The 64,862-nt window shown below is 56.4% G+C and overlaps 7 protein-coding genes across 21 annotated transcripts; 3 read left to right on the top strand and 4 right to left on the bottom strand.

The window, feature by feature from the left end:
• Positions 1-6,560: 6,560 nt before the first annotated feature.
• AP2A1 (adaptor related protein complex 2 subunit alpha 1) lies at positions 6,561-15,987 on the top strand. Of its 2 annotated transcripts, none has more exons than XM_078145971.1 (23): positions 6,561-6,790; positions 9,198-9,266; positions 9,370-9,512; positions 9,602-9,795; positions 9,888-10,017; positions 10,106-10,207; positions 11,253-11,361; positions 11,678-11,828; positions 11,911-12,079; positions 12,171-12,308; positions 12,404-12,586; positions 12,697-12,794; positions 12,889-13,120; positions 13,269-13,439; positions 13,522-13,688; positions 14,197-14,253; positions 14,339-14,421; positions 14,519-14,609; positions 14,748-14,870; positions 14,989-15,105; positions 15,207-15,276; positions 15,374-15,489; positions 15,583-15,987. In XM_078145971.1, the coding sequence occupies exons 1-23, from the start codon at positions 6,724-6,726 to the stop codon at positions 15,593-15,595; spliced, it is 2,793 nt and encodes a 930-aa protein (XP_078002097.1). In that variant the 5' UTR covers positions 6,561-6,723; the 3' UTR covers positions 15,596-15,987. The 2 variants fall into 2 exon arrangements, with proteins under 2 accessions (XP_078002097.1, XP_078002096.1); XM_078145970.1 differs by having other exon boundaries at positions 6,562-6,790; positions 15,355-15,489.
• FUZ (fuzzy planar cell polarity protein) lies at positions 15,981-18,971 on the bottom strand. 4 transcript variants are annotated; one of them, XM_021003475.2, is made up of 11 exons: positions 18,221-18,971; positions 17,925-18,046; positions 17,648-17,732; positions 17,485-17,553; positions 17,295-17,399; positions 17,015-17,212; positions 16,841-16,936; positions 16,646-16,752; positions 16,500-16,564; positions 16,334-16,408; positions 15,981-16,245 (listed from the first exon to the last, which is right to left on the bottom strand). In XM_021003475.2, exons 1-11 carry the CDS (start codon positions 18,329-18,331, stop codon positions 16,013-16,015), a joined length of 1,266 nt encoding a protein of 421 aa, XP_020859134.1. In that variant the 5' UTR covers positions 18,332-18,971; the 3' UTR covers positions 15,981-16,012. The 4 variants fall into 4 exon arrangements, with proteins under 4 accessions (XP_020859134.1, XP_020859133.1, XP_020859135.1 ...); XM_021003474.2 differs by having other exon boundaries at positions 15,981-16,248; positions 18,221-18,970; XM_021003476.2 differs by having other exon boundaries at positions 15,981-16,248; positions 17,162-17,212; positions 18,221-18,970.
• A 4,223-nt stretch (positions 18,972-23,194) lies between these two features.
• Positions 23,195-28,016, top strand: MED25 (mediator complex subunit 25). The gene is made up of 18 exons (XM_021003465.2): positions 23,195-23,466; positions 23,608-23,653; positions 23,792-23,916; positions 23,999-24,097; positions 24,185-24,305; positions 24,406-24,562; positions 25,038-25,168; positions 25,266-25,353; positions 25,451-25,644; positions 25,789-25,920; positions 26,000-26,085; positions 26,169-26,226; positions 26,422-26,529; positions 26,712-26,927; positions 27,014-27,085; positions 27,181-27,414; positions 27,557-27,737; positions 27,872-28,016. The coding sequence occupies exons 1-18, from the start codon at positions 23,198-23,200 to the stop codon at positions 27,970-27,972; spliced, it is 2,418 nt and encodes an 805-aa protein (XP_020859124.1). The 5' UTR covers positions 23,195-23,197; the 3' UTR covers positions 27,973-28,016.
• A 68-nt stretch (positions 28,017-28,084) lies between these two features.
• Positions 28,085-31,265, bottom strand: PNKP (polynucleotide kinase 3'-phosphatase). Its single transcript, XM_078145975.1, is given in 18 exon segments — positions 28,085-28,242; positions 28,324-28,385; positions 28,473-28,560; positions 28,656-28,765; positions 29,001-29,062; positions 29,155-29,251; positions 29,341-29,433; positions 29,517-29,587; positions 29,663-29,711; positions 29,836-29,907; positions 29,996-30,010; positions 30,012-30,104; positions 30,191-30,248; positions 30,328-30,407; positions 30,492-30,635; positions 30,637-30,793; positions 30,917-30,953; positions 31,038-31,265. Coding segments are annotated over 18 exon segments (1,554 nt in total). The 5' UTR covers positions 31,183-31,265; the 3' UTR covers positions 28,085-28,121.
• A 127-nt stretch (positions 31,266-31,392) lies between these two features.
• AKT1S1 (AKT1 substrate 1) lies at positions 31,393-34,801 on the bottom strand. Of its 7 annotated transcripts, none has more exons than XM_021003479.1 (4): positions 34,706-34,801; positions 32,867-33,267; positions 32,367-32,596; positions 31,393-32,274 (listed from the first exon to the last, which is right to left on the bottom strand). In XM_021003479.1, coding segments are annotated over exons 1-4 (777 nt in total). In that variant the 5' UTR covers positions 34,708-34,801; the 3' UTR covers positions 31,393-32,130. The 7 variants fall into 7 exon arrangements, with proteins under 7 accessions (XP_020859138.1, XP_020859143.1, XP_020859137.1 ...); XM_021003484.2 differs by lacking the exon at positions 34,706-34,801 and adding an exon at positions 34,531-34,686; XM_021003478.2 differs by lacking the exon at positions 34,706-34,801 and adding an exon at positions 34,423-34,517.
• Positions 34,802-35,006: 205 nt separating this feature from the next.
• On the top strand, positions 35,007-61,844 carry TBC1D17 (TBC1 domain family member 17). Of its 4 annotated transcripts, XR_002327745.2 has the most exons (18): positions 35,007-35,122; positions 35,470-35,571; positions 35,733-35,807; positions 36,098-36,215; positions 36,825-37,032; positions 37,146-37,257; positions 37,410-37,571; positions 37,739-37,867; positions 37,965-38,068; positions 38,302-38,396; positions 38,479-38,595; positions 38,773-38,873; positions 38,967-39,066; positions 39,747-39,844; positions 39,926-40,042; positions 40,246-40,332; positions 57,159-57,316; positions 59,086-61,844. XR_002327745.2 is itself a non-coding variant. In XM_021003468.2 (17 exons), exons 1-17 carry the CDS (start codon positions 35,102-35,104, stop codon positions 57,231-57,233), a joined length of 1,821 nt encoding a protein of 606 aa, XP_020859127.1. In that variant the 5' UTR covers positions 35,007-35,101; the 3' UTR covers positions 57,234-57,543. The 4 variants fall into 4 exon arrangements, 3 of the variants coding, with proteins under 3 accessions (XP_020859127.1, XP_020859128.1, XP_020859126.1); XM_021003468.2 differs by lacking the exon at positions 59,086-61,844 and having other exon boundaries at positions 57,159-57,543; XM_021003469.2 differs by lacking the exon at positions 59,086-61,844 and having other exon boundaries at positions 57,110-57,197.
• Positions 41,089-46,815, bottom strand: IL4I1 (interleukin 4 induced 1). 2 transcript variants are annotated; one of them, XM_021003472.2, is made up of 8 exons: positions 46,162-46,815; positions 45,707-45,751; positions 45,375-45,589; positions 44,710-44,822; positions 44,414-44,615; positions 43,670-43,738; positions 42,350-42,486; positions 41,089-42,267 (listed from the first exon to the last, which is right to left on the bottom strand). In XM_021003472.2, exons 2-8 carry the CDS (start codon positions 45,717-45,719, stop codon positions 41,475-41,477), a joined length of 1,542 nt encoding a protein of 513 aa, XP_020859131.1. In that variant the 5' UTR covers positions 45,720-45,751; positions 46,162-46,815; the 3' UTR covers positions 41,089-41,474. The 2 variants fall into 2 exon arrangements, with proteins under 2 accessions (XP_020859131.1, XP_020859132.1); XM_021003473.2 differs by having other exon boundaries at positions 46,216-46,815.
• Positions 61,845-64,862: the final 3,018 nt, after the last annotated feature.

Raw genomic sequence — 64,862 nt, 5'->3', positions numbered from 1 at the left:
TACAGCTCCCAGTGTATCTGCACCTGCTGCTTCATCACCTGCCTGTTGTCATAGGACTTTGAGATAGGTGAAATGGTAAAATGGTAAAATGGTATGGGTGACGTCTTTTGATTTGTGTGTAAAGTGGATTCATGTGAGACAGAGTTGCACGAAGTTGTCGGCCTCATTCTCTCTTACAGAGTCATCACAGTCTAGTGGCAGGACAAAGTCAAGATGACTGGTGATGGCCCGGGATGCAGTGGATGACCTTGGCGTCTTTGATGTCTAACCAAGCTCTAAGCACTCCACAGTGTCTGCTTCAGCTGCCTTCATGGACATTAGAACAAATTGTTTTCACCCACTCATTCCATCAGGGGAAATCTTCACATGCTTGGGGTAGACACTCCCCAACACACCAATGGATTTGAGACCCCTTGGTTACCCTCAACCTGTTTTAGCCCCTCTGCCGAAATGGTTTACTGGGATGTGGCTATGTACATGCTACAGAGAGCAGCCCTGAAAAGGTCTCAGCAGCCCTCACACCAGAGGTACTGAATATATCCTACACTCCATAGACCTAGCAGTACTATTGCTAGGTATGCCCAGGTTGGTAACTTTCTGGGAACAATTCCAAATTCCTTTCCAGAATGACTGGGCCACTTCATAGCTCCAACAACAGTGGAGCTTATTTTTCCATTGCTTTGCCAGAATTTATTATTTTCCCTTTTTTTTGTCATCTTAGCCAATCTAATGGGTATATGATGGTACCTCAAGATTGTTTTAATTTGAATTTCTCTAATTATTAGTGATTTAGAGCACTTTTTCATATGGTCATGGATAGTTTGAATTTCTCCTCTAAAAACTGCCTGTTCATGTCTTTTGACCATTTATCATTTGGGAAATGGCTCTTTTTCTTATAAATCTGAATCAGTTCCCTATATTACTTAGAAATGAGATCTTTATTGGAGAAACTTGTTGCAAAAATTCCCCCCCCCCATTTGCCTTCTTCTCTTCTAATTTCGGCTGCATTGATTTTATTTATGCAAAGCCCTTTTAACGTTATGTAATCAGAATGACCCACTTTACTTTCTGTGATCCTCTCTATCTCTTGCTTGGTCATGAAGGCTTCCACTACCCATAGATCTGACAGGTAATTTCATCCTCGTCCTACTTTGTGTATGACATCACCATTTACTCATTTGGTGCTTATCTTGGCACATAGTGTAAGATGCTGGTCTATACCTAGTTTCTGCTAGACTGCTTTCTAGTTTTTCCAACAGTTTTGGCTGAATAGTGAGTTCCTACCCCAGAAGCTGGGACCTTTGGGTCTATCAAACTCTAGGCTCCTGTGCTTATTTGCTTCTGTATGTTGTATAGCTAATTGGTTCTATTGATACCCTTCTTGGTTTCTTAATCAGCAACATTTTCAAAAAATTTCAATCTTATAATGTAGTTTGAGGTATGATATTGCTAGGTTCCCTTCCTTCCTACTTTTTCCCATGAATTTCCTTGAGATTTTTGACCAAAACTGTTTTCCTCCAGATCAGTCAATAAACATTTATTTTTAAATTTTTTTTTATTAATTTATTTTGATTTATCAATGATCACTTCCATATGCTTTTGAGTTTAAAATTTTTCTTCCCCTCCCTCCCCACTACCGTTCCTGATGGCACACAATCTGATATAGGCTATATATATATATATATATATATATATATATATATATATAAAACATATTTTCACATTAGTGATGTTGTAAGTAAAAATTAAATAGGAGGAACCACTGGAAAGAGGAAACAAAACTCAAGAGAAGAGAAAAAAAATAGCAATTCAACTTCCATAGTTCTTTCTTTGGATGTGGATAGCATTTTCTATCACAAGGCCTTTGGAGATGTCTTAAATCCTTGTATTGCTGGGAAGGGTTAAATTTATCAATATTAGTCATCGCACAACATGGCTGTTATTATGTACAACGTTCTCCTGGTTCTGCTCACTTCACTCAGCATCAGATCATACACGTCTTTCCAGGTTTTTCTGAAGTCAGCCTGTTCATCATTTCTTATAGCACAATAGTATTCCATTACATTCATATACCACAACTTGCTCAGCCATTCCCCAATGGATGGGTGTCCTCTCAATTTCCAATCCTTTGCCACCAAAAAAGGGCTGCTAAGAATATTTTTGTAGATGTGGGTCCTTTTCCCATTTGTATGATCTCTTTGGAATATAGCCCTAGAAGTGCTATTGCTGGGTTAAAGGGTATGTACATTTTTATAGCCCTTTGGGCATAGTTCCAAATTGCTCTCCAAAATGGTTGTTTCATTTCACAACTCCACAAACAATGCATGAGTGTTCCAATTTTCCCACATCTTCTCCAACATTTACCATTGTCCTGTTTTGTCATCTTGGCCAGTCTGATGGGTGTGATGTGGTACCTCAGAGTTGTTTTGACGTGCGTTTCTGTAATCAATAGTGATTTAGAGCATTTTTTCATATAACTGCAGATGGCTTTAATTTCTTCATCTGAGAACTGCCTGTTCATATCCTTTGACCATTCATCAATTGGGGAATCAATAAACACTTATTAAGTGCCTACTATGTCTACTATGAGCTAGACAGTGTGCTGAGTGCAGAAGATACAAAAAAGAGGCCCCCCTCAAGGATCTCACGGTCTAGTGGAGAAGACAAGTAAAGAAATATGTGGCATTTTTTAGGGCAGCTAGGTGGCACAGTGGATAGAGTACTGGGCCTGGAGTCAGGAAGACTAATTTCCTGAGCTCAAATTTGACCTCAGACACTTACTAGCTGTGTGACTCTGGGCAAGACACTTTACCCTGTTTGCCTCAGTTTCCTCATCTATAAAATGAGCTGGAGAAAGAAATGGCAAATCACCCTAGTATCTTTGCCAAGAAAACCCCAAATGGGGTCACAGTCTAATGGAGAAGACAACAATATAGAGCAAACTATAAACTTGTATACATTATAGAACAAGAAATAAACAGGAAGGAGGCACTAGAATTAAAAGGGATTAGGAAAAGCTTCCTGCAGAAGAGGAGATTTTAGTTGGGACTTAAAGGAAGCCAGGGAAACCAGCTGGAGATGAGGAGGGGGAACATTCCAATGGTGGGGATGACCAGAGAGGAGTATCCAGCCAGGAGGTCAGTGTCACTGGCCTGAAGAAGAGGCGGTAGGGAGTAGGGTGTAAGAAGACAGGAAAGGTAGGGGGCTTAGGCTATGAAGAGCTTTGAACACCAAAAGGGGGTTTTGTATTTGATTCTATGTCATGGACCTCTGTGGCAGTCTGGGGAACCCTATGGACCCCTTCTCAGAATGTTTTTAAATGAATAAAATAAAATACATACGTTTACAAAGGAAACCAATTATATTGAAATGCAGTTACAAAAATATGAAAAAACCCATATTCTTGGACCCCAGGTTAAGAACCTCTGCCCTAGTAGACTGCCTATGAACCTGGAGAGGAAATTTACAAGGAAATGAGTCTATAAGCAATGTATATATCACTCTGTCTCGGCCCATTTTAACTGCTGCTGTGGGTACCTAGTTTTGAATGAATGAAAATACATTTATAAAGTGCTTATGATATCCCCAGCACTGGGGATACAGAGCTGGAGCAACGACTGTTTACCACGTGTAGTATGGGTGTGTTGTTTTGTGGCTTTAAGGGAGGCAGAACAGATATCTCTGGCCGCTTCTCCCTCCACCCTTCTCCAAAGGAGACTTCCGTTCCTTCCGAGAAGGAAAGCAGGAGGTTGGGGCAATGAATACACATAGCAATTAACAGAGAAATCCCATTGATCCAATTCAGTAATAAAATAAAAACCAGAGGGAGCATACATAAGAGAATACATACCAGGCAGTACAGAGTGAGGGATGTCTCCCACTGGGAATGAGATAACTCGGTTCCACCACTAGAGTCCTGGGCCTCACCCAAGGGGAAATTCCCGAAGTCTCTAGCGTAGCAAGCAAGACATGGTGGAGATGGCCAGCTTTTCTTTTGAAGCTGGAAACCAGACGCATCTGATGTAACTGCAACGCCCAAAGAGCCTGAAAAGACTTGAAGAAAGCCCAAAGACTTGAGCCTTCTCTCATTCTCTCTCAATCTTGCTCATTCTGGCCGCCTTTGATTTAGGCTTCTGCATCGTTCTCCACCCACGGTGAGAGAATCCCATGTAGATGGGTTTGGGGACTGGGTTACAAAAATAAAAAGAGATCGTTCCTGCCCCTCAAGAAGCTTAGGACCTTTAAAAAATTATTTATTTTTATTATATTCTGTCCTTCTTCCTCAATCGAACAACAAGCGGAACAAGAAAAAGGAAAAGCTTCAGCATAAACACAAATAGTCTAGCAAAACAAATCCTACGCCGACTGTGCCTGAAAATGTAATACTTTTCAGTGTATCGCTTCTCTGGCAAGAGGTGGACGGTGTGTTTCATCTTCAGTCTTCTGGACTCCTAGTTTCTCATTCCATTGATCACAGTTCTAAAGCCTTTCGAAGCTCCCTTTATGAATATCATTGTGTAAATCGTTCTACTAGTTCTGCTCATTTTTGTCTCCACAAATAGATCATCAATGCCGTCCATGTTTCCTCTGCAACTGCCCAATGGATCATTTTACAGTAATATTCCATTACCTTCATAATTTCCTCATAAGAGAAGAGCCCCTTAGTTTCCATTTTTTTATTACTATGAAAGCAGCTGCTCCAAATATTTTTGTAAACATGGATTCTTTTAATCTTTGATCTCTTTGGGGTGGTGGTGGTGGTGGTGATCTAGGCTTCTGCACTGATTCCAACCCATGGTGTGAGAATCCCACGCAGATGGGTAGTGGTATAGTAGTGGTGCGGCTGGATCTAGTGGAGATATGGCAAGGAGCTCCTAATTCCATGGGGGGTGGATGCCACACCATGTAGACTGGTGGTCTGGGAGGGACACAATGGTCTGAAGGTCACGGGAATTGTGAGTGAGGAGTGCTTGGCACACCCCATCCAGGAACAATGGCAGATGGGAGCTGACTGTGGTTCCATAGCTGCGATGGGTGGGGGTAGGGAGGTAAAAGCATTTGCCACGTTGTTTAGGAGGTGGCCAGACGGGAGAGGGTGAAGTTAATTAAGCACGGCTAGGGTTTAGCTGGAGTTTCTACAGAGGCGTTTGGAGAGGAGGGCGCCTTTCCTAGTATCACACATCGCATTTACTCCGAATGTATCTTTTAGGAGGACGCTGGTTTGGTTGTGGTGCGCAACAACCCCCCCCCCCGCCCCATTAGACTGGGAGTCCTTGCGTTTTGCCTTTCCTTTTCTATCCCCAGGGCCTAGCACAGTGCTTGGCACATACACAGCTAGAACTTGATCCTTGCAAGCTTCGGGAGGACAGCCGTGTTTCCTAGAACATACAATGGAAGTCTCCATTCCGACCCCCCTAGAATTCGGAATGGACTCTCCCCGTCCGGCGAGGACCTTGGAGTTTTGGAGGGAGGGCGAGGTGGGCTTCACCCAACAGAGCCCTGCCCCTACCCGTCGGACTCTCTACAGCCTCAGTCCAGAATCATGGGGGTATATCTTCCCCCAGAATTAAGAATAGACTCTTCCCATCCACTTAGACCCTCTTGATGGAGCAGCCTACGTAACCTTGGGAGTAGGGGAGGCAACTTCTCCCGGTCTCCTTCTACCTTCCCCCGAAATTCAGAATAGACTCTCCTAGAATCTGTTGAAGGAGCAGTCCAAGGACTCTTGGGGGGGCAGGGGACACGTCCTTCCCTATATTTCGGCATGGATTGTCCCAGCCTTCCTAGAATCTATTGACGGAGCAGTCCAAGGACTCTAGGAGGGGGGGCAGGGGACACATCCTCCCCTATACGGACTCTCCCAGTCCGCCTTCCTAGCAGCTACGTAGAAGTCCATGGACCCACGGGAGAGATACTCCCCCCCGAATTCGGAACGTCCAGTCTCAGTCATTATTTCCTGAGCCCACGGAGGCCAGGTTCATGGTCGATACCGGGGAACGTCTCCGAAGACTCCTCACAAACCCACAACACTCCTTCCGCTCTCCCCTACCCCAGCCTCTTTTCTGCAGCAGGGAATTGCAGACCTCATTTCACCTATCCCAGCTGCTCCGCCCCTTGGCCAATAGCTGATGCTTCTGTGTTTCACCAATCCCTTTTGGTATCGGGGGAGACCTGCGTCACGATTGGTCTGGACTTTTCTTCCCTTCCCATTTCCCCCGTACGATTCGCCGGCAATGGCGGAAGTGTATCAGGCTCCTCCAATCGGCGCAAGGATGGGAGAGCAGGGGCGGGGTTTTTGCGCTGAGGTGAACTCCTCCTGTCTCCCAGGCAACTCCCCTCCCCTCCCCTTTCCCCTACGTCCTCCTGCTTCCCCGACCTAGTCCTCTGGGCGGAAACGGCGGCCGAGCTTGGCCAATGGGAAGCTGGTGGGCGGAGGCAGCTCTGCGCGACGTAAACTTGGCCCAATAGGGACAGGGAATAGGCGGGGCGACTGCGGTGACGACCAATAGGTGCTGTGAGACGCGGGGGCGGGCGCCCAATGAGGGGGCGTCGACGCAGCCCGCCTGCCTGTCTGCCGCGGTCCCTCCCTTTCTCCCTCAGCGCCGAGGAGAGGAGCGTCCGGTGGTCCCGGCCCCGGCTCCGGCTCCGGCTCCGGCTCCGCCCCCGCCCCCGTCCCCCAGCCCTCCCGGTCCGGCCCCGGAGCCCGGGGGCCCCGCCGCCATCATGCCGGCCGTGTCCAAGGGTGACGGCATGCGGGGCCTGGCCGTGTTCATCTCGGACATCCGCAACTGTGAGCGGGGCGGGGGCGGGGGCGGGGCCTGGGGCGGGGCCACGCACGGGTCGGTCCCTACTCCAGAGGCTGCTGAGGCTCCCTAGTGCTGCAGGCGCCCCTCCCCGGCCTTGGTAGAGTCATGCCACCCTCAGCTGATCAGGCCCCAGAGAAGAGACCACCCCCCCCATCATCTAGGCCAGCCCCTTATTGTAGGGAGGAGAGTGAGGACTAGCCCAAGGTCACCCAGGTAGAGAGGAGCATTAGAACCCAGGTCCTCCGCCTGCCTGGAGCGGGGGCGTTGTAGGGGGCAGGGCCTGGGGACTGATGGGGGGCACAGGTGGGCGGGGGCATGGAGGGAGGGGAAAGAAGCAGCACCTAACTGTGTGCCAGGCCCTGCGCTGAAGTAGAGACGGGGCCTGCCCTTGGGGAGCTTATAGTCTAACAGGATAACTAGGGAGTAGTTACCAGGAGGGCACCTTGAAGGAGATGCCGGACCCCAGCTGGAGGCCCGGGGTCGCTGGACGGGAGAGGAGGGGCCTGGGATGCCGCACGGGGTTTGTGTTCGCTCCTGGAGGCCGTGGGGAGTATTGGGGGCAGCCGTGACAGGGATGCCGGGGTCACACCTTGGGGGCTGAAGATGGGGGGTGGAGACCCCAGGCAGGCAGCTGCTGATGGAGCCAGGGGCTGAGGGCTTGGCACCGTACTGGACATGGGGCGGGGGGCATGAGTTCAGTTTTGGACATAGTTTAAGATGTCTGCTGGATATATGGTTCAAGCCTCATGACAATCTCGGTTGGTAGGTGCTTTCTTTACTGTTGAATAAACTGAGGCAGGCAATGTCGTGGGTCACACAGCTAGTAAAATGTCTGAGGCTGGATTTGAACTCAAGCTTAGTGCTCAGATCTGTGGGTCAGGCAGGGGAAGAGAGAGAAGCCAGGGTAAGGAGCCTGGCAGCTCTGAGAGGGAAGGAAGACCAGGAGGGAGAATGACTGGGAGTACCCACATTCAGGAAGGATGGAGAGCGTGCGAGTGTGAAGAGGGAGCCATGTCGAGTCCTGCCTTTTGGCTAAAAAAAATCTCACTGGAATAGCCCTCTGCGAGGCCATGTGTAACGTGGGAGCCCAGGACTGGGAATGGCAGGGTCTGGCCTGCTCAGACCCACCCGGAGTCACCTGTCTCCTCCAGAGGCCAGCCAGGAATTGGGCCTGGGAGCACAAGGGAGCTGTGGCTAGGAGCTCCCAGGGAGGCTGGCCAGCTGGGGAGCAGACTGCCTTGGGGGTGCTGGGGGGTGCTCGGGGAGGCTTTAGAACCTCCAGCCAAACCAACAATCACTGGTGCCAGGCATTGGACATACAAAGCCTCAGACACTAGCTGTGTGACCCAGGGCATTGCCTGCCTCAGAGACGAAAAAGGCTTCCTGCCCTCATGGGCCCCACGTTCACGGAGGTTGTATTCACTATGGACCAGTTTAAAAAAACAACAGTGATTTTGGTGTGGGATGTAATAACCGGGTAACCGGGAAAGTCCTGACCTATGAGGATGCTTTGAATGGCATCTCCAAGGGTGCCAGGAGTCTGAGGAGGGAAAGCCTTTTGGGCCTGAGGAATAGTCTGGATAAAGGCTTAGAGGGGAGACAGCGTATTGTGCATCGGGGGAAGGGAAGAAGGCTGTATAGAGCTCCTACTGTGTACTGAGGGCAGCTAGGTGGTGCAGTAGATAGAGCACCAGGCCTGGAGTCAGGAAGACCTGAGTTCAGATGTGGCCTCCTACACTAGCTTTGTGACCCTGAGCAAGTCACTTCACCCTGTTTGCCTCAGTTTCCTCATCTGTCAAATGAGCTGGAGAAGGACCTGGCAAACCACTCTAGTATCTGCCAAGAAGACTCCACATGGGGTCATGGAGAATCAGACGTGACAGAAACAACTGAACAGCACCACTGCGTGCTAAGTATTGTGCTGAGCGCTTTTCAAATATCATCTTATTTGATCCTCCTGATCGACCTGGGAGGTCGGTGCTCTTGTTATCCCCATTTTGCAGAAGAGGAAACTGAGGCAGAGGTGAAGCGACTTGCGCAGAGTCGCAGAGCTAGGATGTGTCTGAGGCCAGATTTGGACTCAGGTCATCCTGACTCCAGGCCTGTTGGGCTGGGATGTAGAGGGCAGGATGGCTGGGAAGAGGGAGTGTGCTAGACAGTCTGGGGGCTCGGAGGGGAGGACAGACTGTGAAGAGGAGACTCTGACCCTCTGACCTTGGGCAGGTCCCTGTTGCAGGTCGTGGTTTTCCCTTCTCTTCAGTGAGGGACGTGGAGGATGCCCTTGAGCGTCCCTTCCACTCAGGCGGCGTGTCACCCCAGGATGGGGTCTAGGGAGGTCCTAGGGCGGGAGGGGGAATATTTCAGGCCTGGATCTCCACCCCCTCTCCCCAGGTAAGAGCAAAGAGGCAGAGATTAAGAGGATCAACAAGGAGCTGGCCAACATCCGGTCCAAGTTCAAAGGTGAGTGGGAGGGGCTGGGGCGGTGGGGCCAAGGCTGGCTCCCCACCCCCACCCGTACTCCATCCTGGCCTGCGTCCACATGTGGTCCGTCCTCTCCTCCCAGGGGACAAGGCCCTGGATGGGTACAGCAAGAAGAAGTATGTCTGCAAGCTGCTCTTCATCTTCCTCCTGGGCCACGACATCGACTTCGGCCACATGGAGGCTGTGAACCTGCTCAGTTCCAACAAGTACACGGAGAAGCAGATTGTGAGTGGGGCTGAGCACGGGGGGGGGGGGGTGGTTTGGGGCGGGGGCGAGGCCCCGGCTGAGGCACCCCCTCGGGCTCCTTGGACCAGGGCTACCTGTTCATCTCGGTGCTGGTGAACTCCACGTCGGAGCTGATACGTCTCATCAACAACGGAGTCAAGAATGACCTGACCAGCCGGAACCCCACCTTCATGTGCCTGGCCCTGCACTGCATCGCCAACGTGGGCAGCCGCGAGATGGGCGAGGCCTTCGCTGCCGACATCCCCCGGATCCTGGTGGCAGGGTGAGGGGGCGGGCGGGGGTGGCGGTCGGGACTGGCTGCAGGGGGGGCAGGCGTGGTGGAACGGGGCGACCCCTGAGCCCTGTCCGCCCCAGGGACAGCATGGACAGCGTCAAGCAGAGTGCCGCCCTGTGCCTGCTGCGCCTGTACAAGGCCTCGCCCGACCTCGTGCCCATGGGCGAGTGGACGGCCCGTGTGGTACACCTCCTCAATGACCAGCACATGGTGAGGCGCCTGGAGCCCTGGGGTGGGCGGTGGGGGGCTCGGGAGTGGGGCCCGGGGCCTCAGTCCTGACCTGCTCCCCCGCCCACAGGGCGTGGTCACTGCTGCTGTCAGCCTCATCACTTGCCTCTGCAAGAAGAACCCTGAGGACTTCAAGACTTGTGTCTCTTTGGCTGTGTCGAGGCTGAGCCGGGTGAGCGGGCCGGTGGGCTGCGTCTTCTCTCTGCTTCTGCTTCTCCCCCTGTCTGCCTGCCTGCCGCTGCCCCTACTCCCCTCTCAGTGCTCTGTCTCCTCTGCCTTGGTTTCCTCCTCCTGTTTCACAAGCACCTGGTCACCAGGGAGGCTTTGTGGCCTGCCCCAGGCCAGCCTAAAGTCAAGGGCCTCAAGAGAGAGGACAGCTCAGCTGGCCTGCTGCAGACCATTCCAGACCCTACCATCCAGTCTTGGATTCTTAGGGGGCAGGTGATAACCCTCTTGTCAATGTGCTCTGCCACCCTAAAAATCCTCCACACACGTGAGTGGTGCACATTGTTGGTTGTGGTGGTGTGAGGGAAGGAGGCTGGAAAATACAGTCCCAGCAGACCTGGTATGTAGGCCCAGCCCACTGTGGGCAGTGTGGGATCTAGAACTGCCAAGCTGTGGGGGCATCGCCAGAGAGCCGGGGGCGGGGGGGGAGCCATGCCCGGACCACCACTGGGCCAGAGGTGGGCGCAGTCATGGGCAAAAGCCAGCTGCTGAACTTTCCCGCTGCACCCGCACATTCCCCCTCTCCTAGGGACCAGTCTGACACTCCCCTCCCCAGAGGCCCTGCCTCAGTGGGCCCAGCAAGAGTTTGGTTCTGAAAATGGCAGCGTTCAAGTGAGTATTTGAACCCGGGTCAGGGGAGGAGCACAGGAAAGCTGGAGGCGTAGCTCCCCTCTCCCCCACGGCCTTCTCTCTATCTCTCTGTCTCCCTTTCTCTTTCTGTCCCTCTCCCTTCCTTCCTCTCCCTCCTTGCCTCTCCCTCCCTCTTCCCTTCTACCCCACCTCATCTGTCTCTTCCCCTCCCTCCTCCTCCTTCCTTCCTGCCATCTCTCTCCCCTTTCCTCTCTTCCCCTCCCCCTGTCTCTCCATCTTCCCTGCCATCTCTTCTCCTCCATCTACCATCTCTCTCTCTCTTTCCCCTTTTCTCTCTCTTCCTCCCACTCTCTCCCCACTGCCATCTCATCTCTGTCCTCCCCTTCCCCCATGCCCCCCAGATCGTCTCCTCAGCCTCCACAGACCTCCAGGACTACACCTACTACTTTGTCCCCGCTCCGTGGTTGTCTGTGAAGCTGCTCCGTTTACTGCAGTGTTATGCACCACCAGGTAGGCCCTGTTCCTGGAAAGTTCTGGAAGGTTCCGGAGCAGCCTAGGCCTCGTCCTTGTAGTTGGGCCCCTGCGTCCCCACGTTAAGGGCTTCTTCTTTTCCCTGGGCCTGCAGGTGGCCAGGCCACTGGAGGAGAGGAGGATGGGGATGAAAAGGCTCGGGCAGCCCTCTTGGGGCCGAGCCTACCTGTCCAGTGGGAAGCCTTCAGGGCCTCAGTGGGTCGTGGGGTGTAGTCCTTCGAGGCCATGCTTGGGGGGGGGGCTGGGGCTGGACTGGGCCAGGCAGTGACCCTTCCCTGTCTCCTCTGGGCCCCAGAGGATGCCGCAGTGAAGGGGCGGCTGGTGGAGTGTCTGGAAACAGTCCTGAACAAGGCCCAGGAACCCCCCAAGTCAAAGAAGGTGCAGCATTCCAATGCCAAGAACGCCGTCCTCTTCGAGACCATCAGCCTCATAATCCACTATGACAGGTCTGGGGGCTGCCCAGGCTTGGGGCTGGGGAAGGCCTGGCCGGGATGAACCGTCACCCTCACCTGTCTCCCTGATGCATAGTGAGCCCAACCTCCTGGTGCGGGCCTGCAACCAGCTGGGCCAGTTCCTCCAGCACCGTGAGACCAACCTGCGTTACCTGGCCCTAGAGAGCATGTGCACGCTGGCCAGCTCCGAGTTTTCCCATGAGGCCGTCAAGACCCACATCGACACGGTCATCAACGCCCTTAAGGTACTGCCCCCAGTTCTGCCGGCCTCCACCCCACCCTGGCTCCCTGTCATTTCCTGCCCCTCAGCCCTCACCATCTCCCCATCTGCCCCAGACGGAGCGTGATGTCAGTGTGAGACAGCGGGCGGCTGACCTCCTCTACGCCATGTGTGACCGAAGCAACGCCAAGCAGATTGTGTCGGAGATGTTGCGCTACTTGGAGACGGCCGACTACGCCATCCGGGAGGAGATTGTGAGCTGGCTCCCTGGCCCAGCGGGGACCCCGGGGGCTGGAGGCCAGGGAGGGGGCTGCCTCACCCACAGGGTGCCTTGCCTCATCCTCGCCAGGTGCTGAAGGTGGCGATCCTGGCTGAGAAGTATGCGGTGGATTATAGCTGGTATGTGGACACCATCCTCAACCTGATCCGCATTGCGGGCGACTATGTGAGTGAGGAGGTGTGGTACCGCGTGCTCCAGATTGTCACCAACCGGGACGACGTGCAGGGCTACGCGGCCAAGACTGTCTTTGAGGTCAGGCCCTTCTGCTCTGTCTCCTCCTGTGCCCCTTTCCTCCCCCCGCCCCCACATGTCCCCTGCCCCCTGTCCCCAAAGGTCATGCCGTCCGCCCCTCCCTTCCTCAGGCCCTCCAGGCACCGGCCTGCCATGAGAACATGGTGAAGGTTGGCGGCTACATCCTCGGAGAGTTTGGGAACCTCATTGCTGGAGACCCGCGCTCCAGGTGAGGGCTGCCGGGCCCTTGGGTGGGGCGGGGTGGAAGGGTGCAAGCTTGAGGACCGGCGGTGCCAGTGGCCTCATGCCCTGTGCCCACACAGCCCCCCGGTGCAGTTCTCACTGCTGCATTCCAAGTTCCATCTGTGCAGCGTGGCCACGAGGGCACTGCTGCTCTCCACCTACATCAAGTTCATCAACCTGTTCCCTGAGACCAAGGCCACCATCCAGGCGGTGCTGCGGGCGGGCTCCCAGCTGCGCAATGCCGACGTGGAGCTGCAGCAGCGCGCAGTCGAGTACCTTACCCTCAGCTCCATCGCCAGCACTGACGTCCTGGTCAGTGGGGCCACAGCCCGGCCGCCAGCGGCCTCTGTCCTCGGTTTCGAGATGAGGGGGTGGTGCTGGGGTTCGGGGTTTGGGCCTGGCCTGGGGCTCCCATCCAGCCTCCCTGGAGTAATGCTCCTCTTTGCCACCCCACTCCCAGGCCACAGTACTGGAAGAGATGCCTCCTTTCCCAGAGAGGGAGTCATCCATCCTCGCCAAGCTCAAGCGGAAGAAGGGCCCCGGGGCGGCCAGCACCCTGGATGATGGGCGCAGGGAGCCGGGGCCTGGGGGTGACGTGAATGGGGGTGTGGAACCGGCCCCCAGTACTGGGGTAGGAGCCAGAGGAGAGGTAGGGGAGGTGGGTGGGCCACCCTGCCCCCCAGCCGCACTACATGGGCGCCTTCTCTTTGCAGTCTACACCCTCGCCCTCTGCTGACCTCCTGGGGCTGCGGGCGGCCCCTCCCCCTGCAGCCCCCCCAGCACCTCCCAGTGCCGGCAGCCTCCTGGTGGATGTGTTCTCTGACAGCCCCACGGGGGGCCCACCCAGCCTGGGGCCCAGCCCTGAGGAGGCCTTCCTCAGGTACTTGGGGCCCCTGGCCCAGCCCTCCTCTGGAGCCTTCCACGCGGCCCCTCTCTGGGTGCCCTTTCTGTTGTCTGAGTCCTAGGCCCTTCCTCTCTGGCTCCCTCTGTCCTTCCCTCCCGGCGTCGTCAGTCTTGTGCTCAGCCTGCTCTCCTCTCTCTGCCTTGCTGCCTCCCTGGGATTGGCTGCCTGCCCTGTCCTTCTCCCGTGTCTGTCCTGGGATTGGATGGCCCAGTGAGCTGGAGCCCCCAGCCCCTGAGAGCCCTAGGGCCTTACTGGCCGACCAGGCTCCAGCTGCTGAGTAAGGGGGAGGGGGCCGGAGACCTGGGGGCCTGCGGGGTGGGCACGGGGAAGGGGCCTGGAGGGGCTGGGGTACTGGGGGCTGAGGAGGAGGCCCTGGGAGGAGGGGAGCCTGAATGTAGGGGAGCCCTGTGTACTTTGTTTTTGTCTTTTCTGGGGAAGCATCTCTCTTCCTCTTCCCTGCCTTATCTCTTCTCTTTCCCACCAGCCCAGCTGCTGAGGACCCCGGCATCCCCATCCCCGAGGCTGACGAGCTTCTGCACAAGTGAGTGCGGGGGGCTGTGGGGAGGCAGGGCCGGGGCCCAGAGCTCAGGCCGGCCCTCACTCAGGCCGGCCCCGTGTGTTCACAGGTTCGTGTGCAAGAACAGCGGGGTCCTCTTTGAGAACGCTTTGCTGCAGATCGGGGTCAAGTCTGAGTTCCGGCAGAACCTGGGTGTGTAAGCCTGAGAAGGGGTGGGTGTTTGGGAGGGGGCGGTCAGGGAGGGCAGCAGTCCCTCTGAGCCGGGCTCAGAGGCCCCTTCTCTTCCCAGGACGCATGTATCTCTTCTATGGAAACAAGACCTCGGTGCAGTTCCAGAACTTCTGTCCCACTGTTACTCACCCTGGGGACCTCCAGTCTCATATCCTCCTCAAGACTGCAGTCCTGATTCCAGGCTCCCCACCTCTCCCTTGCCCTGCCCTGCTGGGTGACAGCTCCCCCCCCCCCCGTAGTCCCCGCCACCCGCTCAGGTTTCCTTCCTTGACGCCTCTGGGTGCACAGCTGGTGGTACAGACCAAGCGGGTGCCGGGCCAGGTGGATGGGGGTGCACAGGTGCAGCAGGTCCTCAACATTGAGTGTCTGAGGGACTTCCTCACACCCCCTTTGTTGACTGTGCGTTTCAGGTGAGGGGCTGGGCCAGCTGGGGTGGGGGCAGAGAGCTCTGGGGACAGGGCTGGGCTGGGTGCACAGGCGGACGAGGCCTGCACAGCCAGGGGCCTCCTTTGCCTTCCTCCTGTCCAGGTACGGGGGTGCTCCTCAAGCCCTCACTCTCAAGCTCCCGGTGACAATCAACAAGTTTTTCCAGCCCACTGAGATGGCTGCCCAGGCCTTCTTCCAGCGCTGGAAGCAGCTGAGCCTGTGAGGGGCTGCTGAGGGGCTGGGGTGGGGATTGTGGGTGGGAAGTGGGTGCAGCCCCACCTGGGGCTCAGCCTGTTTGCTGTCTGTCTTGTCATTTCCAGCCCCCAACAGGAGGCCCAGAAAATCTTCCAAGCCAATCACCCTATGGATTCTGAGGTGACCAAGGCCAAGGTGAGGGAGCAGGGTCCCCCGGGGTCAGGGGTCAGGGATCTGGGAGCCGCCCTGCCTTTCCTTTCTTTGCATTCGCAGCTCCTGGGCTTTGGCTCAGCCCTGCTGGACAACGTGGACCCAAACCCAGAGAACTATGTGGGTGCTGGGATCGTGCAGACCAAAGCCCTGCAGGTGGGCTGCCTGCTGCGGCTCGAGCCCAACGCCCAGGCCCAGGTGGGAGAGGGTGTGTGTGTGTGTGGGGGGGGCGCTCCCAGTCCCGCGGCTCACCCCCGTCCCTGACCCCTGCTCCTTGTCTCCTGGCCCCAGATGTACCGCCTGACTCTCCGGACCAGCAAGGAGAGTGTATCTCGTCACCTGTGTGAGCTGTTGGCTGAGCAGTTCTGACCTTGGACCGTGGGCACCCCTGCCCGGAGAAGGGATGGGGGTGGGGCCAGTGTGGCAAAGGGCTCAGCTCTCTGGGAGTCTGGGCCAGGGGCCCCAGGGCACCTGGAATCAGAGGCGGCCTCCAGGTGGCAGAGCCTGGCCCCCTGGCCAAGGCCTTCCCCTTTGCCCTTTTGTATCTATTTTTTGATCTGCTGCTGTTTACAGTGTCGGGGCCCCCTTCCCTAAAGCACAGAGGGGAGGGGGCTCGGGCTGTCCCCTCCTCTGCCCTGCCCCTAGCCCACTGTGTATTAATGCGAGTGAATAAAGAGAAGAGACGCTGGGACGGTGGCAGGTCTGGGCACTTTATTGGGGCTTAGAGGACTGGCGTAAGAGCATGCAGGGTCCGAGTGGCCAGACCCCGCAGGGCATATGTCGGGCTCTGGGGACTCACCAGCAGCAGGAGGCGGCGGGGCCCTGCCTGCACTGCCACCAGCCTGAGCCCAGCCCCAGGGTCCTGTAGGCCCTGTGGCCCCTCCGCAGCTACCCCAGACACCACATAGCAGGCCCGTGGAACCTCCGTGGGGCATCCCTGCTCCTCGGCCTTTTCTTCTGAGGAGAAAAGGGAAAAAGCTGGCTAGGGATCTGGGGCTCCCCCCTCCTCTGCCCTCCCTGCAAAGCCTTGGGCCTGGCTGACCTGGGGGGAAATGGGTGGCAGTGACCAGCACGTAGAAAGAGCGTAGGAGGCGCCGGCGGATCCTGGGAGAAGGACCTAGTGGGGAGAAGGACCTCGAAGCTGCCTCCCTGTCCCACTTCTCCCCCCAGTCCCCTCCCACACTATGATTGGTCACCCCATGACTCGCCTTCCTCTCCGCCAAGGTCCACTGCGAAGAGGCCACGTCTCTGCTCTAGGTGCAGGAGGAGGAGCCTGGCGGGGGAGACCCTGTTAACCTCGTGGTCTTGGGGCATGGGCTTAAGTCATCCAGGTCCTGGCTCCCGTCCCACTTACCCTAGAATACCAGGGTGCAGGGGGAAGCCTGCAGGAATCCCCCGAGGTGCGAGGGCCACGCAGGCCCTCAGTGGCTCAAGCACAGGCTGCCACCAGCGTTCTAAGACCTAGGGCAGGATTTAGGGGAGAGGCCAGGGTCAAGGCCTGCGTAACACTGGCGTGGGACCGCTAGGTGACCATGGGCCAGTGGCTCACCTGAGGCTCCACCTGGCTCAGAGGTGGCTGAGGTCCACACAGCACACACAGCTCCAGGCCAGGTAGCAGCATCAGCGTCAGGAGCCGGTGAGGCACCTAATAAAGGGGCAGCTTAGGGGATGAGGGGAAAAACCCCCAGGCCCTTTCCCTGTGCCTACCCTGCTACTCACTCACCGTGGGGCTCCCATGGGGCAAATAAACAGGGTAATCACGAGCAGCCTGGAATGGGAGGGTGCCCACAAGCCAGGGCAGCAGCACTGCCTCTGGTGCCCCAAGGCGCCACCAACCCTCCGTCCCCACAACCACCCGGCCGCCTGCTACCAGGCTGGCGAAGACACTGCCCATCTCCTCGGCGAAGCCTGCCAGGGCCTCCTGAAGGAGAAAGGCTGAGATCAGCTGGGCCCGGTCCAGCCCAGCCCTCCCCTCCCCTCCCTCTCTCCCTGTCATCCCCAACCTGCAGCAGCGGCCCGTCTGCAGGGACGATGCAGTCCACGCACTGAGTCAGGTCCCCGGCCAGCTCCGAGTCCACCAGCAGGCTGTCGATGAGGCCATAGGCGGCCTGGGGAGAGAAGGGCCAGGCGGAGCCTCGGGTGCCAGCTCCCCGCCCGATCCCGGCCCTCCTGCGGCCCCAGCCCCCGGCTCACCCTCAGGTCCTTCTTCAGCCTCTCCACGTTACGGATTTTGGTCAACTCTTCAAGGCCAACCAGCAGGACCTAGGGACAGATAGTGTGGGGGCCTGGACACCCGGGCCGTAGGACAGGGGCACGGCGGGAGAGGAGGGGTCCGCACCCGCTGTTCCCCTCTCACCATGGCCCCAAACACCAGCTCCAGCAAGCGCTCCAGTCTGAGCTCCGCACACCCCAGCTCCGAAGACAGCACGATGAGGGTGACGCTGGAAGAGGGAAGGGTCAGGCGGGCGTCAGGACCCTGCAACCGCAAAATGCAGCCCCTGCCCTTGGTGCCGGTGTTTGTTACAAACGGGGAAACTGAGGCGCGCTGGGCGGGCACCGGCCACCAGCCAGCTCACCCGGGGGCAGCCGCCCCCATCCATCCCCCCCGACACGGGGCTCCTGGCCCGGCTCACCTGTCGTGGAAAGTCTTCCAGACCACGACCGAGTCCTCTGTGCGCGCGGAGCGCAGCGTCACGTCCAGGTTCTGGCCGAACATGTGCACGCCATTGAGGGAGCCGATGATGGAAAAGGGCAGCTGGGAAAAGGGGTACGGGGTCAGGACGGGAGCCGGGTGCCTGTGAGAACTACAGCTCCCGGCAGGCCCAGCGCCTGGGGCCGGCGTCACCAAGCCCAGTGCGCGCAGCCCCTGCCGGGAGCTGTAGTTCTCTCCCCCTCCCCCACGCCTTCCCGCTGCCGCCAGGGACCGCACCTGCTGCCGGGAGGGGGCGCCTCCGCGGCTGCTCCGGCTGAATAGAGGGACTCCGCTGGAGGCGGCGAGGCAGAGCAAGTGCACGGCGCCCGCGGCACCCTCCTCCGCCATGCCGGCCCCTCGGGGCGGCCGAGGGGTCCCGTGGGGACCGGCCAAGCGCGCTGCAGCCCACGGGGACGACGTTGTCTGCTTAGCTCCAGAGAGCGGCCCCGCTTCCTCCCGGTGGCCGGAAGAGCGCGAGCCCCTGTCTAAGATGGCGGCGATCCGGTCCCGTTCAGCTTTCCCCTGTCAGAAGTGTGTGCGCCCGGCGGTGGTCTCAGGACGATGGTGCCCTCTTCGGTTCGCAGGCAGCTCCGCTTCCGCCCACCGGCAGGAAGTGCGCGCGCCCCGAACAAAGATGGCGGTGGCCGGGATTCGTAGGGCCGAGCGTCCTGCTGTCCCGACTGACTCCGGAGTCACTTGCTCTGCCGGGAGCTGAGCTCCCTCCCTGGTTGTCGCAGTGCTGCTTCAGAGATGGCGGCTGCTGAAGGGGTTGCCGTGGCAACCCCCCTCGTTTTCGCGGTGCTGGTGACGTCAGCGGCGTCCAAAACAGCTCCTTCCTTCTGGCTGGCAGCGCCGGGTCTGGCGGAGGGCCCCACGCTGCTTCCGCGCCTCTGGCTTCTTGTTGTCCCTGTTTACACTTTTTAAAAACAGAAATGGCTGCTGTACTTTGGCAAAAGCTTTTTCTGCATGGATTGATGTCGTCGGATGATTTGGGTTGATTTTCTTACTAATATGGTTAAGTGTATAATTTTCCCAATATGAAAGCAACCCTGAATCCCCCCTTATAACGCCAACCTGGTCATGATGAATATAATCTTTGTCACATGTCATTCGCATTCATACCATTTGTACCGTTGTGGTTTAAACTTTTGATTACATGAATGAACGATAAAGCATTTAGTTAAGTCCTGTGAGCAGAGCAGGGCAGGGCACTACAGATATAAAAAGTAAGACCCTCTCTGTTCTCCAGGCGCTCACAGCTTAATCATGAGGAGCCAATACACAGAAGCTTAGGTGGTGCTTAAGATGCATTTGCAAAGCTGAGGCTAATGTTTCTTTTTAAAATGTAATGTGCGTTGATAAAATCAAGTCTGAAATCATATTTTCTGATTTGCTTTGTCAGCAAGACCTTCCTGTTCTCGGTTGAGATCGAAGCCAAGAGTCGGCTATGAGATCCCCCTCCTGGAATCCTGGGCTGTCCAGAGCTGCTGCTCCTTTGCCCTTCGGTCACTGAGTTCAGGCAATGGCTCCGGGTATAACATGCTATAATCCCTGATTTTGGACTTGAGACCTGCCTGTTTCACAGCACTCCCCTCCCCCCAGCCCCAAATGAACCTATGAACCACACCCCTGAATCTTGAAAGTCTGAGGGGTCCAGAGCTTTGGGGGAAGGATGCCCACCCCTGAATGGCTCCTCTGGCCCATGGTGGTAGTAGGGAATCTACTTTTCTCTGTTTTCTCTAGGCCAAGAATCTAATGGCAAAGGAACTTGCCTTCAGCTGAGATGAGACCAAGAGCCTGAGGAGGGGTTTTATCCAGCCTGGGGTCTCATATCAGATGTTTTCCCAGGGCAGCTAAACTGGCTCCTGGCCCGACCCATTACCTCACGATGTGAGACCTCCCCTTGTTTCCCTCCTGCTACAGCAGAGGCCCCTCGGTCCAGGGAGAGCCTGTGGCCTTCCAGGGTTATTCAGGAGTACATCACCTGAAGTCGCCTCCCTCTACTTTGTATAGCTCTACCCTCTTCCTCAAGAAAGTTTTCTTATTCCCCAGCTAGGTGTCACAGTGGCAAGAATGCAGAGTCAGGAGTGAGGAAGACCCGAGTTCAAATCTAGCCTCAGGTACTTCCTAGCTCTGTGATGGACCCTAGCCAAGTCATTTAGTTTCTGTCTGCCTCAGTTTTTTTTTTAAATTATAACATGAAAATAATAACACCTTTCTCCCAGGATTTTTGTGAGGATCAAAAGAAATTATATTTGTAAAGTGCTTAGCACAGTGCCTGGCATACAGTAGGCACTTAATGCTTGTTTTCCACTCCTCCCGCCTTCACATTTTCTCTAGCAGATTGCCTTCACTACCAACCCCTATCTCTCTACTCGAGTGAACATTTATTAAGCACCTACTATGTGTCAGGCACTGTGCTAAGCTACATTCAGGATAAACTGGAAACAATTAACAGAGTGAAGGCACTGGAATTAAGAGGTACTGGAGAAGGACAGAAGGTGAGATTTTAGTTGGGGTTTAAAGGAAGCCAGGGAGGTCAGTGGTCTGCAGAACAGCCAGGAGGCTGGCGTCACTGTACTGAAGAGTATGTATCATAGAGTGAGATGTGAGGGGACTGGAAAGACAGGAGGGGGCTGGGCTCCGAAGGACTTTCAATGCCACAGCATTATGTATTTGCTCATGGAGGTAACAGGCGGGGAGGGGAAAGGGGAGTTGACATTGTTAGACCTGAGCTTTAGGGTAATCACTCTGGTGGCTGAATGGAGAATGGACTGGAGTGGGGATTGACTGGATGTAGGCAGACCCATCTGCAGCCATTGCAATAATCCAGGCATGAGGGGACGAGGGTCCACACCAGGGTAGGGGCCAAGCCAGAGGAAAGAAGGGGGGCGTATTAGAGATGCTGCAGAGGTGAAATAGACAAGCCTTGCTAACAGCTTAGGGGGCAGGGTGAGAGAGGAGGAGTCCAGGATGCCTCAGGTTGTGAGCCTGAGGGACTTCGAGGATAATGGCGCCCTCTACAGTCACAGGCGTTGCAGGGGAACGGTGAAATGACAGCTTCCTGAGCATTCTGAGTACGCAATGCATGAGGATTTCCCAACAAATCGGGACCAATAGCCTTCCTCAGCTTTGGCACAGGACCCCGAAAAACAGGAGGAGACAGATTTGTATACGTTAAAAACAATTAATCAAATAAGAGTAATTAATTAAAATGAAACCACTAACTAGGAAATGACATTAGGTCATCTAATTTCTAATTGGACGAAAGATAGGGACTTGCCAAGTTGGGAGGGGGAGAGTAAACAGGCGAAATTTCCTGAAATCAGCAAAAGAGATGTCCCTCTCCCCCCAAATGTCTGTACACAATCAAAGAAACATGGAGACAATAACTGATTGATCAGGATGGGGTCAGTTTTCAGATGACATAGGGGAGAAAACTCACATTGATCTTTGGATCTGATCAGGTTTCTGGTCAGCATAACCTACAGCCTTGGCTAAGGGTCTCTAAGCACAAGGAAGAGGTGGTCCAGTTGCCCAGCCACAAAGGGCTAGGTTCAGTACAATGAGGTTTTCTCTGAGTTCCTGCAATTGAATAAAGTTTTCTTACAAGATAGAAACTGCACTAGATCCATAACTGAACAGAAAAGGAATTGAACTATCTCTGGAACTGAGTCACAAGATGAAGTGAGAGTGATACCCTAATCCTATCACAGGGTAGGTAAGAGTGGGGAGGTTTTAGAGGGAAAGATATCTCCAGTTCTCGATGTGAGATTGGAAGTCAGTGAAGATACTGGGGCAGAAAAGGTAGATTTGAAAATCATTAGCATGAAGATGGGAGCTGATGAGATCACCAAGGGAAGGGGTATAGAGGGAAAGGAGAAGAGGCCCCAGGACAGAATCCCAAGGGATACCCATGGTTAGAGAGCGTGATGTGGAAGACGATCCAATCAAAGAGACAGAGAAGGAGGGGTCAAATAGGTAAGGGGGGAACCAGCAGGGAGTGGTGCCCTGAAAACCTAGAAAGAAGAGAGTCATGGAGGAGTGACCAACTGTGTCCAAGGCTGCAGAGGGTCAGGACAATGAGGACTGAGAAAAGGCCATTTGATTTGGCAGCTAAGAGATCATTGGTAACTTTGGAGAGAGCAGTACTGTGAAATGAAGATGTCAGAGTGTTCTATACTCTGTTCTATACTTTCTGTAATCTAACTTTCAACCTCTTCACTCAATTAAAATGGGGCTTTCCAAATTTACCAATGATCTCTTCATGAATTAATATGGCCTTCTCTCAGTTCTCAACCTTTGTGGCCTCTTCCCTGGCCCCTCTTCTTTTCTCCCTTGATACTGTTTCATGGGTAATCTTCTTTATGCAGGCCATTTTCATATCTATACACTCCTAACCTCTCCTGAATCCAGTTCTCAAATCTCCTAATTCCTACTGGACATCTCAAACTAGATGTCCCACAGACATCTTAAACTCAGTATGTCCAAAACTTAACTCATTATCTCTCCGGCCCTCAATCCTCACCTCTTCCTAGGCACTCAGGCATGCAAAATCCTCGAACTCTGACCCTCCATCACCCCATGTGTCTTATCATTTTCTCTCTTTCTGGGTGGGGTCAGAGGTGCATGGAGATTCGGGCCAACTTGGAGCTTCAGAAATTCGGACACCTCTATTCCGGGCCAAAGGGTTCAGATAGGAAGACCTTGTTGGAGACGATGCAGACGAAGTGCCTGCGTCCATGGGGAAGTCATAGGTACGCTGGCCAGCAGAGAAGGCAGCCCCCCCTGGCGCTCCGATGACGAGCAAATTTCCAAGCCACGGCCTTCCGCCTAGAGAGGATCGGAGGATGAGGTTGCCTAGCAACTGTGCTCAGGCTGGAGAACACGTGAGCTGCACTGTTGCCTAGCAACCGACAAGCAACGCGCGCTCCAGAGAACATCGGCGCAGTTGAAAGGCGGCTAAGGGAGGACGCGTTGCCGAGCAACCATCTTCCTTGGCGAGACTCTCGCGGGTTTCGGAGAGCATCGCGAGATGAGACGTTGCCAAGCGACCGCCACCGTGGGCGTGCTTCTTCAGCGAGCATCCCGCCCAGCTCCAACATGGCGAGCGGCGAGCTGTGCTGTCACCCAGCAACCGGCTACGGGAGCGGCCGCCCCTCCCTGCGATTGGCTCGTTGGGCCCAGCCTGCGCTCAGCCCGCCCCGCACCAACATGGCCGCCCCGCCTGCGTCATCAGGGGCGCGCCAGGAGCGGCGTCGCCTAGTCGAGGGTGCGGCGAGGGCGGCCGCGGCTACCGTGGGAGGGGACCGAGGCGGCGGGAGCGGAGGCGGCCGAGCGGGGCTCGGGATGGTGCCCGGGGCCGAGGGCCCGGCCCGCGCCGGCGGTCTGGTGGCCGACGTGGTGTTCGTCATCGAGGGCACGGCCAACCTGGGACCCTACTTCGAGGGGCTGCGGAAGCACTACCTGTTGCCGGCCATCGAGTGAGTGCGTGCGTGCGCCGCCCCGCCGCGATCCCTGACCCCCCAGCTCCCCGCGTGGAGCCGGGGGTCCTGACCCTTGACCCCCCACCCGCGCCTCCTCGCAGCCCCGACCCCGCCTTACTGCTCTTTTTCCGTCCCCAGGTATTTCAACGGGGGCCCCCCGGCAGAGACCGACTTCGGAGGAGACGTGAGAAAGGGGACCCTGGAGGGAGTGGGGCCGGGGGAGGGGTCCGGAGGGGCAGAGTCTGGGTGGGAGGCAGGGCTCGGTGCAGCCTGCCTGGGGGAGGCGAGCACGGCAGCTGCTGCACCCTCCTCTGTCCCGCAGTACGGGGGCACCCAGTACAGCCTGGTCGTGTTCAACACCGTGGACTGCGCTCCCGAGTCCTACGTCCAGTGCCACGCGCCCACCAGCAGCGCTTACGAGTTTGTCACGTGGCTGGACGGCATCCAGTGAGTGCCAGGGCTGGGGCTGGGGTCTGGGGGCTTCCGTAAGGGGGGCGAGCGGCTCCTCTCGACTCCTGTCTCCCCTCAGGTTCATGGGTGGGGGCGGCGAGAGCTGCAGCCTCATCGCGGAGGGGCTGAGCACGGCCCTGCAGCTCTTCGATGACTTCAAGAAGATGCGCGAACAGATGTGAGCCAGGGCCCCGGGGCTGGCAGGGTGGGCCTGGGCCGGCTCCCCACGCTCCCTCGCTGAGCCCCCCCCACCTTTTCTTCGCAGCGGCCAGACACACCGGGTCTGCCTCCTCATCTGCAACTCGCCCCCGTACCTGCTGCCGGCCGTGGAGAGCACCACGTACTCCGGCTACACCACCGAGAGCCTCGTGCAGAAGATCGGGGAGGTCAGCCGGGAGGCCTGGCGGGGGGGGGGGGGGGGGCCGCGCCCCGTGCCCCGCTGGCTGCTCCTGGGGGCCGGCTCTTAGGCGCTTCTCTGTCTCGCAGCGAGGCATCCACTTCTCCATCGTGTCCCCGAGGAAGCTGCCAGCCCTGCGGCTCTTGTTTGAGAAGGCCGCTCCCCCTGCGCTGCTGGAGACTCAGCCAGCAGACGTGAGCCAGGACCCGCGGCACATGGTGCTCGTGCGAGGCCTCGTGCTGCCTGGTGAGCACCCAGGCTGGAGGCGCTTGGACGTGCGCGTGCGCGCGTGTGTGTGTGTGTGTGTGGGGGGGTGTCAGGGTGTGTGTGTGTGCGGATGTGTGTGGGGGGGGTCAGGGTGTGTGTGTGGGGGATCAGAATGAGGGGGGTCAGGAGCAAAGCTTTGCCTCCTCCCTGTCACGGTGCAGGGTGTGGCACCAGTTCCCGAGTTAGTGATCAGGGACCCAGTTCCTTGGGGAGCTGCCAGGGACTTCAGGTACAAAAGAAGGAGAGCATGGAGGGCCTGATTCCGGCTCAGCCGAGTCCCAGGGTCCCACCCCTGCGGGCTGCGGGAGGTCCAGGCCACAGTGGTTGATAGCTCCTGGCTTGGGCCTAGCATCCCAGGGCTTGGCTGAGGTCGCCCCGTTTCTCTCCTGCACCCCGGCCTCACCTCTCATTCTTCTGGCCACCGTGTTTTTTTCTCCTTTCCGTGACCCTCTAGTCGGTGGAGGTTCTGGCCCAGGCCCCCTCCAGCCCAAGCAGCCTGTGCCACTGCCTTCGGCACCACCTCCTGGGACCTCCCTCTCGGCGGCGCCCCCCCAGCCGCTGCCTCCGGTCTCCCAGCCTTACCAGGTACAGCCTTGGGACCAGGTCAGCTGGGAAATGAGGGGAGAGGGGCCGGGTCTGGGGATGGCAGTGGCTTCCAGGGCTGTTTGCTCCCCTTTCTAAGGTGTCTAGTAACCTCAGTGCCGCCCAGGTCGCTGCTCAGAATGCGGTGGATGCTGCCAAGAACCAGAAGGCGGGCCTGGGCCCACGCTGTGAGTGTTAAAGGGGGAGCCCTCTGTGGGGGGTGCAGGGGGACCCTCCATGGGTACCCTAGGCCCCGGCTCTGCAGCTTGTTTTCTTTCCCGGCAGTCTCGCCCATCAACCCTATGCAGGCAGCGGCCCCAGGAGTGGTCCCCCCGTTCAGCCAGGCCCCAGCCCCTCCACTTCCTCCTGGGCCCCCTGGGGCTCCCAAGCTGCCTCCCACTTCCCAGCCCAGCCTGGTGGCAGCAGTCGCCCCTGGGCCTGGGCTGGCCCCCCCTGCCCAGCCTGGAGGGCCCCCCATGGTACGTGCTTGCCCCATCTGAGCTCTCTGTGACACATACTATTCTGTCAGGGTTCCCCCCACCCCAGTTTCTCCCTGCAAGGGCCTCCCTCTTTTCCTGGGCTCTGCGGCTGACCTTCCATTCTCCTGTGTCTCCTATGAGCAGGCTGGCCCCGTGGCTACAGCAGGGGTGAGTGGCCCAAGCCCGGCTCAGTTGGGAGGCCCTGCACTCGGGGCTGGGCAGCAGTCAGTCACCAACAAAGTCCTGGCATGGAGTGGTGTCCTTGAGTGGCAGGAGGTAAGTGGGTGTGGGGGAGAAGGGGCGAGGTGGGTGGTCGAGGAGGAGGGGCCCCCCTGACACTCCCTTCTCCTCCCAGAAGCCCAAACCGGCCTCAGTGGATGCCAACACCAAGCTGACTCGGTCGCTGCCCTGCCAGGTCTATGTGAACCAAGGAGAGAACCTGTGAGTGGGGGTGGGGGTGGGGCAGCGTACAGGGAGGCTGGGAGGGAGGGGTGAGGACCACAACTCTGCTCTTTGCTTTGCAGGAAGACTGAGCAGTGGCCCCAGAAGCTGATCATGCAGCTTATCCCGCAGCAGCTGCTGGTGAGAGCAAGGCCTGGGTCTGCCCCTTCTCCCCAAGCCGCAGTCCCATCCCAGGCCCCCTTGGGCCATGTTCCGAGCCCCCCACTGGCCTCTGCTGCCTGCCTTGTCCGTTCTTCCGGGGCCCCCTGCCACCTGTCTGCCCTTCTCCCGGGTGCCCCATGGCCTTTGTGGATTGTCTTTGTCTTTTTTCTGCAGACCACATTGGGTCCCCTCTTCAGGAACTCCAGAATGGTCCAGTTTCATTTTACCAACAAGGATCTGGAATCTCTCAAAGGCCTTTACCGCATCATGGGCAATGGCTTTGTGAGTAGGCCAGCCTGGGGAGGAGAGGCCTCTGGTCCTGGGCCTCCCTGAGCCCCCTGGGGTGTGGGTGGGGCTTCCCTGAGGCCCCAGGGACAGGGTAGGTGGGGCCTCTGCCCCTGAGCCCCCTGGGGTAGGTGGGGCCTCTGTCCCTGGGCCGCACTGAGGGCCACTCTCTTCCCCAGGCTGGCTGCGTCCACTTCCACCATACGGCGCCATGTGAGGTGCGCGTCCTCATGCTCCTCTACTCTTCCAAGAAGAAGATCTTCATGGGGCTGATCCCCAACGACCAGAGCGGCTTCGTCAATGGCATCCGCCAGGTCATCACCAATCACAAGCAGGTGCAGCAGCAGAAGCTGGAGCAGCTGCAGCAGCAGCAGCCACAGCCACCGCCACGCGGGGTGAGTGCGCAGTGAACCTGTGCTCTTGGGACCAGCCCCCAGGGCCGTGGAGGCCTAGCTTCTGATGCCTTTTCTTCTCCCTCCAGATGGGGGGCCCACAGGCCCCTCCTGGACTGGGCCCTCTCCTGGAGGAGCAGCAGCGGCCCCCCCAAAGCCTGGTGAGGCTGGGGCAGGGATGGGGGCGGTGTGGGGCAGGGGGCTTCTGGATCCCCATCTGTGGCTCAGACCGGCTTCATCTTTCAATCCTCTCCAGCTCCAGCTCCGCCAGCCACAGCCGCAAGCCCCAGGCGGGGTAGGAGTAGGGGTGACTGGGACAGGTGGACAGCCTCAGCCTCCCCCAGGTGCTGCCCAGCCCCCCCCAGGGGGGCCCCCTCCTGGAGCACCCCCTCCTGGAGCTGCCCCTCCGGGGCCTCTCCTGCGGCCCCAGAACCCAGGTGCCAATCCCCAGTTGCGGAGCCTGCTGCTGAACCCACCACCCCCACCGCCAGTGAGAAGGCGCTAGACGGGGGGAGTAAGGGGCTGGCTGGGGTTTGGGGGGTGCATGGAGGCCAGAGAGCCGGGTGGGGGTGGCAGTCTGGGGAAGGCCACAGCCCAGCACCGAACGCTCTTGTGTCTTCTCTTTCCTCTAGCCCCAGGCTGGGGGTCCACCACCCCAGGCCTCCCTCCACCACCTGCAGCCTCCAGGAGCCCCAAGCCTGTTGCCTCCCCCACACCAGGGCTTGGGCCAGCCACCCTTGGGCCCTCCTCTGCTGCACCCCCCACCTGCTCAGCCTTGGCCTGGACAGCTACCCCCACGGGCCCCTCTGCCAGGTGGGGGGACTCGAGGTGGTGGGGAAGCTCTGGGTGTAGGGGAGTTCTGGACTAAGGAGAGGCCATAGATTGGGAAGCCAGCTATGAAGGAAGCTGGAGTCTGACTCCCCCCCGCAACTTTTTCTTTTGTTCAGGTCAGATGCTATTGAGTGGAGGCCCCAGGGGTCCAGTTCCCCAGCCTGGTCTGCAGCCCCCCAGTGTCATGGAGGAGGACATTCTAATGGACCTCATCTGAGATCAGCCCCCAGCCCAATAAAGCTTCCTCATTCCCCCAGCCTCCACGATGCTTGGGCCTGCACTCTGACAGGACGAGGGCCAAGGAGGGGTGGGCAGACAGACAAGGGAGGTGCCATGAAAATAACTTTTATTGAGGGGAGGGTGGACTCAGCCCTCTGAGAACTGATGGTAAAGAGACGTGTGCCGGGCATCCGTGAAACGCGGGCAAAAGGGGATCTCCAGGATCTGTGAGAAGCCCTCAGTCAGAGAAGGAGCCACAAACTGCTTTCTGGAGAGGAGGGGTCTGGGGTCAGGTCACAGCTCTCTCTCCTCCAGGCCCCACCTCCAGCCCCCTTGGCCCAGGCATTACCTGTAGCTGAACATGACCATGTCAGAAACCGAGGAATGGGTGGAGCCAATCATCTCTCGGAACTGGGGGGAGAAGTCACAGTGTCATGAGGTCAGAGGGCTGTAGGTCAGAGGCCAGGGTCATGGCCAAAGGCAGCCACCCCTCCTCACCCGGTTGTTGTGTCGGGCCAGATCCAGCGAAGCCGTGAAATGGAAACACCTGCAGGGGACCCCAGCATCCTTGGCACATGAGATATACCTGCCAGGGTCCGGGGAAGGGGAGGTTGTGGGGGCTCTATCTGGCCCCTTCCTGCCCTGCCCCAACCTTTTATCTCCCCCACCCCACCTCAGTACCTGGCCCGACTCGTGGGGTCAGGGTTAGTGTTGTCCACCACGGCGCGACCCCCAGCCTTCAGGGCCTCAGTGCACACAGCCACACATTTCTGCCAAGAGCCCAGAGTGTCCTAGGGGAATATGTATAGGGACTGAGCCTGGGGCCTCAGTTCAGAGTCGTGGCCTTCCCCCGCTTTAACCAGCTGGGGACCCAGGGGACATGCAGACAAATCCCTTTGCCTTGAGTGTCTGTGAATGATAACTGGAAACAGGACAACTGTTCCCACAAGCCACGTGAAGCCTCTGCTAGAAGGGAGGTGTCCAGGTAGCAGGGAATTGGGCTAGCCCACCCAGCCCTGTACATACCCGGTTTGCATAGACATAACCAGCTGACACCAGGTGTTCCTGGAGAAAAGTTGACTTCCCAGCTGTGGGAAGGGATGGGCAGAGAAATCAGCGATGGGCTAAGTCTGGGGAAGGGTAACGGGGATAGGCTGAGGGGAGTCAAAAGCTGCCTCACCCGCAGGGAAACCAACAGCCACGATGATCTCAGGGCCAGGGCCCACGAGAGGCCCGGTGGGGGGCAGGCACAGCGGTCCTGTGGGGCTCAGAGTTCTCTGCAGGCAATCAGGAGGAGAATGAGAGCAGGCCCCTCAGAGGGTTCCTTTGTGTATCCACCTCCCATCCAGAGCTCCCCAAACCTCACCGGGTCAAAGTCTGGGAGTGTGAAAGGGGCTGGGGCCCAGTTCAAGAAAAACTCTTCAGGAGTTGAGAATCGCAGCCCAAGGTTCAAGGCAAACTGAGAGAGAGAAGGCAGCATCAGAAAGAAAGTCGTCCCCTAGGCTGGACTCTAGGCAGGGGGCGGGGGAGACAAGCCCTCACCAGCCGGTCCCCACAAGAGAAATCCTTCTTCTTCCGGCCAGGAGCCCAGTTGGCTGGGCGTCCTGCAGCATCTGAAAAAGGAGCTGGCATCAAATGGCGCTGCTTCGGGAACCCCCCACCTTGTCCCAAACTGCTTCTGACCTCACCTCCCACATAGATGCTGTCAGCCAGGGAAATGGGGACTCCCTCGTTGGCCTGAGAGAAATGAGAACGAAGATACTGAGGGCAGTGGGAGTGGAGACGTAGAGGGAAAGTAGGGCTGACACCCCCAGAAACAAACAGCTCCTGCCCTCCCACCCCAAAGGCAGCCCAGGGGCACCTGCTCACACAAGTGATCCCACATGCCTGTCACTGGTTTCCGGTAAATCCCCGAGCTGGTGGCCACCAGCACCTGCGGGGAGAAAGGGACCCAGGAATGGTGGAGAAGCCCCTCAAGGTGGCAGCTCCCACCTGCCGCTGCCATTCTGCCTCGTGCCCACCTGGAAATGAACCCCCCAGGGCATCCAGCACGGCCTCCACCTTGGCCTGAAAGTCTTGGGGTCGCAGCCGGCCTCGCCCAATGCCCAGCTGGTTGGTGAAGATGACGAGCTGTGGAGAGCACAGGGGAGTGGCAGTCGTTCCGAAGATCCTGGACCTCTGCCCCCCCCAGCCCTCCCCAGATCTCCCACCAGTACCTTGTAACCGTCAGCCTCAAGCTCCCTAAGCTGCTTCGGGATCCCCGGGAACAGGATCCTGGGAGGAAGGGAAGGAGGCGATGGCACAGGAAGCCCCCCTGCCTGGCCGAGGGGCCCCCCCTAGATCGCGGCCTCACCTCCAGTCCTCGGGGCCCGTGGGGAAGACCTTCCCTGAGCGGGTGGTGATGAGGGTCCCATCCAGGTCAAAGCCCGCCACCTGTGGGGACAAAGCACCTTGGGTGGGGGCCGAGGCAGAGACCCCCCCACCCCCACCCCTGGGCCTGCAGGCCGCAGCGCTCACCTTCTTGCGGGCCCGGGCCCCGGGGGCCGTGAACACCAGCAGGGGCCCGAGCTCCTGCCAGCCGTGGGGGCCTCGGGGCCGCTTCATGGGGGGCTCCGGCAGGGCCCCCTGCGCCTCGACCTGCGCCTGGGGGTCGGGCTCCGGCTCCCCCCGCGGTCCTGCGCAGGGTCAGCGGGTACAGGCCGTTCACCAGCAGCAGTGTCTCCCCGACGGTCAGCGGTGCGCGGGAGCCGGGGCTCAGCTGGGTGTCCCCAGCCGTGGAGGGGTTCACGCCCAGCTGGGGAGAGGGGGGCGGGGCCCCGCTGGTCAGCCCCACCCCCGCTGCGGCCAGCGCCCGCCCCCTGGGATGAGTTGGGAGAGGGGGAGCCAGGACTGACCACCCTGATCCCTCCCTCCAGGCCCCCCCACGCCGTTACCTGCGTCACCATACGACCTGAGACTCAGGGTCCACGCACAGCTCCACTGGTGGGGGAAGGGGAGATAAAGTCCTGCCCTCTCAGTGCTCGGGCCCCGCCCCCCACTTCCACCCCTACTACTGTTCCCCACCTTGGCTACGAGAGCACTTTCGGTCGGTGACTCGAGTCAGTGGTCCCCGACCCAGTACGAGACTGCGGCCCGCGGGAGGCAACGGGATAGGGGGCGGCCCTCCGGGAGAGCTGTGCAACCACAGGCAGGGTTCCGGGGTCGCCATGCCTCCTCCCGCTACACTGCACAGGTTTCAAGACCGCCACAGGAAGTCCCGCCTACCCCGTTTCGAGTGCCACCGGAAAATGAGGGCCAAGCTCCTGGGCTAGGCGTATTTTAATTCGACCCGCCCCTTTTCTTCGGGGGTGGGGGAGGCCGCTCCCACTTCCAGAATACCTCCCCCCACCCATCCCTTCCCCAAGAGACAAGGCCACAGTCAAAGTCAAACTCTTTATTCGCAGGCGTTCCCCCTGTCCCTTTCCACCCTCACACGGGCGGGCAGGACCCTTTAAGGCATGTGTGGGAATGGAGGCTTAGCAAGCCACCGAGGGCAAGGGTAAAGCGGATCGGCTAAACCCTTCCCAGAAACAGGCCAATTGGGGGTGGGTCGCGTCATCGGATAGGTACTAATGCAATTGGGCCATCCCTGAGGTGGGGCGGGACCAGGACAGGGCGGCTGTAGTGTCAAGAGTGGGGACTTCCCCGCGGTACAGTCTTCTCCCCCTGAATAGCGTGAGCCACTGGCAGTTCAGGCGTTGATTGGATCCTCCTAAAAGGGGAGGGCCCAAAGGAGCTAAGGCTGCGATTGGCCAAGGACAACACCAGGTGCGCGAGAGGAGCTGATTGGATGCCCTCGCACGCTCACCCGAAAGGATGCCCCGGAGAAGAGAATCGGGATTGGCCAGGGCCTGTCGGAGGGTGGAATTAAGTGGAAACTCAGGGAGTTGATTGGATAATTCCATTACCCTCCCCCAACGCACGGGAAGAGCAAGAAAAAACAGAGAACAGGAGGGAAGGACGGTGGGGCAGCGAACGAATCCGGGACTGGCCAGGCCTGGGCGTGCCAGGGGCGGGACCAGAGGGCAGAGCCCACCTGGCGCGGGATCCAGATGCACGGGATAAAGAAAGGGAGAGTGGAAGCGGGAGGAGGAGGCGCGGGGGGCGCCCTCCCCCCTCAGTATTTCCGCTTCAGCTTCTGGAAGTCGCTGGTGTTGAGGCGTGGCCGGGGGAGGTCTCCGAACACCTGGGAGCCCTCAGCCTCACGCAGGACCAGCGCCTGCATGCTAGCCGCGATACGCTCCAGGTCCGGGGAGGAGGGCTGCGAGCAGGGGTCAGCTGGTCAGCCAGGACTGCCCAGACCCCCTCCCCTCCTCCCCGGGGCCAGCCTCCCCAGCTCCCCCCCCAGCTCACCGGCCCGTTCTCCTCGTCCGAGGACCTGGTCTCGGTTCTCTTGTCCTTAAAGCCCCAGACGGGCACTGACACAGGCAAGGACTTGGCATACTGCTGGGGGGCCTGGCTTACACACGGAGGGCCGGCGGGTGCTTCTTCGCTCAGGCTCCCATCATCGGTGCTCTCAGGGTCCGACTCACAGAAAGGGGGCAGGTCCTCGTGGGCAGTGTCTTCATCCATCACAAAGAGGCCTGAGGGAGGGTGAGGGTCACTGCACTGCAGCCAAGGTCCCTCACTCTTCCCTTATTCCATCAAAGGATGGGAGAGCTCTCTTCCCGAAGAGTTCTCCAAGCCTCCCACCCCACCTTTGCACAGGTTAGGAAGCTTTTCCTCATAAGTGTTTGTTCCTAGTTCTGACCTCTGGGGCTTCCACCCTGTAGATAACTACAGTGAACGCACAAACTCCCCTCTCTACCCCCCCACACCATTCTGATGATCTCAGCAGGGCCTCCCATTCTCACCTCCATCATCTCCCAGTCCTAGCCTGCTCCCTGATGTCTCTGTTTCTGTCTCTTCCTCATCCTCATTGCCATCTTCCTCCTCCTCCTTCTTGTCTTCTGGCCTCCGAGGATGGGGAGAACTCTTTGGGCTAGGGGCCTGGGGCTCTGGTGCAGGTGGTGGTGCAGGGGGCCTGGCAGCCGCTGCCCGATGGGCCTGTGCTATGTCATGTAAGCAGCGTCTGGCAGCTTCGGCCAAGGCGCCCCGGCCATGGGCTGCGTAGGCACAGGGGCCTGGCCGAGGTGGGGGCGGGGGTGCAGCTGTCAGCAGCACCAGCTCTGTACCTGTCTGTGCTCGAAAACGCTCGGCTGCCCCCACCACAGCTTCCCATAGCTCCTCAGGGCGCCCGGATGCCATCCACGCCCTAGGGAGAGAAAAGACAGGGTGACCCAGGCAGAACCCATCGGAAATGGTCCAGCACTTGGAAATCCCGGCCCCCCCATCACACACACACACACACACACACACACACACACACACACACACACACACACACACGACACACACCTTAACAGAGAAGAAAAGGGATTGGAAACGACAAAACGTTAACGCTGGAAGAAACCTGAAGTGGCTGTTTAGTCCGAGGCCTTCCTTTGGCAGAAAAGGCTCTGAAGGCCCAGAGAGGACCCTGGAAAGGCCGTCACCCTGTCACTGGAGAGGCTTGGACGGAGTTCCCATCAGACACTGCCATGGGGGAGAGACCAAGGCTAGAAGCTGTTGGTCTCACCCGGGCTCAAGGGCGGGTGACATGGAATGCCTGGGGGTAGGGATTTGGGGGCAGGTGCAATCCAGAAGGATTTCCTGGAGGAGGGGAAAAGCGACAGAGTCCGGAATTGCATCTAAGTTTCCACCTAAGAGAGAATCCCCTCCACACCTGCCACCAGTTCCCCCAGCTTGGGCATGGAACAGTTGCTCAGCTCCGCCCTCCACGTGGGAAAACAGGAAGTCCCGCCCCTTGTGGGCGGGGCAAGGAGTTACGAGGTAAGACGCAGCCCCAACCCAGTCAAAGAGGAAAGAGCCAATCACCCCACCTCCTTCTTCCCCCCCCTCGCCTCTTTAAGGAGAAAAAAGGATGTCCCGCCTCCCGGGGCGGGGAAAGACTAACGTTGAAAGCTGCCTTCGGGTAAAAGAAGGCTGAAACCGGAAGTTCCGCCTTTGCGTGGGAGGGGGGCACGCCATCAGCCGGACCCCAGACGCCCCCCCCATCCCCCTATCATCCCGGCATAGGGTACAGACTTGGGTCGGAGAGGTTGTGGGGCGAGCGCGGGGCCTCGGCCCCCGCCCTCCACGCGAGGATGGCTGCACTCTCCGCTCGCTTACCTCGGCCGGGCTCCCGTCTCCCTGCCTCCCTCCCCGCCAGCCTTCGTTCCTCCCCAGGCGTCCGCGCCGCCGTCGCTCACGTGCCTGCGGCCAGCATGGCGGGCCTGGCGCCCTCACAGAGCATGGCGGCCTCGGCGTCACTTCCGCCCGGCGCTAGCCTTGCCGCAGCGCCTGCCGTCGGCGTGTTTCCGCAACCTACCCAGGTTCTGCGAGGAGGGTCCCGCCCGATCTGCCCTTAAGTATCATGGCGGCCGCGCGGCTTCACGCCCCGCCCCTTGCCGAAATCCATGGCGCTTCCGCCACAGACCTTATCCCTGAGGGCGGCCGCTCCACCTTCGGCCCGCGAGCATGGCCAAGTACAACCACGTCCTCGCACTGGGAGCCCGCGACACCACGGCCGCTGCCTTCCTCTGGGCGACTCCCACTCCGCTTCCTTTCCTCCCCCCACTTCCTGGCACGGAAGTGGTATGCCCCGCACTAACATGGCGCTCACAGCGCTCCGCAGCTCGCTTCCTTGAACGATGGCAGCACTGCTGCGGCATCCCTAAGTATCCGAACAGAAAAGGCGGGGCACGCGCAAGGGGGCGCGGCTTGGCAACCTCATTCTTTGTTTACTTCTTGCTGGGAGCCCACATGACGCGCCGGCTCACTGCCCACTCCCGGCACCGCCCCCCATTGCGTCTGCGCGGGGCGCATTTGTCCCTCCTCCTTCTCTTCCTCCTCGATTAGTAGTTTGATCCACTAGCGGCCGAAGAAACAAGCGGACGCTACCATTTCACTCCCTTCGAGGGGAGGTACGGCCCGCCGGATATGACGTAAATAGTTGTTCTCTGGAGGCGGAGCGAGCTAGGGGAGTGGCTTCGGCCCCAGCTGCGACTATGGAGGAGGCTGGCTACCGGGTAAGAGGTGACGGAGAACCCAAGAGGTCTCCGGCTTGACCCTTCCCTTCGTCCTTTAGGAATCTCGGTCTTGCCCCTTCTCTGACCCTTCCCTACGATCCTCCTGGCCCCCGATCTCTCAGCGCATGCGCCTCCTTCGGGCCCGCAACCTCGGTAAAGTGCGTCCGCTTCCCTGGTCTTTTTGCGCATGCCCAGGCACCGCCCTCCGGCGGAACCCTCTTCCTTGCTCTTGGCAAATGCGCATGCGGCCCTCCCGCCCCCTGGCGCGCACATCCCCCGCTCCCCTCCTTCTGTGCACATGTGCAGGCTGCTCCTGAGCCTCACCCCGCCCCCCCCGACCTCCGTAGGTGGTGTTCGAGAAGGGCGGAGTGTTCCTGCACACGAGCGCCAGGGGGCGCCACCAGGACCCAGGCTCCCTCATCGCTGGCGTACTGCGCCTGCTCGAGAAGGTGGTTCCCGGGAGATGGGCGTATCTTTGGTCGTGGGGGTGGGTCAGGGGTGGGTCGGAGGAACCTGGGCGGGGTGGGGCGGGTCTCCCTAGGGTAGGGGAAAGGCGGGGTGACCCTGAGTCTATTGGACTTTTTTTCTCTTTGCCCTTCCCCCACCCCAGGATAATGACGTCATCCTGCATTGGGCCCCAGTTGAAGAGGCTGGAGACTCCTCCCATGTGGTCTTCTCCAGGAAGGTGGGCGTCACACCCCCCAGGGTACATTCAGGGCCCCTCCCCCAGGGTGTATTCAGGACCCCACAGCCTGTCCTTGTGCCCCTTTGAGGGGCTCAGTGTCTGCTTTTCAAACTCGAAGTCACGGGGCAGAAGATCTGGGTTCCAATATGATGCAGTTGAAGTTTGAAGTTTTGATTTCTGGATCCTACATTCCTCACTTGTTGAATGCAATAGGGTTAGGCCCCCTCGTTCCAGGGGTGGGTCCAGAAATGCCAGGGTATCCAAGGTTTTACTATGTCGTTTTACTCCAGGAGCCTGGTGGGGGAGACCCCTGTGCCTCAGAGGAAGAGCCGACCTTTGACCCCGGCTATGAGCCTGACTGGGCTGTGATCAGCACCGTGCGCTCCCGGCCCCCTGAGCCTGGCCCAGGTAAGTCCGTGGGTCCCTAGCCCAGCAAGGCCCAGAGAACTTGGGCCCTGGCACAAAGATGCTGAAAGCACAGGTGGGAGAGGACTAGGTGGGATTGAGCTGGGCCTCAGGCTGGGGGGTGGGGGAGGTGGGAAGGAGTCTAGTTCCTGAGGAAGGTGGGAAGATCACCATGTGGGGACTAGACAGGATGAGTGGCTGAATTTGGGGATAGGATCACAGGTGGGGGAGATTCTGGTGGAGGTGAGAGAAGAGAGAGGTGTGGAATGAGAAGAGCAATTATAGGACACAGGCGATGATGGTGGCGATGATGATGGTGATGATGATGATGGCGACGACGCCACGTGGTCGGTTTGAATCAAGGGTGGTAGCTCCAGGCTGGGCAGTTAGGGGACTATTGGCCTTCTGGAAGGGGGCTTCAGTAGAGGCATTGGGGCAGAAGCCAGATTGTAGGAGTTTGGAGTGCATGGGCGATGAGCAAATGGGGACAGCAGGCGTAGACAGCTGACTGTGTCAGGTGAGAGAGAGCAGGAGGCCCAGGGAGGGTCCTAGAGGAAGCTGGAGCACATCCCCCCTCCCCCACCCCAGCAGTCTCTTGCTCCCTCCCTCCAGCTGCAGGGTCCAGCAGCTCCCAGGCTTCCTGGGCCTTCTCAGTGAGCCTGGGGGAGCTGAAGTCGATACGGCGCTCCAAACCAGGCCTGAGCTGGGCCTATCTGGTGCTGGTGACCCAGGCGGGTGGCTCCTTGCCAGCTCTCCACTTCCACCGGGGAGGCACACGGGCCCTGCTGCGGGTCCTCAGCCGCTACCTGCTGCTGGCCAGGTCAGTCCCTGCCAGGCATCCCTTGTGCCCTACCTCTCCCTGGCCCCCGTGTGTTCCCGTCCTGTCACGTCACACATCTTCTCCTCTTCCTTTTTGTCTCTGCCGGGCCCCAGCTCCCCCCAGGACTCGCGCCTCTACCTCGTCTTCCCTCATGACTCTTCCGCTCTCTCCAACTCATTCCATCATCTCCAGCTCTTCGATGACGATAGTTCCAATGTGGTGTCTGTGAGTTTCTTGTCTGAAGGCTGGGGGGGAGGGGAGCGGGTGCTGGGCCTGGGTGAAACAGGGAAGGCAAAGCGTTCCCCAGGGCGGGAAGGGAGATGGTCTCTGTCAGTGGGGGCCGCACCACGAACTTCTCTCTTTTACCCTCTCTTCAGCGTTTTCTCCAGGACCCTTATGCAGCCACTTTTGGTGGTTTCTCACGGGTGACCAACTTTTTTCGGGGAGCCCTTCAACCTCCCCCTGATGGTCCCCCCACCAGCCGTCCCGAGGCCCTTGAGGATGAGGAGCCAGAGCCTGGCTTTGAAGTTATCTCCTGTGTGAGTGCCTGGGCAGAGCTTTTAGGCTGTCACCCTAGGAGGTGGGGAGTAATGTTAGTTGTGGCCCCGGGTGGACAGTGTCTGAGTGGCACTGGATGACCTGAGAGGAGGTGGGGGGTGAGCTGTGGCTGCAGATCACCATTTCTCCCCACGTGGGGTCAGTGCAGGTGCAGCTGGGGCCCCGGCCCATGGTTTCCCGGGGACAGCCTGTGACAGAGGATATCTGGGCCAGCCATGTGGGCCCAGATGGGCGACTTCAGGATGTCGGGGAGCTCAAGGCTCAGATCTTCTCAGGGGTGAGTGGGCCAGGGCGCCTGCGGGGGGCAACAAGGGAAGGGGATGGTGATGCGGCCAAAGGGTGTTTGTGTGACTGCTTGGTTTGCATCTCCTTAGGGCTTGTGCCCTTCTTTGAGGAGAGAGGCCTGGAAGTTTCTTCTTGGTTATCTCAGCTGGGAGGGTTCAGCTGAGGAGCACAAGGTCCACATCCATAGGAAAACGTGAGTGAAAGAGCCTTCTGACCCCAAGTCTCCAGACCCCCTACCCCCAAGAGAGCCCTGTCCCAGAGCATGTGCATGGAAGCTGGCTGAAGCTTCCTCGGCCCTGTCCAGGGTCCCTGAGAAGCTGCCTGCTGTTGCTGGCTGGGGGACCAGGCCTGATTCTGATGGCGGTCTGAAGCTGACTCTCTTCCTTTCTCCCCCCACCCCCACCCCCGCTCTCCTGGTGGGTGTAGGGATGAGTATTTTCGTATGAAGCTGCAATGGAAGTCAGTGAGCCCCGAGCAGGAGAGGAGGAACTCATTGCTCCATGGATATCGCAGCCTCATTGGTCAGTGCTGAGCCCAAAGGGCAACGGGGTGGGCCTGAGGTTAGGGTGGCTCTGGCCTCACCGTCTGCTCCCCTTCCTGCAGAGCGAGATGTGAGCCGTACTGACCGCAACAACAAGTTCTACGAGGGGCCTGGGAATCCGGGCCTGGGCTTGCTGAATGACATCCTTCTGACCTACTGCATGTATCACTTTGACCTTGGTACGAGCAGGGGGGGTGTCTCTGCAGGATGGGCGGGAGCGCAGTGAGAGTTAGGCTTGGATGGACGATGAGCCATCACATACCCACCAAATGCTTGGTTGTGGACCCACAGAGGAAGAGGGGTAACCTGTGGGGTCATTCAGTGCCACATGTCCCATGCCGTGTCCACGCTCCTAGGTTACGTCCAGGGCATGAGCGATCTTCTCTCTCCAATCCTCTTTGTCACTCAGAATGAGGTCGATGCCTTTTGGTGCTTCTGTGGCTTCATGGAGCTTGTGGTGAGAGGGGAGTTTGGGGGTCCTGTTGATAGGCTGGGGGTAGAGGGATGGGCTCTGTGATGACCTTGCCTTCCTTGAACGTTGTTCTTCCAGCACGGAAACTTTGAGGAGAGTCAGGAGACGATGAAGCGTCAGCTTGGCCAGCTTCTGCTGCTGTTGCGGGTTCTAGATCCTCCACTCTGTGATTTCCTCGGTAATAGTAGCTGCTGATGGTCCAGGAGTCTTGGCCAGAGTAGACGGGTTCTAGAGTCAGGCAGTGGCTAGCCAACCTCCATGTACAGAGAAACCAGAAGGGATGGTGTGAGACAAAACATGAAGGACGAAAAGCCCCTGAGTCCAAGCGTGCTCACTCTTCACTAGTTTTCACTGGTTCCTCCCAGTTTGCCTTAGCCAGACTCAGGTTTTCCTCGTAGTTCTTGCGTGTGCACTGGGCAGAGGAGGGTTGGGGGTCACCCAAGCCGTTCCTTTCATCTTGAGCTTTTGGCTGTCGGTCCAGCCTTTCTTACGGACGCTCCTAGATTGTTAGCTGACATCTGATCTAAGGGCTGTTCTAGTCATTCCTCTGTCTCAGAGGGTAAAGTGGGCTTATTTCTCCACTGCTTTTTTTCTCACTTAGTCGAGAACTCTTATCTAGGGCTTTTCTTCTGCCTGTCATAAAGCCCCTTGACGGTGGGAGATTGTTTGGTTTGATTTGGGAGGAGGCCTCCCAGGGAGGCTGCCCTGAATGGGCGGACTAGCTACGATTTGAAAGAAATTTGTGATTGGGAGCCCTGCTCTGCTCAGAGTGGGAAGGGGGGAGCACCTGGGACCAGCTAGAGAGCTCGTGACCCCAGATGCCAAGGCAGAGGGCCCTCATCCTCTCCCCTCAATCAGACTCCCAGGACTCTGGCTCTCTCTGCTTCTGTTTCCGCTGGCTGCTCATCTGGTTCAAGCGTGAATTCTCCTTCCCTGATGTTCTCCGTTTGTGGGAGGTGAGTGGAGGCTGCCACGGGGAGAGAGAAGGCCCCCCGGGGAAGAAGGGCCCTGCTGACACTGGCCTGTCCCCATCCCAGGTGCTGTGGACTGGGCTCCCAGGCCCCAACCTGCACCTGTTGGTGGCCTGCGCCATCCTTGACATGGAGAGGGACGCGCTCATGCTCTCTGGCTTTGGCTCCAATGAGATCCTCAAAGTGAGGAGGGCCCCCCACACACTTAGTAACCCTGGCCCCTCTCTCCCCTCCCTGAGGCTGTCCTGTCTGTTCGTGCCCCATGGCCCCTCTCATTCACTCTGGCCCATGGGCCCCTGTTTTCTCCTCCACTGCCCCACTGCCCCCCTGCCCCATAGCCCCTGGGAACGTCCCCTCCCTGAGGCTGTCCTGTTTGCTTCTCTCAGCACATTAATGAACTTACTATGAAGCTGAGTGTGGAAGATGTCCTGACCCGGGCCCAGGCATTGTATGCGCAGCTGACAGCCTGTCAGGTGAGACCTAGACACTCCTTGCCCTTGCCCTCATCTCTTCCCACCCAATTTCCTAGCTTTTCCTTAATCCACTGTTCTTAGCCCTCCCCTAAGAAGGGCTCCATACCCGCCATGGACCCTTCCCCCCTCACTCTGGCCTCTGCCTCTCCCCCCAGGAGCTGCCCCACAACGTGCAGGAGATCCTGGGCCTGAGCCTGGCCCCAGCTTCCACACCAGGCAGCCCTTCCCCCTCAGGCTCACCCCTGCCTCTGTCACCCACCCCAGCCCCTGAAGCCCCATCCTCTGTTTCTGGGGGTCCTTCACCCACTCCCCAGGCTGACAGCAGCCTGGAGATCCTGCCTGAGGACTCGGGGCCAGATCCCTGAGTGTTATACCTTGATGTGGTCCTCACTGACTCTGCCTCTCCCATTCTTCCCGCACACGCACTTTACCCCTCCCTCCTTTGTCTAAAGCTCTGCCCTTTCTCCTCTTATTCCTGACCTGGGGCGAGGGGGCTGGGGGTCACATCCTCACCAGACTTGGTGTGGATGGGGGCGGATCTTGCCCTCCCATCCTGGGAGGGCACTTTCTTTCTGCCCATTAAACGGGGTCACTTTGATGTTCATGTTGGCCTTGCTGTGTTGTGGGCAGTCGGAGTTTCCCCTGACCCCAAGGAGGGGAGCCAGGGAACTGGCTTCAGGGAGGAGACTTTGAGAAAGGTCGTGGGGAAGCAGGGGTCACGGGAACTCTGCACAGTGAATGGGAACAGGAGACCTCTTTCTACAAATGTTTTTTTATAGTTTTTAACATTCATTTTTATAAGATTTTGAGTTCTGATTACTCCCCTGCCTCCCATCTTCCCTCCTCAGGATGTCATGTAGTCTGATTTAGGTTAGATACTACAGATTTTTTAATTGGCTTTCCCTGATCACCCCTGCCTGGAGCCTGTGAGCAGCTGACCAAATGGCCTTCCTGGGTCCATGTCTGACCCTGGCTACGCAGGGGCGCAGCGGAGGCCGGGCCTTCCTGGCCCCCACCACCCTGGCTGAGCAGGGGCGCCGTGGAGGCTGTGCCTTACTGGCCCCCACCACCCTGACAGGGAGGCTACTGACTGAGGGAGGCTCCTGGGCCTTGTGGACATGAAGGGGCCTGCCCTGGGGTCCCTAGGTAGCCCTGTGTATCTTCTGGGCTGCTCGTAGCCCTGACTTGATGGCTGTCTCCACCCATCCGTGGGGGAGGGCCGTGTACTCCCCAGCGAAGTGCAGGCGGCCCTCAGGCTGTGTCCAGTCCCAGTGCCAAGGCTTTTCCTGCTCTGGGTCTCTGGCGTGCTCGGGCCTGGGCTGTGGGGGCTGCACCACAAATCCACCCTGGCTGTAGCGGTTTTCCCCCCAGCGCATCACGGCCCCTCGCCCGTCCCAGAGCTCCCGCACCTTCTCCCCATGGAGGGCAACGACATCCCTCAGCACCAGGCGCAGGGTCTCCTCCTCCCCCAGGCCTGCGAAGGCCGCTGTGGCGTCTGACCACGTGTAGGATGCGAGGAGGAGACCCCCGGCCTCCGTCCTGTTGCCTTCTGGGTAGTAGAGAGCACGGACTGGGCGGTCAGTGGATGAGTGGCCCCCCACGATGCCCTCGTCCTCCCAGAAGGGCTTCCGGAAGCTGAGGAAGATCTTGGTAGCTGGAACATAGTGGATACCGCGGAGTGCCCGGCGGAGGGCGGGGTGGAGTGGTGGCTGGAAATCGATGTGGCTCAGGGCTGTGGCGGTAGTGGCCAGTAGGACGTGGTCAGCGGCCAGGGACAGCAGGCGTGACGGCTGCCGGGGGTCGCAGTAGAGGATGGAGGCGCCTTTATGATTCTGGGACACCTGGAGCACAGGGGCTCGTAGCAGGACCGGGCCCCTCAGGGAAAGCAGGAGGGCGCGGGGCAGCTGGTCCCAGCCGTCGCGGATACGCCAGTACCTGGGGCACAGAAGCAGAGGCTGGTGGGTGGGGCCTAGAGCAGGCCGTTGCCAGCCGTCCCCTGCCCCTCCCCTGTACTCACCTGAGCTGATTGTTGAGGTAGCTGTGGGCCCGTAAGGCCTCCGCGAAGTTCAGGGAGAAGAAGCCGTCCTCAGCCAGCACATCTCCCAGGAGGTGGACGGCGGCCAAGCTCAGGTTCCCTTCTCCGAGGAGGTAGTCCTGGTGGGGGGGGGCAGGCAGGGGCTGAAGCAGTCACGCCAACTCCTTGGCTGGCTCCTGGTCTGTCCCCAGCCTCCTGTTTTTGGCCTCTGTTTCTCGGGCAGTGTCAAAGGGGATGTCCAAGCACGTCTGTGCTGACCCTGTGTGACTTGGCTGTGGGGCCTAGATGGCCCTTTAAGCCTTGGGTTTGCATCCTGGCCCTGCTCTTTGCAGTCAGTGACTTGGGACCAATCCCTCCCCCGATGCTTCCCAGCGCCAACTCCTCCAACCCTGCCTTGCTTGGCTGCCCCTGTTTGTAGGGTCCCGGACTCGGCTGGAAGAAGCTTCAGGGCCATGTGACTTCATTTTACGGTTGAGGGAACTGAGGCCTGGGGGTGAGGTAGGGAAGGGTCAGAGAACTGCTAAGAGACTCAGGCAGAATTTGAACTCCGATCTTATTGGCACTGAGTCTAGTGGTCAGTGCACTAGCTTGCTGTTCTTTCTCTCTGTGAATGACCCCTGGGTTCAGGTAGCTGTGATGAGGGAGGCCCTACTCCCATAGGCTCCTCCCGGGGCCATTTCCAGCAGAGGGTTCTGTGGACCTCAGCCAGTGTCTGTCCCCCTGCTTGTCCCTGCTTCCTCCCCTCTTGCTGTCTCCACACTGCCGCACCTCCCCCTTCCTCTATGCCTCCTCCTTCCTTCCCTCTCCCATCTCCCATCCCCCCTCCCTCCTCAGCTACGTGGTTCGGTGGAAAGAACCGTATTGGGGGTTGTTTCCTGTCTGTGCCCCTCTGGCAAAATCACAGCCACCCTGGGCCTCAGCTCAGCAGGCAGATCTGGGGCTCGGCCGGGCTTAGACTCACTAGCATTTCAGGCCCTCCCCTGCAGCTGTAGAGCCTGGAGCCCAGGATCTGTCTTGTCTTCCCTGGCTCTGGCTCTCTGGCCTCTGTCTGGGTGCCCCACCTGCTTTCCCCCTTTCTATCCTTTCCAGGAATATGGAGGGTGTAGACCCAGTTACCACAGAGCCCCCAGAAACTAGGGGTTTCCCAGTTGGCCCTTGGCCATAAGCTGCATGGGAGCAGCACTTTCCTTGGGGCCCTCTTGGCAAAGACCCCTGCCAGGCAGCGAGGCTGGGCAGAAGGGCAGCAGGACTGGAAGGAGGGTGAGTGGGAGTTGGATGGCTGGGGTCCCTAAGCCCACTTACCAGAAGGGTGTAGCTTTCAAATTTTTTTATCATCCGGGAGCAGCCCAGGTGTTTGAGGTCATAGAGGGCCTAAGAGAGGAGGAAGGATAAAAGATGGTGTCCCGTCCTCCTGTCTTAGCTTTCCCTATCTCACATTCTTTGCCCCATTCTCTGACCCTCCTACCACATCCTGCACGGCCCTGGTCACATCTGTGCTGCTTGCCCAGAGACCCTGTGGTTGGGCCCTGTTCTATCAAATGCAGAACTGAGGGACCTTCATTGGAGGTCCACAGAGGGGAGTGGTTTGTCCAGGATTTGGACCCTACTCTTCTGTGTCTGAACCTAGGGCTCCTTCCTTCTCATTCTCCAGCACCACTTACCTGGGAGCCCGCCCCCAGCCCTGGCCTGGTCTTGGGGAACTGTTAGCCAGGTCCCTGGACCCATTCCATAATACAGGCATCAGATCTGGAAGGGACCTTGGTACAGATGAGGAACCCCTCCCACAAGCATGTGTGGGGGGGTGACAGGGTTGGAGGGCGGGGCCTGTGTTGTCATAGGTATGGGGGATGCTTGGTGGGGGGAACAGCTGGCCCTCACTTCTTCCACGGGGCTGCTTGGAGCCCCAGGATCTGTGAGTACAGGCCAGGGGCCCTGTGTGCCCTGGGCAGGTCATTTCTCTGGCCTCGCCCTCCTTTGTAAAATGGGAGGGGGTGAGGTGAACTAGGTGCCTTCTGTCCCGGAGCTGAGCCCGGGCTCTGGACTCACCTTGTGTAGGGCCATCTGGTAAATGGCCTCCGGTGACTGGCCTTGCTCAGAGGGCTGCAGCGGGTAGCCCAGCTTCTCGGGCGCTGCCTCGACCACGAAGTTCCGTAGCTTTACCCCATTCGCCTCAGTCCACGCATTCATGTCAGACTGAATGAATTGGGCTAGGGGCAGGCCCAGGTGGGCACAGAGCTTTAGGAGGATCCTGAGGGGAAATGAAGGGACACAGACCCTGTAGTTAGGATCTAGTGGTGGGCTCAGTGATGGAGGCAGGGTTGGAACCAGGGGCTGCTCCATACCTGTGGTTGGATGGTATCCTCATGGCCCCCAGTTCTCCTAGCCAGCCTGTCTTCTCATCCCTGTATGTCAGGATCCGCCCTCCGATTCTGTCACTGGCCTCCAGCAGGGTTACCTGGGAGTGGAGGTAGTTAGTGCAACTACCCTGCCCCCCAGTCTGTACCCTGACCTTTGGTTGGGCAGTATCCAGGGTCATGGTCAAGCAGAAATTTTGACTTAGGCACTGCTGGGTGAGGAAACAGGGATTTCCTACAACATGAGAGCCTTCACCCCAGCCTGTTCTCACGTCTAGATTTTAGTGAAAGGGATGGTGTTTCGCCCTCAGGTGGGAAGAATGGAATTTCATTCCCCTGAAGTCTGCAGAAATGAGAGACTGGCTTTCTTACAGATGCTGGCCACTGGCAGTTAGGTTTATGTGGGACTTTCCTACAGATTCAGGGAACTGCCTTGGGATGGGCTTGTCTTTTTCCAGATGTCTGCACGCAGACCAGGTTGGTGATGGTGACTTCCTTTCCCCATCACCTTCCCTCCCCCATGAAGTGAATTTGGAGTTCAGAACCCAAAGGGGCCTTGGGGCTTCTCTGGTGTGCCTCCACCACTTGACAAAAGGGGACCCCAAAGCTCAAAGTGCCTAGGGGCTCGGGGCCTTGGAGCTGGCTTGCCTGACCTTGTGTCCAGCATCTTCCAGCACCTTGGCTGCCACCAGCCCGGCTATGCCAGCCCCCACCACTGCCACCCGCTGGGGCCGTGTTGTCTGGTTGAGACCCTGGCTCATGATGTCCATTAGCTCCCTGTAGTCTGGATCCAGGAAGCACTTCAGGAAGGGGTCATCTCCAGCATCTGCTTCATTGGCTCTGGTGAGGTCCAGGAGGAGGAACAGACCTGGGAAGGGGAGAAACCAGGAAAGGAGGGAGTGTGCCTTAGGGAAGCAGAGCCTTTTGCCCCACAGTCCTGGCAGGGGTAGGACCCTCCTTCCCCAGCTACCCCTAGGATACTCACCCCACCAGCGCATGACTTGGAAGCAAGATGGAGATGGAACTGGGGCTGAGGAGAAAAGCTGCACCTGTGAGCCCCTCAGCCAGAGTCTTGCCCCCACTAGCACTACCTCTATCTCCCCATCCAACCTTCATAGCTCTAGCTGTCTGAATGGGAGGGCTTATCTCTTATTTCCAGCTCTGCTCATCTGTTTTCTGGATTTTTCTCTGTGTCTAGAGTTCATCTTTATCTGTCTGGACACCTGCCCCAATTCACATCTCCAAAGTTCTTTCCTAGTCCACCTTTCTAAATCCCTGTCCCTGGCCATGTCTGAACCTCACTCCTGGCCTGTCTCTGGATCCCTGCCTCTGCCCTTCTCTCTCCTTATCCATCTCTCTCCCTGCTTCTGCTCATTTCTTGGGATCCCTGTTTGTCTCTCTCAGTTCTTCCTGCCTTCTTCTCCACTGTCTTTCTCTCACCTGTCACTACTGGGGTGTGGACAGCAGCCTCCCAAATCTTGGGTCTTCTCTCACCCTTTGCTTGTGTCTCTGTGAGGTCAGGCTAGGTAAGAGTGCAGATGCCTTCTGAAACACACCCTGCCCGGCCCCCACGTTCTGCTTTGGGAAGTCCAGTCTACTACTAAGGAAACTGAAACTCTTCTTCCAGAGTTTGGCTACTGGCTCGGGCCTGACTCCTGCCGGCTTCGCTATGGTTGAGAATGGTGGTCAGGTGGTGACGAGAAAGGCAGGAAGTGGGACTGCTCAGCTGCTTCTCCCTAAATAGTTTTCTCGGGGGTCCGTAAGCTTTGGTGGTTGTGCTGTGCCCGGGACTTTCCTGGCTGTCATCTCTTAGGTCTCTTTCTGTCTCTGTTCTATCTTTTTCTTCTGCTCTTTGTCTCTCAGAGCTGCAGCTAGGGACGAAGACCAGGAATAACAAAGCCACTTTATTCCTTCTCAGCTCTATCGGGGGGATGGATTAAAGAAGGGATAGGCTGCCTGAGATGGATGGCATAGTGGACCTTCCCATAGCTTAGAGCCGAGACCCTTCATCATGCTTGTATATCTTTAGTTTACTGATGCCCTCCCTAAGTTGTGCTGCCTAAAATTGAGCACAGTATTTCAGAGTGATCTGATCGGGGCCTTCTGTGATTATTTGGGGGTGGGGATGCATCCCCACTTTTATGTAACTGTGCGCAAAATATATACAAAATAAAAACATGGTGAGGGGAAGTGTTAGGAGCTGAGGAAATCCAGAGAGGCCTCATGTAGGAAGTAGCTGAGCTGAGCACAGAAAAAAAAATACAGATTTTAAGAGGTGAGAAGGAATTAGATACATTTGAAACTAGTACAAAGGTTTAATGAACCAGTGAAGGAGACTGAGGAGGGGCCGGGCAGGAGCTCCCCATTTTTGTCTCTGTCTCATTTACACTTTTTTGTCGCCTCTCTGACTCTGTCCCTGATACGATCTCAGGCTGTGCGTGTGCATCTGCGTGTGTGTGTGTGTATGTGTGTGTGTGTGTCTGTGCGCGCCTTGCTCTCTCATTTTCTTTGTGTCCATGATTCTCAATCTCTGTCCTATGGGGCCCTCGAGGGCAATGTTGCAGAAGTGGGTGGGGAGGGAAGGCCTTTAGGATTTCTTCTGAAGTTCAGAGGAAGCTGGGAAAATCCTAAAGATAGACCCTGAGGGCTCTGAGGGTGATTCAAAAGCACATGATGGGCCCCAGAATTTCCAGGTGGGGCCCCAGCAGAGTCTGAGAGACTGGAGGGAAAGGTCAGGGGCCTGGTGCTGGACTTCATCCCAGCTACATGTAGGGAGGAGTCAGCAAGTCATTAAACGGCAGAGCCAGGGGTCTGTGCCTTAGACTTTGGGGCTGTTGCCCCTCAAACGTGGAGTCTTTGTCTCAGGGAATCCCATGAGGAGGGAATAGGCGATACCTTGAGAGATGCCCTGATCCAGGTGCCCCCCCCCACCCGCTGCACATAACTGTGTTCTTATATCAGCAGGTGGCAAGGGAGGCCTGGAGATGCCCAGAGATACCGGGGGACAGACTTCGCTGCAAAGAGACAGAAGTAGTGACATGGTATCAAGACTTGAGACACTGAGACAGAAGAGGGTCAGAGAGACATGGGGACCAAGACACAGGGGGAGTCATCAGAGAGACCTGGGAGACTCGAGGGAGATGTAGTGAGAGAGGAAGGTTTGCAGACTGAGAGGTGGAGGTGGAAATGAAAGCAGAGAGAAACAGAAAGTTCAGGAGAGAGACACAGAGAGAGAGGACTAGGGAAACTGAGACAGACAGAGACAGAAAAGGTAAGGAGACGCAGAGAGATGGAGAAAGGAGAGAAGCGCGGATAGGGAGAGAGAGGTAAAGAGAAATGGAAAGCAAAAGAGAGGGAAAGGGGGAGAGAGAGACAGAGAAAAAGAGCAGAGAAACAGAAGAGAGAGAGAAAGGACTAGGGAAACAGGACAGACAGAAAAGGTAAGGAGAAGCAGAGACAGAAAGGAGAGAAGCAGGGATAGGGAGAGAGAGAGGGAAAAGAAAGGGAAAAGGGGAGGAGAGAAAAAAACAAAAGGGGAGGATAGGGAAAGAGAAAGAGGAGATAGATAAATGTACAGAGGGAGATGAAAAGAGGCAGAGAAAGGAGAGAGGGAGGGGAAGAGAGAAATATAGAGAGGAGAGACAGGGAAAAACAGGAAGAAGGAGATGAAAAGAGAGGGAAAGAAGAGGGAGAGAGAAAAGGAGCAGAGAGACAGGAGAGAGGGAAGGGTAGGGAAAGAGAAAGGAGAGGGGAGAGACAGATAAATAGATGAAAAGAGGCAGAGACAGATGAAGAGAGGGAGGGGAAGAGAGAGATAATGTAGAGAGGAGAGACAGAGACAAAGATAGAAGGAAAGAGATGGAGATGAAAAGGGAGGTAGAGACAGAAGAGAGACAAGAAGGAGAGACAGAAGACAAAGAGAAGGAGATAGAGAGGGTTAGGAAGAGAGACAAAAAGAGAGAGGCAGCAGAGAGATGAAAAGAGAAGCAGACGGAGGGGGAGACAGTGAAGAGGCGGGGGGAAGGAGAAAGAGAGAGACAGAGAGTGAGCAAAAAGAAGAGAGAAAAAGCAGGGGAAGGAAGAGAAAGAAAGACAGACAAGGAGAGAGAGGGATAGGGAGAAGACAAAGAAAGAAGAGACAGAACAACAGAGAGGGATAAGGAAAGAGGAGATAAAGAGAAGAAAACAGAAGAGACAGGAGAAAGAGAAGCAGAGACGGAGAGGAAGAGGGGGAGGGAGGAAGGGCCTGTTGCTCTGTCCTGGTCAGACCCCATTTGGGCAGCACAGTTTAGGAAGGACATTGATGAGCTGGAGTTCCAGTGGAGAGCAGTCAGCATAGTGAAGGGCATTCAGCCTCAGGGGATGTGGAGCTGACTTCAGGCATCTGAAGGGCTGTGGTGTGGACGATCCACTTGTTCCCCGCAGCGCCAGTGGCAGCCCCAGAATCGAGGGTTTTGGGGACTGAGGCTGGCCGTCCTGGCCCCGGGGAAGAGAGGACTCAGGCCCCTTGAGTGACATGGCTCAGCCTCTGTTTCTCTCCCCTTTCTGGCTGGAGTAGATCCAGAGGGTGGGGTTCACCTGTCCCTACCCCCAGAATAGAAAATGGCTCCAGGCAAAAAAAAAAAAAACACAAAAAACACATGGGGTTGAGATTTAAAATTGGAAAGAATCATAGAAGTCAATGAATCCAACCTCCTTATTTCGACAGATGGGGAAACTGAGGCCCAAGCATGAAATTACTTGCCCACAGTGACACAGGAAGTATCAAAGGTGAGATTAGAACTCAGGTCCTTTGACTCGGCATACAAATTTTCTTTCTGTGGTCCTACACGCCTCCTGCCTTCTGGGTTCCTTTTCTGTGCAGATTTAGAAACTCCGGTGTCGAGGAGATGTCTTGGGAAGCATTGGCGTGGGCCGGTCTCACAGCCTGCAACGGTGTTTTCAGCCATGCTGGTGCTGATGTGTCTGTCTGAGCTCAATGCGGCAGCACCCCAAAGGGCTTTACTTTGGAGAAAGTTTGAGGATTCTCCTGTGGGTCGCCTATGTCTACATTTGCTCAGGCTCTAGGAGGCCTCTGCTTCTCATTCATTTTCTGTGATGGGGGGAAATACTGGCTGTCCTATGTCACTCACCACACTGTCCATGCTGAGCCCCTATGCAGGCATGGGGACCCTGTTACCTGCTTCAGGGGACTCCCAGATCCAAGCCATAAGGAACCTGCCTTCACGGACTTCTCCAGTCTTCTGGAGAGGGGAAAGCATGGTGGGGGATGTGAGCGAGCTAGAGGAAGTGACTTTCTGGGAAGGCACTCAGCCTCTGGGGTCAGACCGAAGTCCAGTGAACTGGAAGTCCTTGGCAGGAGCGGCCTGCCTCATGAGGAATGCACATCTGAGCCGGCCCAGTGTGGAGGAGGCTACCTGAGGGCGCAGGGCTTCCCCCCTCCAAGGGTCTTCAAGCAGATGTTGGATTCTGAGGGTCTTAGGAACCCCTAAGCCGAAGGGAATATGGGGGCATAGAGTCTCAGGGCTGAAAGCCACCTTTCCTTTATAGGTGGGACCAGCCCTGCCTGTGCTGAGATGCTGCAATTCTGTGCTGTCCTCTAGTCTAGCCTGGTCAGAATTCAAGACAGAGGGCAGGAACTGGCCTTGGTGGTGGAAGGGCCCCAGGGGCAGCCTTTCCAGATCTCGCAAGGGTAGTCGGGCAGTCAGGCAGCCCTGGCTCAGGGACCTCTCTTGGTCCCAAGGCAGTCCCTTCCACTTGGGGGACAGCTCAGATCCTGAGAAATCTCTCCGCACTTCAAGACAGAAATCTGCCTCCCCGTTTCAGCCATCCAGTTCCTAGTTCTGCAATACAACTCTATTGAATCAAACACATTCCACTCAACTAATGTCGATTAAATTGACTGCTAGGTACAAGGCTTGTCTTGAGCCATAAGAAGGAAGGAAAGATGATCTATTAAGTGCCTGCTATGTGCTAGGGTACTGTGTGAAAGGCTTTGCAAGTATCTCCTTTGATCCTTGTGACAACCCTGAGGTAGAGCCTGTTATTATCCCAATTTTACAGTTGAGGAAACTGAGACAAATAGAGGTGAAGTGGAAGGGTGTTCTTGGTCTGCCTAGACTCAAAGGCAAGGGATGAAAAGTTGACTTCAAGGAGCAGCGAGGAGGCCAGTTTGACTGGACCAAAGAGGAAGGAGGAAGGGTCAGTCAGTCTGGGAAGGTTGACAGGAACCAGTCAGGGAAGGGCCTGCCCAGAGTCAGGATCCTGGAAGCCTCCAGTCCAACCCCGACCTGAACAAGAGCCCCTTCTGCAGCCCTCTGGACAAGTGGCAGCCCTGAATGCCAGGCTGAGGTGGTCACTGAGAAGGGGGCAACCTGGTCGTACTGAACCTCTCGTCTCTGTCTCAGCAGAGGGGAAATGTGAAGGGCTAATTAGCAGAATTCAATAATGAAATTCAATAAATATTTATTAAGAATGTACTATGTCAAAGGCACTTAGCACAGTGCCTGGCACCAGTAGATGCTAAATAAATGGTTTAATTAGCAGAAGTGCTACCCCAGAGCTGATCTTGGGGCAAATGGCATTGACAGAAAAAGGACCAAGATTGGCACATGCGCTGATGGTCAACAGCCCCAGCACTAGATGGTGAGAGTTCCTCTGGGATTCTCTGGGGACCCTGCATTAGCAGTGACCCACTGAAAGATGGGACTGGCATGATCGGATATCCTCGTTTCTCAGTGACCCCACAAGAGACGAGTTCACTTTCCCTCACCCCCTCTTTTGGTTCGGGCTTTAACTGCTGCCCTTCATGAGTCAGAGCAGCTTCTTGGAGATAACTTTGGCTCGTTCACACTTACTGCCACCGCTGTAGACTGAGCCACATGTTCTAATTATTACCCTCCTACGTGCAGCTGGTGACCATTTTCTTATTTTGCACATTTCCTCTGTATTGGCATTATGCCCCTATTGTATTACAGTGTGTTATCTTTGCCTCATCTTGCTGTTCATTCTGGCCCCGTGGTTTTTCCCTGTTTTGCTTCATTATGTTATTTCTAGACCTAATGCTTTTTTTGTTGTTGTTGTGAGTCATTTCAGTTAACTCTTTGTGACCCCATTTGGGTGTTGTTTTTTTTTTTGGCAAAGATGCTAGAGTGGTTTGCCATTTCCTTCTCCAGCTCATTTTTACAGATGAGGAAACTGAGGTAAACCAGTTTAAGTGACTTGCCTAGGGTCACACAGCTGGAGTCTGAGGCTATATTTGAACTCAGGTCTCCTTGACTCCAGGCCTGGCACTCTATCCACTGAGCCACTTGGTTTGTTCGCTGTTGTGTCCTAAGGGGAGATGCAGGGATTAGGTATGTATTATCCAGTAAAGGTGTATGGTGGATGAATATGACTTTCTAAGGTGACTTCTGGGGAGCCTGGGGTGATCATCCTATTATCTCTTTAATTATCTGCTAATCTCTATGAATAGATAATATTCAATTATCTCCTTATAGATATTAGATGTTCTGCTGGATAATTCCAGTGTGCTTTGGCCAACTTTGCAGGGAATGCAAAGCCCCAGAGGCATTTTCCTGGCCTCCAAGATTTGGTTTCTCACTTGCAAGGAGCTGGGGGCTTGAGCCCAAGAGGAGAGAGCTCTGCATGTTATGGGAGCTCACCTGGGCTATAGAATTTCTTTCTCTGAGAGCAGAATCCCAGTTTTCCTTCCATTCCACCCCGCACCTACTTTTGCTAGCTTTTATATTACTTCAATTTTTGTTGTTAAAAAATGTCTAATTTTTTATGGGTTGGAGCAGGCCTTTTTTTTTTTAAAGCAAACAATAACCTCTGATAAGCTCTGTAAAATGTACTTTGGTGAATTTGCACAGGGCAGTATCTGGGAGTTGACTGCAAGTTTGGGACTGGATAACATTTGTGCCATGCTGACTCTGTAAAGCCTCCTTTGTGCATGGCACTGGAGAAGCAGGTGGAGGAATAATGTTGGGGTCTCCCTGGGACCCCCAGACAGCTGTCAGCTGTCCTCAGGACTTGTTGATAGGGGAGAAAACTGCAAAAAAAAAAAACCAAACCCAGCAAGTTTGCTGAAGACACAGTCTCGTGTGGCAGATTGTTCATTTGCCGTTTCATCTTTTGACCATCCGATCAGACACCAAATAGGAGTTCATAATGTGATGATTGTAACAAGAGAGGCCAGACTTTCCCTAATGGTAGCTGAGAGGAAACTGGAGATTCCCAGAGTTCTCTTTCTTCCAAGTGACTTTCCATTTTCTTGTTACCATACTCCTAGATTGACCTTGTAAGCAGCCGGCACCGAGGCATGAGCCCCAGGTCAGTGGTAGAGTGCGCAGTCAGAGAGTTTGAAGACGATGCCCTCTAGTGAGGGGTGGGGGTGCTGTGGCTTTTGGGACCACCCCTGGATCCCCACAGAATATGTCCCTTGGCCAGTGGCTTGGAAGGTAATGGTGGCCACCTGGTGGCCACAGTCTGCTAGTGCTGGGCTTGGGAGGAGGTCATAAAGAAAACTCTTCATTGGACACAGGTGGTCCTGAAATCCCTTCTTGCTCTGGTCTGTGATTCTTTAAGTGAAGACAGCGAGGTCCCCATCCCTGGAGGCCGGGCTCCATTTAGTCATTTCGGTGTTTTGACAGCCGTTTTGTGGTTGGCGATAGTCATAATTGCCCAGTTTGATTTCTAAAGCTGATTGTTTAAACCCAAGAGTAGATTTTACATGTAGCCCCATTGTACTCATCTTTTTAGATTCAGCCCAACCTGCTTGCCTGTCAGGATCTTTTTAGATCCCAGCTCTAGTATCCAGTGGGCTTTCCGTCCCTCCCAGCATTGTGCCATCTGTAAACCTGATAAACTTTCCATCTATATCTTGTTGCAACCCAAACAGATCCCTGGGGCACTCCACTAGAGACCCCCTCCAGCTTGCTAGGACTCTTTAGTGACTGTTCTTTGGGTCAGACTCCAAGCTGGGGCTGGGGATCAGGATAGGTGGGTCCCAGTGTCTGGGGGCAGATTTGTGGTTTGGGGCCAAGTTTGGTCATCAGCTTGGGGTCTGGCCAGAATCCTCAGGAGTTCCACCATCCAGCCTGTCCTCTCAGTCCCCTAGGTGAGCATCCCTTCCCTAACTCTTCCAGGTACCTCCAGAGAGGCCCACACAGCAGCAATGTTTAATCTGGCACTGGGGGCAGTTGGCTGCCCTGAGGAGAATCATGGAAGGAAAGACTGTGCAAAGTTGAGTACTTTGTAAGCCTAGAGCCCAAGAGGAATGACTAACTTGTAGCTTGTCCTGGTGGTTTACTTCCTCATTCATCCAAAAAGAAAAGTATCCTAGCCCTGAGATACTGGCCACTCACTATGGGTAGGCTCCTGCAGCTGTCCATGATCCTTCCCCAGTGTCCTTCGATAACCAGTGTAGACCTCTCCTCAACCAAGCCCCCAACACCTGAGAAAGGCCTAAAACCTGGACTGGCCAATCAAGGAAAGACATTTTGGCCCACCGTGGCCTTAAGCTACCACAATGCCTCGTGTGCTCTGGCATGCTTTGCTTTCCTTTACAATGTCCTTTCCTGGGTCAGCAACTACAAGGCCAGATGGTAAAAGAAACACAGACATCCTGGATCTATAATTTCAGTTGCTCTCAACCACTACTAAGTTCGTTCTTAGGAAGACAAACAAAATTAGACTGAATATGAGTGTTTATTTCTCTCAAAGCTTGCAGAACACGTATGTAGAGATCCGCACGGGAGCTCATCACGTAAGTGAACCCAAAGATGTACAAAGAGGATTTTCATATGTTCAAAGCAATTCCCTCTCAGCCCTCCCTCCCTTCCTGGCTCAGGAAGCCAAATGTACTAACTATAATATGAGGAAGGACTTTCTTAATTGGATAGATTGTAAATACAATAAGATAGGAGAAGTGGCAAAGTGTCAACTGAAATTATAGATCCAGGCTGTCTGTGTTTCTTTTACCATTAACATGACATAATATAACAAACATAGGAAAAGTCCCATTATTCAAGATGGTGTCCGGCTCAAGCCTCCTCGTCCTTGGTAGTCATAAACAGAAGAATGTTCCCCGTCAGCTTCATCTGGCCTTTTAGTTGCTGACCCAGGAAGGGACATTCTGAGGGCAAAGCAAAGCATGTCTGTCACGCCAGGGCACACAAGGCATTGTGGTGGCTTAAGGCCAGGGTGGGCCAAAAGGTCTCTCCTGATTGGTCAGTCCAGGTTTTTGGCCTTTCTTAGGTGTTGGGGGCTTGGTTTGGGGAGAGGTCTACACTGGTTATCGTTGGGATGAGATGGCCAGAGGAGGTGAAGGAAGGAAGCGAAGAGGAGGCAGCCAGTCCAGAGAGGGCCTGTCTACATGCTTCTGTGAAAGTGTGGATTACCCAGGCAAAGAGTGGTTTGTGATTGTGGAGTCTGAGTAATGCAAGGAAAGAGGAAGATTCCAGTAAGGGCAGAGGATGGGGAAACAGGCCAGAGCCAGAGACAAGATGAGAAAGAGAACCAGAAGGAGAAGAACTCAGGGACTTTCCCTGGGCTGGGGTCATGAGGACATGGCATCCAGAGCTGGAAGAGGCCTCCTCCTTTGGCTAGAGCAGGAATCTGGGGCCCAGAGCAGGGAGTCTGGCCAAGCCCCTTCAATGATTCCAATGAAGCCCCAGTCTAAAGGAAAGGGGCTCCTTCCCACGGCGAGCCTGACCCCTCCTGGAGGATGCTGAGGTCCTGAGAGGGACAGGAAATTGCCCAAGGTCACATAGCTGATAGGAGTCAGAGTTTGAACCCAGATTATCAGGTCACAGATGTGGAACTGGCAGAGAGGCCACCTAGGCCTCATTTTGCAAAGAAGAAGAATGACAAGGTCACCCAGAGGTGACCTGCCCAATGTCTCACAGCTAGGAAGTGGCAAAACCAGGTTTGGATTCAGCTCTTCCGGACTCCATACCCAGAGTTCTTCCATTGCTCCATACTGTCCAAGATCCAAGGGTCGATTTCTGATGTGAGCCAGTGGCCATGGCAGGACCACAGTGAACCTCATGAACCGGTGAAGGGGGCTTCCTGGCCACGGACTGGTCTAGGAGTGGGTGTGGGGGGGCTTATAGCTAGCTTGTGGGTCTCCTGAAATCTTGGCTTAATGGAAGTCTCCACCCAGAGCCGGGCTTCCTATTTTCCTGTAGCCTCCATATGGCAGTGTCCCTGAGCTTCACAGGGCAGCTCGGGCTGCAGGGCCCAAGTGTCTGTGTTTTCTCGGTTGACCTTCACAACCTACTGTCATGCTACTGTTATCCCCATTTTACAGATGAGGAAACTGAGGCTGATTCTAGTAGAGAAGCAGAGTGTCCGCTCAACTCAACCACAGGAGGTCTTCAGTCTGTGTTGACATAATGGCCCTTCCCCTTGGAGAGAGCAGGCAGTGTGGTCCTGGCATCAGCCCGGGGTGGAAGTGATCAGAGGCTGGTCACCAGACCAGGGCCTGGCTGCGGAAAGGTCTTTTGAGGTGTCCTTCAAGGTGGATGGGACACACCCTTGATCCGCTGAATTTTTCCCTAACAGTGACCAGTAAACCGTCAGCCCAGTGGATCTCGTAATGTCCACGTTGGTGGGTCAACGTGTGTGCTGCTGTGGAGTGTTGTTCATGCTAGCTGGCCTGCCCCTGAAGTCGGGGAGAGAACAGGAGGGGCCTCAGAGTGATGATAATAGCTCACACTTATCCATCATCTTAGGATCTGCAAGGTTCTCTACAGACGTACGCTGTCATTTTATCAAACAACAGCCGTACTGGGTGGGTGGTTTGATGACCCCACTTTTCCTATGAGGGAACTGAGGCAAAGAAAGAGTAGAGTAACTCAGCTGGGGCCACACAGGGAGGAAGGACACACCCAGGCTGTCCTCTTGAGCCGGATCCAGGCCTCTCTCCCCATCCATTGTACCAGGCTGCCCATCTGAGGGTCAGCGGGAGACAGACACCTGGGGCCTCCTGATCTGGTCAGCGCTGAAAGGAATCTGGCTCTCACATGCCTGACAAGTGCCTTCCTGACTCTCTTGGTTTGTAGACCACCAAGGACAGGGAGCCCACTACTCTTGAGGCAGCCTCTTCCACACTAGGACCCCACCAATTCTTGGAGAGCTTCTCCTCGCTTCCAGCCTCTCTGTTGGCCTGCCTTTTTTTTAGAGTTTTTTTTTTTCGAGCCTATCAGGGTTAAGCGACTTGCCCAGAGTCACACAGCTAGTGAGCATCATGTGTCTGCGGTTGGATTTGAACTCAGGTCCTCCTGACTCCTGGGCCGGTGCCCTATCTACTGTGCCACTGAGCTGCCCCTTCGCCCCCTTTCAATGTCCCTCCTTTGATCTCAGTCTATTCCCTTCTTCACAGCACGGCCCCTCCGATACTTGAAGGCCGCTCTCATCTCATCTCTCCCCAGCCTTGTCCTCTCCAGGCTCGACCCCCTGTTTCTTTAGCTGATTCTCACTGGACGTGGACTCCAGGCCGGTCCTGACATCGTTGTCCTCCCGTGGATTCTCTCCTGCTGTCGATGCCCTCCTTCAGCCATGGAGCCCAGAACTGAGCCCAAGGCTCCAGGTGAGGCCGGACGAGGCAGAGGGGTGGTGGGACTATCACTTCTCTTCATGCAGCCCAAGAACACGTTGGCTTTTTAGTAAAAACACAGTCCCCTTGCACTCCTGTTGGCCTGTACCCCACTGTGGCAGTATGGGGGTGACATGTGGGCAAATCCTTGTGAATTATAGAGCAATGTGGGTTACCTGCCTTTGTGGTCTTTGGAAATAAATGGTCATCAGTCAAGGCGACATGCGTTTGTTAAGTGCCTACAGTGTGCAAAGCTCTGGAGATGCAAAGAGAAGCAAAGATAGTCCCTGCCCTTCGTGGGCTTACAGTTTAACGGGGCAGACAACGAGCGAGCGCCTCGGTGCATAGGAGATACAAGCAGAATAGATGGGAGGTGATTGGAGAGGCTCCAGCAGGAGGCGGCACCGGGAAAAACAGAAGGTACAGGTGTAGAGGGCACAGAGATGGAGAGTTGTGCCTGAGGAACTGAGGACAGGCCAGGGTGGCTGGATTAGAGAGTCTGGAGGGAGAAAGGTTGAAAAAAGATGCTGGAAATGTGGAAAGGGGCCAGATGGGGAAGAGCTTTCAAAGACAAAGAGAGGATTTTATATTTGATCCCGGTGGTCATAGGGGGACACTGGAGCTCCTTGAGGAGGTGAGGGAAATGGTCCAACCCATACTTTATTTATTTTTTTATTTTTGACTTGCCCAGAGTCACACAGCTAGTAAGTGTTATATGTCTGAGGCTGGATTTGAACTCGGGTCCTCCTGACTCCAGGGCTGGAGCTCCATCCACTGCACCACCTAGCTGCCCCCAATCCATACTTTAGAAAAATCATGTTGTCGGCTAAGGGGGTGGGGGAATGGATTGCCGTGAGGAGAGACCAGTGAGAAGACTATTTAATAGTCCAGGCAAGAGGTGATGGAGGCCTGCACTAGAGTGGTGCCGATGGGGTGGAGAGAAGGGCACCCACTGGAGAGATGCTGTGGAGGCAGAAATGACAGCCAGTGAGTGGGCCTCCAAGGTTCCAGCCCTAGGCCCCTGGAAGGGTGGTGGTCCCAACAGACACAGGGAAGGTGGGAGCGGGGCAGGTCACTAAGCCCAGTTGGGACACACAGCCCAGCTGGGCGGAACAGTTTGCTTCCCTGAAAACATACAGTTGGAGGTCAGCGCAGAGGTTTGACTGCAGCACTCAAGGCTTAATTGCTTGTGTGCCCCTGGACAACAACAATAGTAAACAACAGTAATACCTGGCATTCATATAGTACCTCATGGTTTGTTTGCAAAGTGCTTTACATACATTATTTCACTTGATCCCTACGACAGGGTGAGGGAGGTGCCTTTATTATTGCCATTGCACAGATTGACAAAACTGAAGCTGACAGAGGTTAATTGACTTGCCGAGGGTCACATGGCAAAAGTCCCAATTCCCCGGCCGACATTCTGCTCATTGTGCCACCTGTCACTGGATCTCATTGAGCCTCAGTTTCCTGACTTGTAAAATGGGAATAACAGGGAGGCCCGGTGAACGACGTTGTTGTGAGGTCGGATGAGATAATGTATCTGTAAGGGGAGGCTTAATAAAAAGGAGTTTCTCTCCATCAATCTTACTTTTCTCCCCGTGGAGTGTGGATGTGCCCCTCGGCACTTTGTTAGGACAGAGGTTGATTCCTGATTAGGTTGAAGAGACTGGGGGCAGACCAAGGTGGCTTGGCTGGCCCAAAGAAGCCTGGAAAAGTGAGACCACAGACCCCCTGATTCCCCTTTCTTTCTTGTGCTGTAGGTAAAAGGCTCTCCTTCAGGGCACCTCTGAATTCTCAGACAGTGAGTGATTGTTCTCCTGCTGTCCCCTGGGAGATCTGCTTCTCCTGGCCAGTCCATCTCTGGCCCAGCTGGACTCGCCCTGGGACGCCCAGAAGGAGAGAACCCCGGGAAACAGGAGGCCAAACCCTAGAAAAGGGCTTTGAGCCCTGGAGAAAGGGGAGACGGAAAGGAAGACACCTTGCTGAGTTTTGGAAGGAGTCTTACAAGCTCCCCCAAGCTCAATCATCAAAGGACCCGCTCACTTCCCCACACTGAGAAAATAGCCTGGCCGCAATCAGACCACAAGCAGCAGGGCAGATGCTGACATGCACCGGGTGACTCCCCACTGGGAGTTTCCCATTTCAGTGAAATCCGAGGTCTAGTGCAAGGGGAAGAAAGAAAGCTGGGTAACTAATTAGGAGAATGGGGAACCAGCAAAGAAGACTTAGAAGGAGGGGTCAGGCAGGGGAACCCAGTGTTACAAGAGCTACAGCATAAGCTGGACTGTGTCACTCCCCTTCTCAAGAGTCCTCAGGGACTCCCAGGTACTTCTCAGATAAAATACAATTCAGATCAGCATTTAAAGCCCTTCACAACCTGGCCAGCTTCCCTTTTGCAGACTCATTTTATGTTAGTCCCTTTAACTGAATGCTCCATCCAAACTGGATGACAGTAATGGCCATCCACCTCCACTCTCCGTGTCTGGGATGCCCTGCCTCCTCAGGGTTCAGCTACCTCCTACAAGAAGCCTCTCCAGATTTCTCCCGTGCTTCCTGCTCTTTCCCTGTCATCTTGTTCTGACCAGCTCCTCCAGAGCCATCGTCTTAGCTCCCCACAGCTGGGCGGCTCCAGGAAAGGGAGACATGTGGTAATGATCCTCTCTGCAGACTTACGGGAGCACTGTGACCTCTAGGGCCCTGCTGGCTTTGGCCATGGCGTCTGTGAAAGATCGCACTGTATTATCTTGGGGATTTCCTTTCCCCAAAATAAATAATGACATATGCCACCCTGCTGGGGAAAAAAAAACATCGATGTATTGCCCAAGTGAAAGAAACGGAAGCTTCTTGAGGACAGGGGCTGCCTCCGTGTTAGTTTTGTGTCCCCAGCACCCGGCATGGGGTCTGGCTGGAGGGGGTGAAGAGCAAATGTAACCCCATATCAGCCTGAAGAAAAGGAAGAAGTCAGAGAAAACCCATGCCTTGACATCCCCCGGCCACAGTGTAGCTTCTGGAGATGTCAGAGACAGCGGCCCCCAAACAGACAGCCGACTTTGGGTGGACAAGCCCTACCTGAGTCTGAGCAGCTCGCCTGTGGGGTGGGAGTGGGGAGGGGAAGTTCAGGTGCTTCGGCTTGTAATCAACAGTAGCTGGAGACAGCCCCCAGGGTCCTGCGGGAGAGGCTGGGTGGAGATGTGCTAGGGGAGATGGTTGCTGTGGAGACTTGCTGCTACCTTGGGTCCTGAGGGAGTCTGCACCTGGCTGGGGAGGGGGAGGGGAGCTCCCAGGTCAGGCCTGGCGGGGCAGGTGAGTAGGAGGCCCTGACAAGGTGGAGGTGGGGTGAGGGTCCAGGCTGCCCCCCAGCCTAGAAGGCTCTCCCTCGGTCCCTTTGCCTCCGGGCTCAGCTCATTTTCCAGAGGAAACCTTTTCTGGTCCTGTGCCCATGGCCCCCTCCTCCCCTGCTGGCTCCTTACCCCTGAGGGTAACTCCCTTTGATTCACACTGTATCCATCCCATACGACAGAGTTGTTTGTCTTAGACTGTGAGCTGCTTGGGGCAGGGCTTAGCAGTGTCCACTGGACGGTGTCCGCTGGAACAGTGGCTGTTGATTAAGTCGTCCAACTCCTTGTGACCCCATGTGGAGTTTTCTTGGCAAAGATACTGGAGGGGTTTGCCCTTTCCTTCTCCAGCTCATTTTACAGATGAGGAAACTGAGGCAAGCAGGGTGAAATGACTTGTTCAGGGTCATACAGCTAATAAGTGTCTAAGGCCAGATTTGAACTCTGGTCTTTCTGTCTCAAGGCCTGGCAGTCAATCCATTGCGCCACCTAGCCACTCTAATAATCAGCTATTACAAACACATGCCCTTTAAAATGCCAATCTCTCCAGAGGAGCCCAGCATCTCTGAGCCAGAGGAATCTTACCCCATATGGGGCAGAACCCGGGGCTGAGGTCAGTTGCCTGAATTGCCTTGAAGGTTTTGGGGAACAGTAACTGTTAGAATTAGAAGGGCTTATGTTTCCACAGGTAGAATAATACAGAGATTTAAAGAACAGCTCCAGGAAGTAGTATACTGTAGGTGGGCTTGGGCTTAGCCAATAAAAAGTAAGTGGATTGCTCCCAAAAGACCCCAAAATCAAGATAAGGGTCGAGCCAGCTCAGACCAGTTGGGGTCAACCTGAGGACACCTGCAAAGTGCTAGTGCCCCTGCTTAATAACTTCATTACTATTATCTGACACACCCCGCATAAAATTAGAACCTCATTAACGAGTCATGGGACATATGACCAAGGGAGGGGGAATACTTGAGCATATCAAGGGGAAACATGTAAGGAAGGGTGTAACCTGGGAAGGGATGGCCCAATCCCGGCCTGGGAGGTTTCACGCCGAATTCAACTGCATAAAAGCACACTTGCCCTTACACTCAGGGCCCACCCCTCCTGAAGAGGGGTGGAGCCCCCTTCTGGCCAGAAACGTCTAAATCCTCTGTACTATCTTCATAATAAATTTTCTTGATACTAAATTTTTGGTGTCAAGTCTATTTCTAACAGTAACCCACGATGGTGTTCGGGGCATACAAACCACTTGGTTAGAAGCTGGACAACGTCACTCCCTCTCTCCATGCCCTCTGTGACCCAGATGTCCAGAGCCCTAGTGGGCCAACCCACTTAGAGTGAGCTGGTGTTTGACCCGTGTCCTGCCCTTGTCTACTCCATGCATCCATTTCCTGATGACCCTGTGTCTGACACCAGATCTAGGACCCTTGGGCCACTAGGGGAGCTGTAAGGTGACCCAGGCGGGGCAGGAGGGCTAGAGGAGGGAAGAAGAGAGTGGGCAGAGGGCGAATGTCCTAATCCAGAGGGGAACGGAGGTCTCAAACGGATCCAGCTTGTGCCTACAGCCCAGCTTCTTTTCTGCCCAGGGTCCTCCATGCAAGGACAGCTCACTGCCTGACAAAATTCCAGACATCCTCAGGTTCAGGCAGGAGCTGGGGGGCACATGTGGACCCCTGCCCACGTATTGCAACAGCAGCCCCTCCACCCCACAGCCCATGGTACGGCTACCAGGTGTGTTCACAGCCCAGCTCTCTGCCTCCCAAACACTTGCTGTGAATGAGACACTGTCGAGCCCTGAGGATTCCCCTCGGGGAGCTTACATTCTAACCTAACTGGGAAGCCAGCTACAAAGAAAGGGGGGAGGCACCTGCTCAGAGATCGGCATGCGGCCCCTTCCCCAAAATAGAGGTTCTGGGAAGAACCAATAGGAGGAGGGGTCCCCAGGTGGCATTTGAGGCTTGGAAGACAGTAGAATGCCCTCCTTGAGGGCAGGGGCCATCTAGTAAGTGCTCAACACTTTTTCACTTCAGAAATTCATTCATTCATTCATTCATTCACTGGAAAGTGTCCAGAGGCAGATGACTGGGATGGTGAAAGGTCTTCTGAGGACTTCTGGCTGAAATGAGAACATTTAGCCTGGAAGAAGAAAGAAGGCTTGAGGCTGGAGGGGCAGGGGGCTGGAGGACCATCTTCAAGTTCCTGAGGGCCTGCAAGGTGGAAGACCCAAGGTTGAGCTTTGTTTGCTTGGCTCAGAGAACTAGCGGAAGAGGCTACTTCAGGCTTTGGGTCAGTGGGAGGGGCTGCCCAAGGAGGTGGTGGGGTCCCAGGAGGGAGGGTCTTCAGTGGAGGATGTCTGCCCACATTGCAGAGGGGATGTTCGGTCAGGTATGGTTGGGAACAGGTGCTGCTTTGTGAGGGTCTTCAGGGAAATGGAGGCCAGGCAGGGGCCCTGAGCCAATCCCAGACAGGTGGGGGGCAGAGTGCTCACTGGAGATGGAGTCAGTGGGACTCTGTTCCACAGGGGCTATGTCCTCCTTTCAACGCTCCCTTGGAAGGAGCAGAGACAGGACTCACATTTCTTTGTGCCTTTGCCTCCCTCAGTCAGCAAAAACCGCCAGAGTCTGAAAGGGGTAGACACCCTGTATACATGTAAAATGCCTAAGGACCCTTCCTTCTCTGAAACCATCACTGGTCTGGTCAGAGGGAATTGAGCGAGAGGGCAGCACGGGGACTGGGAGAGCTGACCCTAGCACGGCAGCCAGGGAGTGCAACAGCACAGGGAAGTTGCAGGGAGTTAGCTGGGGGCCTGAGGGACAGAGAAAGTCCCCCATCCCTTACGTTTGAGCCAAGCGGGTTACGGGAGGATGGGGTTAAAGGTAGACTGGGCAGGGAGGCCACGGGGACAGAGTGTGCTTGGCTCTCCCAGCCCACGCACTTCCCTTTCCCCTACTGACATTAACCTTGGCCTCAATCTCATCTCCAGTGCTTCCCTCCCCCTTCCCTTTGTGGGCAGGGACCAGCTCTGCCAGCCTGGAGTCCTGAAGCCCTGGGACTTCATGACATATATCTATATAGATGGTCAGAAATTGGAGATAATAGGATTTAGGTTAGCTCGCTGGGTCTTCTGAGTGGAGTGGGGAAGGGGTTTGGAGAAAGGACATACGGGGACGAGGGTGTCAGTTGGACCCCTGAATTGACCAGGGCTTTCCGGTGAACAACAGGAGCCTAAGGGCCCCTCCCTCTCTTTGTGCTCAGGTATTCTCCCTAGGGTGCCCCCTCTGCCAGCCACAGGATTGGGCCAATCAGGAGCTGTTGCCAGGTGAACTTGTGCCCCTAGAGAATCCCCCCACTCCCCTCCCCACGTCGGAGCCAGGGCTGATGCAACCGGACTGCAATGCTCTAGACAACTCACTCCCTGTGCCTGGCCCCTCCGCCCCAACATAAAGTCCCCCTCAACCCCACCCAGGTTTACCTCCCCCCGTTCTGCAGGCAGTACTGGGGAAGGGAGGGGGAGGGGTGTTGGGTTTCTGGCTGCTGGCAAGTGGCACATGCCTGAGTCCCTGGAGGAGGTGGTGTGGATGGGGCTCCAGGGTCTAAATTGGGATGTGCTAGGGGCTGGGGGGGGGGACGGTGGCTGGCACCTGCCAGTCATGACTGGGGCCCATTGGGAGGGTCTGACAAGCACTGGACAGGGAGGCAGGCAAGCAGCCTGAGGTCTGGTGGAATAAGTGCTAGGCCCTAGAGGCAGAGGACTTGGGCTCAGGATGCTCCTGGGTGCTCACTGCCCATGTAACCTTGGGCAAGTCTCAACTTTCCTGGGCCTCATTTTCCTCCTCTGTAAAATGAGGGATTAAGATGGCCTCAGAGGTCCCTTCCAGCTCCATATCTGGAAAAGATCTTGAGGGGAGGGATGAAGGAAGCATCCATCACACTAGCAAACCAGGACTCAAACCAAAGTCAGGGCGGCCTCTGGGGTGGGGAAGGGGGCTTTGCTCTTCCCTCCAGTGGAATCTGTGTTGAGATCAAGAGGGCACCTCAGAGGTCTCTCCTTTTTGCAGATGAGGAAACGGAGGCTAGTAAGCAGGAGAGGTAAGCTGCGAAAACAGGTCCTCCGCCTCCAACAATAACAATTACAATAGCAGCAGCTAGCATCTGCAGAGCCCTTTCAGGTTGCAGAGGGCTTTGGGCAGGCAGTCGGCAGTCTG

The sequence above is a fragment of the Phascolarctos cinereus genome, unplaced genomic scaffold, assembly GCF_003287225.1.
Source record: "Phascolarctos cinereus isolate Bilbo 61053 unplaced genomic scaffold, phaCin_HiC Scaffold_726;HRSCAF=1367, whole genome shotgun sequence".
NCBI classification, from domain to species: domain Eukaryota; kingdom Metazoa; phylum Chordata; class Mammalia; order Diprotodontia; family Phascolarctidae; genus Phascolarctos; species Phascolarctos cinereus.
The sequence above is the reverse complement of the archived record's forward strand: the minus strand, read 5'-3'. Positions and strand labels throughout refer to the sequence as shown.

Bases quoted from the DNA above. Each gene is read 5' to 3' on its own strand.
- AP2A1 (XM_078145970.1), top strand. From the start codon at position 6,724: ATGCCGGCCGTGTCCAAGGGTGACGGCATGCGGGGCCTGGCCGTGTTC. The intron at 9,513-9,601 runs GTGAGTGGGGCT...TCCTTGGACCAG, and splicing joins AGTACACGGAGAAGCAGATT to GGCTACCTGTTCATCTCGGT. The intron at 15,490-15,582 runs GTGGGAGAGGGT...TCCTGGCCCCAG, and splicing joins AGCCCAACGCCCAGGCCCAG to ATGTACCGCCTGACTCTCCG.
- FUZ (XM_021003474.2), bottom strand. From the start codon at position 18,331: ATGGCGGAGGAGGGTGCCGCGGGCGCCGTGCACTTGCTCTGCCTCGCC. The intron at 18,047-18,220 runs GTGCGGTCCCTG...CCCTTTTCCCAG, and splicing joins GCGCCCCCTCCCGGCAGCAG to CTGCCCTTTTCCATCATCGG. The intron at 17,733-17,924 runs GTGAGCCGGGCC...TCCCTCTTCCAG, and splicing joins TGGAAGACTTTCCACGACAG to CGTCACCCTCATCGTGCTGT.
- MED25 (XM_021003465.2), top strand. From the start codon at position 23,198: ATGGCCGCCCCGCCTGCGTCATCAGGGGCGCGCCAGGAGCGGCGTCGC. The intron at 24,563-25,037 runs GTGAGCACCCAG...GTGACCCTCTAG, and splicing joins GCGAGGCCTCGTGCTGCCTG to TCGGTGGAGGTTCTGGCCCA. The intron at 25,169-25,265 runs GTACAGCCTTGG...CCCCTTTCTAAG, and splicing joins CGGTCTCCCAGCCTTACCAG to GTGTCTAGTAACCTCAGTGC.
- AKT1S1 (XM_021003478.2), bottom strand. From the start codon at position 34,469: ATGATACTTAAGGGCAGATCGGGCGGGACCCTCCTCGCAGAACCTGG. The intron at 32,597-32,866 runs GTGAGAATGGGA...ACCCTCCCTCAG, and splicing joins AGGACTGGGAGATGATGGAG to GCCTCTTTGTGATGGATGAA. The intron at 32,275-32,366 runs GTGAGCTGGGGG...CCCTGCTCGCAG, and splicing joins CGGACGAGGAGAACGGGCCG to CCCTCCTCCCCGGACCTGGA.
- TBC1D17 (XM_021003467.2), top strand. From the start codon at position 35,102: ATGGAGGAGGCTGGCTACCGG. The intron at 36,216-36,824 runs GTAAGTCCGTGG...CCCTCCCTCCAG, and splicing joins GCCCCCTGAGCCTGGCCCAG to CTGCAGGGTCCAGCAGCTCC. The intron at 38,397-38,478 runs GTCAGTGCTGAG...CCCTTCCTGCAG, and splicing joins TGGATATCGCAGCCTCATTG to AGCGAGATGTGAGCCGTACT.
- IL4I1 (XM_021003472.2), bottom strand. The intron at 44,823-45,374 runs GTCAGGCAAGCC...CTCCACTCCCAG, and splicing joins TGGAAGATGCTGGACACAAG to GTAACCCTGCTGGAGGCCAG. The intron at 44,616-44,709 runs GTATGGAGCAGC...ATTTCCCCTCAG, and splicing joins AGGATACCATCCAACCACAG to GATCCTCCTAAAGCTCTGTG.